Source organism: Amblyomma maculatum, chromosome 4 (assembly GCF_055883805.1).
Source record: "Amblyomma maculatum isolate TAMU_Amacu chromosome 4, ASM5588380v1, whole genome shotgun sequence".
Lineage (NCBI taxonomy): Eukaryota > Metazoa > Arthropoda > Arachnida > Ixodida > Ixodidae > Amblyomma > Amblyomma maculatum.
This window is the reverse complement of record NC_139347.1, coordinates 146,107,734-146,179,822: the sequence shown is the minus strand read 5'-3', so window position 1 is coordinate 146,179,822 and position 72,089 is coordinate 146,107,734. Positions and strand designations below refer to the sequence as shown.

The 72,089-nt window shown below is 47.1% G+C and overlaps 1 long non-coding RNA gene across 1 annotated transcript; it reads left to right on the top strand.

The window, feature by feature from the left end:
* The first annotated feature begins 26,949 nt into the window (after positions 1-26,949).
* Positions 26,950-71,426, top strand: LOC146193266 (uncharacterized). The gene is made up of 3 exons (XR_014706805.1): positions 26,950-27,080; positions 63,758-63,815; positions 70,868-71,426. It is a non-coding gene; the product is annotated as an uncharacterized LOC146193266 (long non-coding RNA).
* Positions 71,427-72,089: the final 663 nt, after the last annotated feature.

Here is a 72,089-nt window from a genome sequence, read left to right as displayed (position 1 = left end):
ACGTGGAACTGCGGCTCGGTAGTCGGCTACCGTAGAGTTACATTGTGCATGTAATGCGGCTTAAGCTACTTTTCACGTTACAGCAATGACGCTCCATTTTAGGACGTGTTTTGTTCTGCGCTTTATTTTATTTTTTATTTTACCATTTCCTTTGAGTTTTTCCTCTCCATACACTTCATGCCACGGCATTAATTTGTAACATTCTACATTTTATGTATTTTTGTCTCTGTCCATGTTTGTACATACCTTCGAATCGGGACAATGCTCTTGGTTTTGGGGGGACTAATACCGTGGACCTCACTCGAGCTACCGGCTCGGTAAGATGTGTCGAAGACGAAGTGGTCCCGCTTACGTATAGTGTGCTCGAGCTGGCTGTGGTCTCGGTGATTAAACCTCGCAGTTCTACGGTCTTCCTCCCCGTCTACGACTGCACGTTGTCCGGCATGTGATGATACAGAAACAAATTCCGACGCAATTTAGAACAATATAATAAACAGATATATTGAGACTGTGTCAGGCTTCCAAATATATTATGCCATTCTTCATCTGCAACTACTTGCCGATCAAAACAAAAGTGCTTTAAACGCATATCCCACGGATAACACGGGAATTCATCCACGCTAAACGCAGCGCACACGAATCAGTAAACCATTGAAACTACACACCATGCCAAAAAAAAGAACCAAGTTTAGTGTCGCTATCAGCTACATGAAATCAAAATCAAAGGCTACCAAGAACAGCTATTTTATCTGCAACCATACTCAATTTCTTTTAAAGCATTCCCTGAAATGTTCTGGGAATCCTTTAGTACAAAGGAGAATAAAACAAATTTTTCTCCGATGAAGAAGTTATGAGTAACAGTGAAAAGGTAGACTAAAATTGCCACTTAATTTTCGAAAGATGATGGTATCTGCTCACTTCTACAATCGTGCAGCAACAACACACCTTAAAGCTACTTTCAATAAATGAAACTGGGGTACAAAACCTTCTACTACTGATTGGGGTTAACAGAGGGATCGATCCCAATAATATACAGAATATTTTGTATAAAGGTATTTTCAGTGGGTTGGGAAAAAGTTATGTACATTACTTAGCAAATCCCTTACGAGGTGCAATTTAACAAGATACTGGAAAACAGAAAAGGTCATTCCAATTCAAGAGTCAGGGAGTAAAGACGATGTCTCTAATTTTATGCTAATAACTTCAGTTCAGTTCAGTCGTTCAGTCGTGTCCAACTGTTTGTGACCTTATGGACCATATCACGCCACGCTTTCAGGCCTCTCACTATCTTCCTAACATCACATAACTTCATCTGCAGCGCCTCGAGGACGCCATCTAACCATCGCATTCGCTGCCTACCCCTTCTCCGGCGACCCTCAACCTTTCCCAACATCAAATCTTTCTCCAGCGACTCCTCTCTTCTCATCAAATGACCAAAGTAGCTGTGCTTTAACTTTAGAATTTGACCCTCCAATGAGCAGCCAGGGTTTATGGTCGACAATATTGACTGATTTGATCTTCTGGCCGTTCAAGGAACTGTCAAGATTCTCCGCCAGCGCCACAATTCAAACGCGTCAATTCTTCGGCGGTCAGCCTTCTTCACAGTCCAACTCTCGCATCAATACATCACAACTGGAAAGACCATAGCACGAGTTATACGAATCTTTGTTGGCACACTAATGTCTCTGCTCTTTACTAGGCGGTCAAGGCTAACCATTGCTCTCTTTCCCAGAAGCAGGCGTCTCCTTAATTCGTGGCTGCAGTCTCCTTCCGAGGTAATCTTGGAGCCCAAGAACAGAAAATCTGTCACAGCTTCCACTTCTTGTCCATTGATGCTCCAGGACTTTGTCTTTTTAATGTTCAGTTTAAGCCCAAAACTTCTCGCTCTCTTCTTGTACACGCATCAGAAGTCTCTTGAGTTCCACTTCACTTTCTTCCATTAAAGTGGTATCATCCGCATGTCTGAGGTTGTTGATAAGTTTCCCAGCAATCTGCACTCCAGCTGAAGACTCGTCCAGGCCGGCCTTCCTCATGATTCACTCAGCATAGGTTAAAGAGGCAGGGCGACAGTATGCAGCCTTGTCTCACTCCTTTCTTAATCGGAAACCAATCAGCAAGACCATGCGCAGTTCTGACTGTGGCCTCTTGCCCTTCCTACAGGTTCCTGAGCAGATAGATTAGGTGATTTGGAACACCCATCTCTTGGAGGCCTTGCCACAATCTGCTGTGATCTACGCAGTCAAACGCTTTCGCATAAACAATAAAGCAGGAGTAGATGGGTTTTTGGAACTCTCTTGCTTTTTCCATGATCCAGCCAGGTTTGCAATCTGGTCTCTAGTTCCTCTTCCCTTGCGAAACCCAGCTTGCACGTCCGGAAGCTGCCGATCCACATACTGCTGCAGCATACCTAGGAGGATTTTCAACATCACCTTGAAAATCACTGACTTAAAGCCCTAAAGCTTTTATTGCACACAGTACTGAAAACTTTACCTCGATCAGTTATCACTCCTTCAGCACGGGTTCCAGAAGGGGCTACCAAATGTTAGGAGGTTGAGTGAAGCGCAGCGCGGAGCGATCAGACGCGTGGCGCACTGTCTCCGTCGATGTTCGGCTGGAACCACAGAAATCTTGATCTGACTCCTTCGAAACTTGTGTACCTGCATCCGTGAAGGCAGCGCGACCCTGGAGACACCGATCATATCCAGGTATGCTCAATTTTCGGCCATTTAGTTCAAATCTGCGCATAACCACGCAGCGGATAAGCTAAACCTAACGATTGCGGCTCCCCTACCGCTGGTTGCGGCGACGCCCACTGGCCACCCAATCAACATGGCTCAGCACGAACAACGCGGCTATGACCCCACGACTCTGTCATGGTCATCTGTCCCTATAAGCCAGCCAGAGGACGGCCAATCCGTCATTTCGGCGGAAAAAGCTGCCCTTTTTCAAGTCGTCGAGAACTGGTGCCTTCGCCGGCAAAACGCACGAGCAGCGGCCAAGTCAAAGACTCCTCTGAACAATGCCGACACGGAAGACACTCGCGCTCCGTCTTCGAAAGCTAAACAAACTTCATTCCCACTCTCCATGTGGACGCCCAAGCCAACCGTCAGGATGAATTCTGACAACTACGTGATCGTGATCAAGCCAAGTACTACGGTCGACCTCAAGACAGCGTTTCAACAAGGTGAGCTCGGCGCTGCCATTTCCCAATACATCGGTAGGCAGCAGATAAACGTCATCACAATTTCTTCCAATTGGGACCAAAATATATCGTCTGTGGCACGCAGAAAGCCGAGGTAGTTTAGAAGCTGCTCACAGACTTCAAAGTTAACACCAGCAAAGGACCGTTCCTGCTTCACGGACACCTCAAGCTCACAGGTGATGTGTGTCGCGGTGTGATTGCTGTGCACAACCTAGAATACCAGTTACTCTTTGAAACATAGTGTGCAGTGGCGTGGTGGAGAACTCGTCCATGTGCGCAAGCTGGGGAACTCCAACGTAGCTGTGCTCACTTTCGCGGGACGTAACGTTCCGCGGCACGTAGACTACAACGCAGAACTGACTCCCGTAAGAAGACAGTGCCAGCGTGCTACCGCTTTGGCACGCTGGGTCACCGGGCGAACATTTGCCCCACTCCAGTGAATGAAAGATGCGGACTTTGTGGTCAAAACGTGGGGGCTAGTACCGAGGGGACGGCCCCCGTGTATAATCTGTGGAGGACCACACCTCACCAGCTCCCGCGAATGCTCGGGGAAATTCATCAGGCCTCAACAGCCAAGGCCCAGGACATCGCCCCCCCCCCCCCCGAAAAACAGAAAAGCCAACAGGAGACACAAAACCGCGGCGGAACGCCACCAAATGGCAAGACAGCGGGATCAACGCCACCACCCGGAAACGCGGAGTTCCCAGCTCTAAAGCCTTCTCCTGGCGGCGGCGCCTGCAAACAATCCAAGGTAGGCAGCTTGGCGAGGGTCGCCTCCTCTTATTCTTCTCCTCCCCCCTCACCAGCACCGCCGAAACGCAGGAACTTAAACTCGAGCTTGCCCTTTTGCGAGCTCAAAACGAAAAACTAGCCAGCGAGCTTAAATCGCTGAAAAACAAAATCACTACGCCACCCTCCTCTAGCGACGAGGAAGAAAACATAACAGACAGGGAGATACCTAATAATATGGAGAGTCGCTTCGGAACCCTGGAGACCCAGGCGACCGCGATTGAAATGCAGTTGGCTGATTTTCCCAAAATTATCCATGTCACAATTGCGCGTTAGATGGACAGTGTCATCACACAGGTGACACAAGCTGTAACTCACAATATCCAAAAATGGATACAGGAAAATCCTCGCGTTCTTAAACCCATGGGTGCAATGAAGAATGTTAACCGCCCTTCAAAATTTAACAGTCATTCCCTACGAGTCTGACCTTTCTGAAGACTCCTCCATGTCTGCGCCGGACACTAGCGGACTGGGAGGTCTTAAAAACGTAATCCCGCCCTCCGTATCCGACCATGGCCCCCAACCCTAAGTCGAGAGCCAGAACAACTCAGCCGCTTACACTAACGCAGTGGAATTGCAGAGGTCTCATGAACAGCAAGAAACGGGATGAACTCCGCCTCTACCTTGAGACCTCTGAATTCATCGTTGCCGCTTTTGCCTTTCAGAAACCCTGCGCAGGCGTCAAGCTCACAAACTACACTACATTTTAACACAACCCGCAGACATCTACACCTGTTCACAGGCTATATACTGCAAAGGAAGTCACACTCCCCACAACAACACGCTTCGCGTACACGGTTATGTCGGTACTGCCCCTAAGGCGGTCTGATCCACCTGCACAGATTGTAAACCAAACTGCTTCACGGATATTGGCCCTACGACTCTCTCGTGGGCAAATACCCCCCCAGGTGAGCTTGCGGCCCCAGCGGAGCCACCTTCACCTTCACAAGAGGCTGCGTTCCAACTTATGCAGAGACGCCGTCGCCAACAAAGCAGGGGTGTGGAGCTAACTACAGGCTCCACACGTAATTCGTCGAAGCCTATGTGGAGCAACCTTCTCGGACGTTTTCCACATGGTTCGGGCTTGTCCAATTAATCCCCACCGTTCCCAATTATTCATTAGCCACCCTTCTAGGGAGGCCTGGGAGGCAGCGCTGCTCAGCTGCTATGACATACAGTCCCAGCGGACCTTGGTCGACAAGGCGCGAGCGGCGTTAGACGCCATTGCGGCTCTGGAATAGGAGCTCCACCTAGATTTGTGAGGGTCTGGGTCAATAGGGCCTCGGTGCAAACCCCTCCTTGTACAAATAAATGTTTGTCACCACCACATGGTAAGCCGGTTAGACCTCTTGAAATAGTGTATGGTGATGGACTTTCAGGCGTTTTGGTGTGGAATAAGGATCTAGAAAACTGTAAAGGCATTTTACGCTTCAAAAATAATGTAAACATTGCTTTCTGTGAAAATAGGAGCCAAATATTTTAACATTTATGGAAGGGTGACAAGATTACTCTTTATTGTAATATAAAATATATTTGCGCTAGGTGTCATATGATGGGCAGTAGATATTACCACGTGGTAGTGTCAATGCCGAGGGCAGTAAGTGAAGAGACTTCCTTTGTGCTTAAATGTTGGGCTGACCTGCACCCGAAAAAGTAGTGCGCATGTTGGTGGTGGGAACAGCAGCAAGCGTACTCGGTGCTCAACGAACTACGAATGCTTGGTGCAGGCATCAAGGCTAAATTTAAGGCTGCCGAAGAAACATCTCTAGAAAGCGGCCAAACCTAATATTCTACTGAAGTAGACAGGAGTGACTGCTATCGTTCGATATACATCTCGGCGCATCTTAGCGCCAGTGAAACCTCTAAAGCCACATCTTGCCGACACTGAGCGTAAACGAACAAATATTACAAGACAGTCCACAGTACAAGCAGAGTATTAAGGCCGCATGCCAGCAGTTGTCATCAGTAGCAATAAAGATAACAAAAGTTGGCGGCGATGTAGTGGCTCACCGCTGCATAGCAAATATTGCTTCAATTTCAAGCGCGTAGAAAAAAACGCTAATGGCGAACGGCATTAGCGTCTCTAATTTATTTGCTTCAGCGTAACTGAGAAAATTTACGTCCGGTAAAATCATGTACTCTTTTGCTCCGCAAGACGCTTTACATCTTAGTGTTTGATTTTTACAAAGTAATCTTTGTTAATGTGAATTGTCCGAAAATTCTGTTTATTCCATGGTGAACGATACAACAGAGCCCAAGTCAATAAAAATGGCGGAATTCCAAATGGATATTTAAATGCCCTAAAGCATTTACCCAGAAGTGTTCGGTTTCTAGGAGCTCATACCTATACCCGGTGGAGCATTTACCTCTTCAGATCTGTCTTGCGAGCTCCTAATGTCATGCACTACACGAGGCATGTCTTAAAACAGAACAAGAAGCTTGATTTATTGCTGCATCTGGTGAATGCTTTGGTCCAAAAATGTATCAAAGAACTGCTTTTATTACACGTATCACCAGCGCGCATATTTCAACTTTGATGATTTTTTAAAGTTTTTGCAGATGTTGCAGTTATAATAAGTTTAACGTCCCGAATTGAAGTCAATGATAAGCCTTAATTATGACTAAGACTACCGAGGAAAACTGACGCGAGAAATGTCATGGACACTCTAGCAGCAGAAGCCTCCAATAAAGGTGGTCGCCAGTTTCTATTTTGTTCAAGCTTCCTAACGCCTCTTGGCTTGGCGAAAAGATTATTTTATTGAGCAAATATCAGCTATGAGAGGATGTAGCACGCTGTGACAACAGCGCTTTTTGAATCCTTAGTCTTCATTTACTACAACACTTTTTTTTGATACTCCCTATGCTCAGAAATTGTAAAGAAATTGTGAAGAGAAGCACCAATATTTGAAAAAAAGCTATGTGCTTAAAATTGTTTCCACAGTCTTTTCAGAATATTGCATAGACGTTTTAGAAGCCTGCATATCAGAATGATGCTATTGCATAAGGTTCTCCTATCGTTATTGTGTATTTTGAATAGATAAATGTACCCATTGCTCAGGATGTCAAAAACAATGTGCAGTACAAAAGCAACGCTTTCAGTGGCATGACTTGAACACTTATATGCTTTCGTTTGTAACTTCTTGTGCGGATCCTTGATGGGTAACTTAAGCCTTGCTGTTTGCCTTATAGAAAATTTTTCAATTTCAATTGCCATACTCCTCTAGACTAACTTGCACTGCACGGCATATAGAGCTCAGCCTTAATCAATCCGTTAAATAACGTCTCAAATAAAGGAGTGCACGTAGGAAATTTTCCACTTTAATAAAGGCATGAGCACGCTTGAGATATTTGTTATCTATAGAAGTCATGCCTAAATTGCGGCCGATAATATTTTACCCCGCTTTGTAGTATGGTTGGAAACCAGGTAACCCAGTGTACTAAAACGTTTGGCTTTTTAACCAGGTCGCAGACACTTGAGCGCACGGAGGCTTTGAAATCACGCCTCTACTGACACGTACCTGTGCTTGGCTATTTGCCGTGTGTCACAATTGAATCCATGTGCTTATTCGATATGGCTGAGGTGATCAGGCAGTTAAAGTTCAACACCCTTCAAGGAAAAACCTCGTTGCACTCTCATCTATTATCTACGGCCGAACTCTCTTCGCGGGCCATTGCTTCTTACCGACAAACCGCAGTTACATCCATCGTTACATCCAAACATTACCGACAAACAGCAGTTAGATTCATCGCTGCATTTTATTATCATCCGTCTTAACTCCGACCGCCCTGATCCTTCTATCACCTTATTTATGCTCCACGAGAACACACTATACCGATGTAAAATACGACCAGATGACAAAGACCTTTTGCTCGCCGTTCCCCAAGACCTACGTTCCACCATCCTTGAGCAGTTCCATGATGCTCCCACGGCTCGCCAGCTTATGTCCCTCGCGCATACGACAGCCTGCGCAGACGTGTCTAGGGGCCGCGGCTCTACCGCTCTGTCCAGCAGTACATTGCCGCGTGTGAACTGTGTCAGAGTCGGTAGAAGCCCACAATTTCGCCTTCAGCTCATTTGCAGCCGATCCCCATACCAAATGACCCGTTCTTCCGTGTAGGCATTGACCTTATTGACCACTTCTCAGTTTCTACCTCGGGGAACAAATGAATCACCATTGCCACCGACAATGCTACTCGGTACGCTATTGCCCGAGCCATTCTGACCAGCTGCGCCACAGACGTCGCTGGCTTCCTTTTAGAAAACATGATTCTTTATCATGGTGCCATTCGTGAGCTACTAACTGACTGTGGCCACTGCTTCCTATCGCGAGTGGTTGACGAAATTCTCCTTTCGTGCTCCGTCCGTAACACATTCACAACCGCCTATGACCCCCAGACCAACGGCCTCACAAAACGTTTAAACCGTACCCTCACAGACATGCTGGCCATATATATATATATATATATATATATATATCTGATGACCAACGAGATTGGCACGTTCATCTCCCCATTCTAAAACTCGCCTACAATTTATCTGCCCATTGTATAGCTAGATACTCCCCATTTTATTTATTATTTGGCCAACATACGCTACCGCCCTTCGACGCGGCAGCAACGGCAGTAACCCGCTGCAGACGCCACCAGTACTTACGCCAGTGATGCCGTCGCCCGCACTAATGATGCTTGCCGGATAGCTCGTTGCAGGCTCTCTGCATCCCAAGACTCCCAAAAGTTCCGGTATCGGTGATGCCCACTACAGTCATGGATCTCTCGCCTTCCTTTGGCTCCCGTACTGTCGAGTGGGCGTGTCTTAAAAAATTTAGCCCCGTTACACAGGCCCATACCGTGTTTTGCGCGCCGTGACCGACATCACGTATGAAGTTGAATCTGTGTATCCGAAGTCCTCGTCCACAGCGTCCACCTCCGACATAGTGCATGCATCCCGTCGGAAGCCTTATTATGCACGTTCTATGTTGCTAACCTAGACCGCACCGGGACTGTGCTTTCCTCGAAGGGAGTAGGGTTACTTAGCGGTATATTCGCTGGTCGTGCTGAGGATGATGAAGTGCAACAGACGCCCAGAAGAAGAAGACGCTGAGGGTGGTGAAATGGGTGCTATCAACGTTAGCTGTGCGGACAGCTTTAGGACTGTGGATCTTCCTCGTAACATTATTTTTCGTATTTGCATCATATTTACGTGATAATTTCAAACCTTTTGCCAGATGCCACTTTTCGCTCCTTTCCAAAACTTCAAACAGCATTTATCCAAGAAAAAGATTTGAACAAAAATACTTTCACCAAACTATTTCCGCGCAATTGCCGAAGCAGCATATTTGGGGACTTGGGAAGTGTCGCATGGAATGACCCCATCTAAATGTAAATGACCAGTTAACTGATAACTATGTGCCACTCTCAGTTAAAAGTTTCTCGAGGGTTGAGAACTAAAAACCTTCACTCATGTCGACGATGATAGGGCCATGCCTGGCCGGCCGCTGTCTGGGGGTAATACATATGAGTCGGGAATAAGAATTACTGCAGTTAAAAGAGGGCCACTATCTTCCCCCTCCTCCTTAACATCAGTATTCATAACACAGTAACAACACAGAAACAAACATAACACAGAAAACAAAATTACATATCGTCACGACTGAAGCCACAGGGAGCCGTGAAGGTACACATAGACGAAGAACCGAGAATAAGGTCGACTTCAAGCTCCGATACCGAGTCCGGCACCAGCGCGCCTCTCGAGCAAACAAGCTTCGTCTTCGTCGGCACCAAGCACGGCTGCCGCGCGGTACTAGGCACGTGGTATTATCCCCCATCTCCTACCCGTGAAAGGAAAACATCATCTCGATGACAAGGTAAGAGCAGCAAAAAAATTAGGTGTAGGGTGAACTGCACAATAGCTCAAGTTCTCATTTGCAGCAAGCGTCAAGGTTACGAAACGCGACGTTGACACAGCGCTCAGCCACGCCATAAGTACTGCTTTATGCGCACCACGTGCGCAATTTTAGGCCGCTGACGCCGAACATTGACGGTAACACTTCCATCAGGAACAACTTCGTAGTTAAGGCAGTTTAAGCGACGCAGAACTTTATAGTGTTCGAAATACCGGTGGAGCAGTTTCTTGCACAAGCCTTTGTGGCGCACGGGGGTCCACACCCACGCTTGGTCCCCTGGTTCAAAGTGGACTTCCCTGTGCCGAAGGTTATAGTGTAGAGCGTCGGTGGCATTTTGCTCCTAGATGTGCACGAAGGCCAGATGAAGGGCTAGCCCGGCCTGTTCCGCGAAATGGGCGGCATCGGGCACAACCGCTTCATCCCCGCACGGGAGCATCGTGTCCAACATTGTGCCGGTCTCCCTGCCATATGCGAGACTGAACGGCGTAAACGTCATGTTTTCCAGCGGCGCCGTATTGTAAGCGAAGGTGACATACGGCAGGATCTTGTCCCACATTTTATGATCAATGTCGATGTACATTGGGATCATGTCCGCCAATATTTTGTTGAGTCTTTCAATTAGGCCGTTTGTTTGAGGGTGATACGCTTTTGTTGTGCGATCATCGGTATGGCTGAGAGTTAAGGTGTCTGTCCCGCCGTAGCCGAGCTGCAAACGACTTTTCTCGGTCAGTAATGATGATCGACAGCACACCATGTCTAAGCACAATGCCGTTCATAAAGAAGTGAGCAACTTCACCGGCAATACCTCGGGCAAGGGCCTTCGTTCCAGCGTAGCGTGTCAAATAGTCCGTCGCGACTACGATCCAGTTGTGTCCGTTCGAGGATAAAGGAAATTGGCCTAAATGGTCCATTTCCACTTGCTCGAATGGTGTGAGGGGTGGTTCAACAGATTGCAACATGCTCGACAATATTCAGAACGAGATAATAGCGAATTGACGCCTGGGGTTATCGAGGCAGTCGATCTCCAAACAGCTTGAAGCTAGCTGTCGAAGACGGCTCCCTGGGTTGGGCTATGGTTTGCCGGCCACTGTAAAGAGCCAACTTCTTCAGGGCTGACGCTCCTTATGAGCACACTGTTGACCAGCACACAACCCGGAATTCTTCCTTAAGGCGGCGGCACAGCGCGGTTGGCCGGTGTCACGTCCCATTGCTTTTTTTCTCCTGCAAATGAAGCGCGGCTGATAGGTGATTGATTGTCCAATTGCCTCGGGTCGCTGCACTGCCCGGGTTAGCTGGAATGGCAAACAAGGCTCGCATTTCAGCTCGGCGAAAAATGTGGCACTCTCATCACTTAATACTAATGCATTGTTTTCTGAAATTTGTAACCCGCGCTAAAGCTTGTCATTGCGGAAATTTATTATGCTCCTTTCAATCCCCAGTCCACGATACAACCAAGAGCAGCTGGGCGTTTCCTTCTGCGACCCCGTCTCTGGTTTTCATGTGCCCAAGTAAACAATGATGCCTGATCAAGATTACATGGTCTTCTTCGAGGACATTTAGAACTATGTAGTGAGTAGGAGTTCACGCAGGAAGTACGGTTCTGTCCTAAGACGCTTGGTGAGCTTTCAGCAAAGATCGGTGATCGTATGATGTTCATTAAAAACGTCCATACCGAAAATACTCAAGCGAGAACTGCTGCAGGATCACAAAGCTGGTGGGATACGTACGTCCATTCAATAACAGTGTTTGCGATGCATAGTCTCAACAATGCAATAAGGTTACTGCCAGCGTGGCTATCAGAGGACCATTCAAAGCGGTCGTTACTTCTTTAGCATGAAATTGAGTGAAGTCACCTGCCGTGTTCACTAAACCATTGAGTGGGTGACTGTGAACAGCCACTTCAAGATCATGTCTTGAAATCTTCGCATTATGCTTTAGCCTCGGTGTCAGAACTCTCAATCACCGTGTACAGAAGTCACGGCTACTACACGTCGTTGTCACTTCGGTGGACACTGAAGTCTGTTTCAAGCCTGGTTGCATGGTAGTCGATGTTGTGAATATCAGCGGTGTAATTTTAATAGCGTCACAACTCATTGTCGTCGGCGGCGGAGGAGCTTTCTTAGTTCACTGCGTAGCAAACTCCCCTAAGAGCAGTAGGGGACATTCATCGTATGTAACTACGGCTCGGTGGTGCAAAACGTGCGCTAAACAGACATAGGGAGCTGGCCTGAAAGCTAGATGATTCTCCCCATACCAAGTAGTGATCTATTTCTTGTGGTCGTTAACCCAGGGCGGGCCGTAGGGCGAGGCGGATAGAATGCGAAACCGCGACGACTGATTTGTCTGTACAGGCAGGGGCAAGGATGTGCCTGGACTCACCACTGTGGAAGCATAGTGGGCAATCAATCGAAGCCTTGAAACTTTGTAGGATGACGTATCGGCGAAAAAATTAAGGAAAGTTGGAGTAGAGACAGGAAGGGGTGTTAAGGCGCGGATATGAAGGCCTGTATTGTAATCGACGAAGGCGTAAGTTGCAGTGGCATAGAGCAAGCCAGCGCTACCAAGCAATTGGCTGCGGAGTAAAATGGTAGTCTCATCCAATATGTTTTCCAGGATAAATAAAACTACTGAGTTACTGCAAAAATGAGGTGCTCCAAATCAATATATAGATGTATTAAAGCGTTGACCCGGAAGCATTCGTCGTCTGGAAACATGTCAACATATCACGCGCAGCATATTATCTTCCAGTAGATATGTAAATGAATCGTTCTTCATTTGATTTTCCAGCTTTATTCTGAATGAATTGATGCGGAATAATTCCTAGAACACAACAAGCAGTCTGAATTATTAGTGTATCAGCTATATTCTTTAGTCCAGCGATATTTATCTGAGACCTTTGTGTACACGTAAACCTAGAGCACGGTTTTCCACCCAGCAAATTTTACATATTTGCGCTAAACTTTAACGCTGTAATAGGCTTACGATCGCCAGTAAGAAAGTTAATGATTAGTCTTTTTTATGACGAAGACTACCCGAAACGAGTGCCTCTAGCAATATCACTAAACTCAATTGCCGAAGAAGCCTCAGGCAGAATTCCTCGCTGGCGGTTGCGGCAGTGCGAGCTGTCTGGGTACGAGGAAAAGATTTATTTGACCGAAGCTCATTTCATTGATACGAAAGGTAACATGTATAGAATGCTTAAATTAAATGTAATCTATTGGTTTTGAGTTGAAATACGTCTACTACGCATAAATTGTAGTTAGAACAGGAAAAATGCTTTAACATGCCATCTATGCGCTGAAATATTTTTTCGCTGTCTGTTCTCAACAATGGATATGACTTTTATGGCGTAGATTTTGCTATTTGAAAAATCCCCCCCCCCCCATAGTGTCACGTGGTGGTGACAAGGTGGACGACAAAAACTGAAGAAACTCTTTATTTAGCTGTCTTGCTCCCGAAGTAAACTAAGTGATTCGGCGGCGGCGATAGCAACAATCGCGCTCGGCGGTCGTCAAACAAAGAGTGCCCGTCGCACCCGTCAACGCTCAATTTAAAGGCTGCGAAGAGACGTCGAGTTAAAGCCCCAAACAATGACTAGCACAACCTGGAACATTGCAGAAAACACGCGAGTGGTCAGAATCTTCGAGAAACATATCGGCGCACCTTGCACAACAAAATGATGCAGCATCGTCTCGGGACAACAGGCATAAAAAACAAATAATGCATGATTGATACGCGCGCTAGATTCACAGTGATAAGGCGACGTGCCAGCGGCTCTCTAAAAAGAGCAAACAGATTCAAATGATTCGCGGCATTCTTCCCCTTACAAAACAAACACAAAAAAGTGAACAGAATAGAAGAAATTAAAATAGGGCCTTTAGCGCGCTTAACAAGGCTTTAAGCGCACAACATAAAGAATTTCGGGGCGCGTCCGGCGCCGCTGAGACGTGGTCGTGCCGTTGAGGATGTCTTGATAATTAAGTGGTCCGACGCACCGAAGGACGTTGTATGGGCCGTGTACCACCGCAAGAGCTTTTCACTCAGTCCACGTCGGACTATCGGCATCCAAACCCACACTTAGTCTCCAGGTCTGTACTTTGCGTCGCGTCTCATCGCATCGCTCTGCGTCTCTGCGACTACCTCACGCATAACATCCTTGAGCGACGCAACCTGCCGCTGCGTTAGCGACGGGAGGAGTCGCCGCAACTCTTCTCGAATTACCTCAAGAGTAATTTCGCGGACGTTATGACCACAAGTACCTGCGGCGTCGCACTTTACAGAGAACGCTTGAAGACGCTGGCTGTACTGCCGAGTTCGGGCGCCTAGGGTTGGTGTATTGAGGGTGCTTCTTATTCGAATCTAGCACAGTTTGAGGTGGGTTTCTCACGAGGAACGCTAAAAGGGATTCTTTTATTCCTCGCATTAAACAATGAACTTCCTTTTCTTCAGTCATTTCAGGGTCTACGCGACGAAATAGGCGCTTCATTTCCGCTACGTAAACGAGGACCGACTCATTCGGAAACTGAATTTCTGATTGGACGAAGGCCTGAGCTCTTTCTTTTCGGGAGGAACTTGCAAAGGCCATCAAAAACTCCTCTTTGAACGTCTCCCAATCCTTCAAAAAAAGTCTCGTGATTTCGAAGCAAATTCGGCATGTCTTTGAAGAGCAAAGTAAGCTTTCCTGAGTTTCGCAGCGTCGTTCCAGCTGTTCAATTCTGCAACACAGTCCAAAAGGTCCATCCAGCCTTCCGCATCTTCAGTGAGGAGCCCTTGGAAGATGAGGGGCTCCAAGGGCTGCACGAAGACAGCCGGTGCTGCTGACTGGACAATTTCTGAAGTTGATGCCTTCCGGGGTCGAACGAGGTCAGGCAACAGATTGTGTTCGGGTTAGAGCCCTTGAATTCGGCGGCTGGCTCGGTGACCTGTAGGCTGGTCCGCCTGGACGACAGGAACAAGACTGAGGTCTTCGCTTGAAGGATCAAGTACAGCACCTCCGCCAGATGTCAGGTGGACGTGACAAGGTCGATGACACAAATAAAAAGTCTGTGAGTGCACTGAAGAAACTCTTGATTGGGCTCACGCGCCCGCACGTAAACTAAGCCATTAGGCAGCGGCTATAGCAACAATTGCGCTCGGTGTGCTGTTATCATCTGTTTTGGCTTGGCTTGGCTTGGCTGGCAGCTGCGACTACGATAGTGGATCTGTGAGGCAAGTGTATAAAAGCGGAGTGCGATAATAAACGGGGGTCATTTTCGTCGCTTGGGAGCGCGGTGTCTGGACTGCTTTCTCGGGCAGCGTTCCGGAGCGGGTGCGGCTGCGCCCCCCCCCCCCCCCACCGCTGCCTCGGCTAACACGACATGGTGTCAGAAGTGGCCGTCTACGACATGAAGTCAGATGGTCAAGAATCTTCCCACTGAGCCAGGCACCGTCCATCCACGATGTCGAAGACGCCTTCAATACGGCTGCATGGACTGCAGCAACCGCCACCGCTGGACTTTGACCGCACGTCAGAGAGGCCGGCGTGGATCGAACATTTCGACGACTTCCGATATGCAACGGGACTCAACGAATGCTCCGGGGAGGCTCAGGTACGAACGCTGTTGTACACAGTGGGGAGGCAAGCTCGTGACATATTCAGGACGTTTTCACTATCTGACGAAGACGCCAAGAACTATGAAATCGTAAAGAAAACGTTTGACGGGCACTTTGTAAAAGAGAGAAACATCGTGTACGAAAGCGCATGTTTTCACAGACGCGTACAAATGCTAGGATAGTCGGTAGACCAGTTCGTCACTGCGCTACACGGCTTGGCGGAACGTTGCGACTACGGTGAACAAAAAGAACGGATGATCCGAGACAGACTGGTTGTCGGGCTCCGCGACGCAAAACTCTCGGAAGCTTTGCAAATGGATCCTCAGCTCACGCTGACTTCGGCGCTGTCAAAGGCTCGCTTAAAGGAAAGCGTCCAACAGCAGCAAAGTACTCTACGAGGACAACACAGCCACTAGTCATCGGAAATTCGTGACCAGGACCCCAATGTGGATGCGGTGGTTCAACAGAGGCACAACGGACGTCTGCATGGGCAACGAACGCCGGAGGTGCGGCAGTATGGGCAACGAACGCCGGAGGTCCGGCAGCATGGGCAACGAACGCCGGAGGTGCGGTGTCCTTTCTGCCGTGGCGACGCCCACCCCCGGAACAATGTGCCCAGCCAGAGCTGCCAAGTGTCTCCACTGTGGCAAGAAGGGACATTTCGCAAAGGCCTGCTTGAAGAAAGCAACGGCTTCCGCTCAACGAAAGGTACGCGTTTCAGCGGTCAACCAGGAAACTGGAGAGCTACGCGTCTCAGCGGTCAACCAGGAAACTGGAGAGACTTTCGTGGGATCAATAGATGCATGCAGAAAACCGCGATTTGTTCAGGTGCGCATAAATTCTGTGCCCATTTTTGCAAAGGTTGACTCAGGTGCTGAAGTGTCAGTATTACCATCAACGTTTCCGGGATTACCGTCCCGACTGGTAAAAAGCGATGAAATCTTTCAAGGTGCAGGCGGCAGTAAGCTTAACTTACTAGGCAAATTCGTAGCAGAGATCGCATGGAAAGAGAAAACAGTGTATCAAACATGCTTCGTTGTCAGTCCGTTACGCGACGTCCTTCTAGGATTACCTGCACTTGAGGTCTTAGGCATCGTGAAATTTGCAGACGTGGTCCAGTCGGGAAACCTGCAGTATGAGACGCGTTTTGCAGAAATGTTCCGCGGTCTAGGTACGATGCCAGGGCAGTACACCATCAGGCTACAAGCTGGCGCTTTCCCGCATGCCGTAAGCGCTCCACGCAGGGTACCAATTCGCCTGAGGGAGTCCCTGAAGCGCGAAATAGAAAATGGAGCGTTTAGGCATAATCAGAAAAGTGGATGGACCCACCGAATGGTGCACCGGAATAGTTCCGGTAGTGAAGCCCTCAGGAGACCTGAGAGTTTGCGTAGACCTCTCTAAATTGAACAAATGCGTAGTTCGAGAGCGATTTACGTTACCAACTGTGGATCAAGCTCTAGGGTCACTGTCGGGAGCGAAATTATTTTCAAAGCTCGATGCCAACTCAGGCTTCCACCAGGCGCGACTCAGTAAAGACTCGGAAGAGCTAACCACGTTCCTAACACCCTTCGGTAGATACTGTTTCACGCGACTACCCTTTGGAATTACCTCCGCTCCGGAGTACTTCCAAAAGAGAATGTCTGAGATACTAGGTGGCCTGCCGGGAGTCGTTAATCTCATGGACGATGTCCTAGTGTTTGGCGAAAGCAAAGCTCAACATGATGAGCGTTTAAGTAACGTGATCACACGCCTAGCAAAGGCAAGTGTGACATTAAACAAAGAGAAATGCTTATTCGGGATTAGGCAAGTGCGTTTTTTGGGTCCCATTCTGAATGAAGAAGGTATTCATCCAGATCCAGCGAAAGTCAGTGCTATAAAAGATTTGAGAGCACCCAGAAACGTTACTGAGCTTAGAAGCATTTTGGGCATGGCGAATCATTTGGGCCGCTTCCTGCCACATTTAGCCCAAGTGACTGCTCCCATGCGTGTTCTTTTGCACAAAGGTAGGGACTGGGTCTGGGACAGCAATCAGGAAAAAGCGTTCCAAGAACTCAAAGGGCTCATTTGTTCAGCGCAATGCATGCCTTTGTACGACGCTTCGCTACAAACCACTCTTTCAGCTGACGCATCGTCTTTCGATCTGGGAGCAGTTTTGTTTCAAAAGCAAAAAGACGGGCAACGTAGACCAGTTGCATTCGCTTCTCGTTCGCTCACCAAAACCGAGCAACGGTACTCCCAGATCGAAAAGGAAGCGCTGGCGTTGACGTGGGCAGCGGAAAGGTTTGATGAGTATATACGTGTTCTGGAAGTTGTTTTTGAAACTGACCACAAGCCCTTGGTGTCACTGTTGGGTCACATGGCAATCGACGCTATGCCGCCAAGAATTCAACATTTTCGTCTGTGCCTGATGCGATACAGTTTTTCTGTATTATATGTACCAGGCAAATCGCTAACCACTGCTCATACTCTTTCACGTTCGCCGTTAGCTCGTACGAAAGTGGAAAGCTGTTTAACTGTCTCAGAGGTGACCGCTTACTCGAAAGCTTGTTTACTAGGTTTAGAAACGGGCGACGATTTCTTGGAAAGAGTAAAAGAAGGTCAAGCAAAAGACGAAGTGTGTCGAAGCTTGCGCACACTGTGCAAAACAGGGTGGCCCAGGAAACAAAATGTTCCATGTGATCTTCTGCCATACTGGCAGGAACGTGCATGCATTACATTGATGAGCGGGTTTCTGCTCAAAGGTATGAGGCTTATCATTCCTCAGACCCTTCGCAAGGAAGCGCTAAACAAACTGCATGACGGTCACCAAGGCATCTCACGATGCCGCAGTGTGGCTAAAGATTCTGTCTGGTGGCCGGGACTTAGCACTGAGATAGCGTCATTCGTGAAACAGTGCAGCGTTTGCGCGATGCATGCGCCAGAACAGATCGAACCGATGCTTGCATCGCCAACGCTCTCTTTTCCTTGGGAGAGAGTAGGGGTCGATCTGTTTCAAATTCAGGGACGGCAATATCTTGTCGTAGTAGAATATCTTTCGCGATACCAGAGATCGCCATTCTGCCGTCAACAAAGTCTGCTACCGTGATAAGCCGAATGAAAAGCATTTTTGCGAGACATGGCATTCCCGAGTGTGTGGTGACCGACCATGGTCCCCAATTTGTCAGGGCCGAGTTCGAGAAATTTGCAAAACTGTATGGCTTCCGTCATGTCACCTCGAGTCCGAGGCACCCCCAGATAAACGGGGAAGTCGAACGTATGATAAATGCGGTTAAGAATCTCATTCTAAAATCAGACGACCCTTACTTAGTCTTGCTGGCTTATAGGGCCACACCTGGTGTTTTGAACGTCAGCTCAGCGGAGATACTGATGGGTAGAAGGCTTAGGACGAGAGTCCCAATGCTGCCTTCGCACCGCAATCCGGGACAATGCGGCTTGCAAGAAGCGGCAGCCAAGGACCGTAAAGTCAGAAAGAGCAAAGCCGCCACTTCGACCGACGTCACCGGTCTAAAAATCTCCCTAAGCTGGAAGCAGGTGATGTGGTGTGGGTGACTGATCTCCGTACCAAAGGTACAGTGCTCGGAGCAGCACCACAGCCGCGTTCATACCGCGTTCAAACGGAAAACAAGGTTGAAGTCCGTCGAAACAGGAGAATGCTTAACCGTCTCCCAAAAGACCGAGTAGATAGCGAGAACTACGAGTTTCCGGATAGTCAGGAACAGCCCAGCAGGGCCCGATCGGTAACTGGAGTAGACAACTAATTTGACGAAGCTCCGGAAGCTTTGGGGCCTCTAACTCAGACGGAGGCTGATGGTGGCAATTCTCAAGCTAGGATTGTAACTACGACCAGATTTGGCAGAGTTGTTCGTAAACCCATAAGGTTGGGCGTGGACGACTGATGCTTAGAGTGACTGTGTTCTGTCTTGTTTTCTTGGGTGTGTTCCAATGTTATTTTGAAGTGCATGCATGTAACGTTAATAGTGCTTGAAAAGGAGGATGTGCTTTTATCATCTGTTTTGGCTTGGCTTGGCTTGGCTTGCAGCTGCGACTGCGATAGTGGATCTGTGCGCAAGTGTGTAAAAGCGGAGCGCGATAATAAACGGGGGTCATTTTCGTCGCTTGGGAGCGCGGTGTCTGGACTGCTTTCTCGGGCAGCGTACCGGCGCGGGTGCGGCTGCGCCCCCCCGCCCCTGCCTGGGCTAACACGACATGGTGTCAGAAGTGGCCGTCTACGACATGAGGTCAGATGGTCAAGAATCTTCCCACTGAGCCAGGCACCTTCCATCCACGATGTCGAAGACGCCTTCAATACAACTGCATGGACTGCAGCAACCGCCACCGCTGGACTTTGACCGCACGTCAGAGTGGCCGGCGTGGATCGAACATTTCGACGACTTCCGATATGCAACGGGACTCAACGAATGCTCCGGGGAGGCTCAGGTACGAACGCTGTTGTACACAATGGGGAGGAAAGCTCGTGACATATTCAGGACGTTTTCACTATCTGACGAAGACGCCAAGAACTACGAAACCGTAAAGAAAACATTCGACGGGCACTTTGTAAAAGAGAGGAACATCGTGTACGAAAGCGCATGTTTTCACAGATGCGTACAAATGCCAGGATAGTCGGTAGACCATTTCGTCACTGCGCTACACGGCTTGGCGGAACGTTGCGACTACGGTGAACTAAAAGAACGGATGATCCGAGAAAGACTGGTTGTCGGGCTACACGACGCAAAGCTCTCGACAGCTTTGCTAATGGATTCTCAGCTCACGCTGGCTTCGGCGCTGTCGAAGGCTCGCTTAAAGGAAAGCGTCCAACAGCAGCAAAGTACTCTACGAGGACAACACAGCCATCAGTCATCGGAAATTCGTGACCAGGACCCCAATGTGGACGCGGTGGTTCAACAGAGGCACAACGGACGTCTGCACGGGTAACGAACGCCGGAGGTGCGGCAGTATGGGCAACGAACGCCGGAGGTCCGGCAGCATGGGCAACGAACGCCGGAGGTGCGGTGTCCTTTCTGCCGTGGCGACGCCCACCCCCGGAACAATGTGCCCAGCCAGAGCTGCCAAGTGTCTCCACTGTGGCAAGAAGGGACATTTCGCAAAGACCTGCTTGAAGAAAGCAACGGCTTCCGCTCAACGAAAGGTACGCGTTTCAGCGGTCAACCAGGAAAGTGGGGAGCTACGCGTCTCAGCGGTCAACCAGGAAACTGGAGAGCTACGCGTCTCAGCGGTCAACCAGGAAACTGGAGAGACTTTCGTGGGATCAATAGATGCATGCAGAAAAGCGCGATTTGTTCAGGTGCGCATAAATTCTGTGCCCATTTTTGCAAAGGTTGACTCAGGTGCTGAAGTGTCAGTATTACCATCAACGTTTCCGGGATTACCGTCCCGACTGGTAAAAAGCGATGAAATCTTTCAAGGTGCAGGCGGCAGTAAGCTTAACTTACTAGGCAAATTCGTAGCAGAGATCGCATGGAAAGAGAAAACAGTGTATCAAACATGCTTCGTTGTCAGTCCGTTACGCGACGTCCTTCTAGGATTACCTGCACTTGAGGTCTTAGGTATCGTGAAATTTGCAGACGTGGTTGAGTCGGGAAACCTGCAGTATGAGACGCGTTTTCCAGAAATTCTTCCCCCCCCCCCCCCCTGCTTGGGCTAACACGACACTCGGCGGTCGTCAAACGAAAAATGCCCTTCGCACCCATCAACGCTAAATTTAAAGGCTCCGAAAAAACGTTGAGATAAAGCCGCAAACGCTGACTAGCACAACCTGGAACATCACAGAAAACACGCAAGTGGTCAGAATCTTCGAGAAACATCTCCGTCCATCACGCGCGACAAAATGATACAGCATCGTCTCGGGAAACAGACATGAATACCAAACAATAATCAATAGGGGACCCAAGCATCGCAGGGTGGCGCTGCGGGCGCCAGTGAACAGCGCCCTTTCCGGCCAACGCCATGTATTCGGTCGGGCGAGTGAATAGCTCGCCTGTAAACTTTCGTGTCTTTGCAGCCTCTGCACGCGGGAGCAACTCGATTTGCGCGCGCTCGCGTTCTTTGTTGCTCGCGTTGTTGAAAGCAAGGTGGCCGATATTAGGAAGTATAACATGGAGAAAATTGAGCATGCTGTAAAGAACGGGGCAAGCCTTAAAGCGGTAAAGAAGAAATTGGTCATAGGCAAAAACCAGATGTATGCGATAAGGGACAAGGCGGGCAACGTCATCACGAATGTGAATAAGATAGTCAAAGTAGCTGAGGAGTTCTATACAAATCTCTACAGTAGCCAAAGTTGTCAGGACCGTAATGAGATTGGCGGTAGGGACAAACATTCAGACGTTCTACCAGTGACGAAGGACAAGGTCAAGAAAGCATCAGAAACTATAAAAAGGGGGAAATCAGCTGGAGAGGATCAGAAACTACGGATTTGCTGAAGGACGGGGGGGATATTGTGTTAGAAAAACTGGCCACCTTGTATACGCAGTTCCTGGTGCCATCGACGTTACCGGAACCATGGAAGAATGCAAACATTATCCTCATTTATGACAAAGGGGACTCTGAGGACCTTAAAAATTACAGACCAATCAGCTTACTGTCTGTTACGTATAAGGTATTTACTAAGGTAATCGCTAATAGAATCAAGACAACCTTAGACTTCAATCAAGCAAAGGATCAAGCAGGGTTTCGGAAACGGTACTTTACTATCGATCATATCCGTACCATCAATCAGGTGATAGAAAAATGCTCGGAATATAACCAGCCCTTATACATAGCATTCATTAATTACGAAAAGTATTTGACTCAGTCGAAACCTCGGCTGTGATGCAGGCATTGCGAAATCAGGGGGTAGATGAGCCGTACGTGAAAGTGCTGGAAGATATATATAGTGGCTGCACAGCAACCATAGTTCTGCATAAAGAAAGTAACAAAATTCCCATAAAGAAAGGTGTTAGGCAAGGAGACACAATCTCCCCAGTACTATTCACAGCTTGCTTACAGGAAGTATTCAGAGACTTGGAATGGGAGCAGTTAGGGATAAGGGTAGATGGAGAATACCTCAGTAATCTGCGATTTGCTGATGACATTGCCTTGCTAAGCAACGCGGGAGATGAACTACAAATAATGATTGATGACCTAGACAGGAAAAGTAGAAAGGTAGGCTTGAAAATCAATATGCAGAAGACTAAGGTAATGTTCAACAGCCTCGGGAAGGAACAGCAGTTTACATTAGGTAGCGAAGTACTGGAAGTAGTAGGCGAATATGTCTACTTAGGACAGGTAGTAACCGCAGATTCGGACCATTAACAGGAAATAAGAACAAGATTGGGATGGAGCGCATTTGGCAAGCACTCGCAGATTATGTCTAGCAGCTTACCGGTATCGCTAAAGAGGAAAGTATATAACAATTGCATCTTACCTGTACTCACCTATGGCGCTGAAACGTGGAGGCTAACCAAGAGAGTTCTACTTAAGTTGTGGACAACCCAAAGGGCTATGGAACGAAAAATGTTAGGGGTAACATTAAGAGATAGGAAGCGTGCAGAGTGGGTCAGAGAAATAACTCAAGTTACCGACATTCTAGTGGACATTAAGAAGAAGAAATGGACATGGGCAGGACATGTACTGCGAAGAGAGGATAACCGATGGTCGCTTAGGGTGACCAACTGGATTCCAAGGGAAGGAAAGCGTAGCAGGGGGCGGCAGAAAGTTAGGTGGGCGGATGAGATTAAGAAGTTCGCAGGGGTCAAGTGGATGCAGCTAGCACAGAACCGGGTTAAGTGGAGAAATATGGGAGAGGCCTTCGCCCTGCATTGGGTATAGTCAGGCTGATGATGATGATGATGATGATGAATGATGATTTAATTTTTATTATACCCATTTGATTAAGGCCCAGATTGTAAGGCACATGCAACCATTCGATGCGCTGTTTGCTTTAATTTCTGAAGAGCTTGCAGATGTAATCTAGTTGGTGCCTATGAACCTAATAAAATATACATGGATTCGTTCGCATCTTAGGCGTGCTTTTCGTTATATACCGATATGTTAAGTTTGATGCCGATTTTCGTGCAATTGCATAGTCAGAACATTTTATACGTAGCTTCCACCTGAATAGAATGTGCATTCACATGTATACAAAGAAACATCAACCCTTCTGCTGCAAACGAAATATTTTCGCGCTTTCATTTTCGTAAATCGAATTCAGCTCCTATAACTCGTCCCGCAATTTATCGAGTAATTTCAATTCCACAGAGTAAATGAGACAGTTCTGGACAATATCTAGAAAAACAAACCTTCGCTGCGTGGTTATTACTTCATTGTTCCTATAGCTTGTATATTGGTAGATAACTGTTTTATTCAATCACTCGCCCCGCCACGGTGGCTCACGCATTAGGGACTGTTGTTCATGGCGACGCGGGTTTGATCCCGGCCGCCGCTCGCTGGAGGCGAACTGCAAGGAGGTCTTTAAGAATATACGTTCCCGTTAAATGACCACGGAAGGGAGGAGGGGGGTTTAAATTTTTACAAGTTTCCAATACAGCACCCCTCGTAGCCTTGTCGCGCTGAGGTGTACGTTAAACACTACCAAACTGAACGAACATGTTCACTCAATTGTATATCTTGCTTACAGGTCATTTTATATACCCTGCCTTGGAGCTTTAGTGTCTGCTTTCTAAAGAGGAAACAATTTGCGTCTGAGCATGAGTTGCGAGGCAGCATATCCTTGCTCTCTTTTGTTAGTTTTGCTCCTTATGTCCTGGGTTCGAAATAAACCAAACGGCCAGTCTCTGTTATGTGAAATGTTTCTTTGCAGCTAGCATGGACATGCCCTGAAAAGCGCCAGCTTGCGATTTCCCGCGCTAAGTGTGGGAATTCAGGGGCGCTTCAAGCATGTTGCTGCTGTGTGCTGTTTCATAAGCTCCCACGAAGATGAGTCCTGCACAAGCCAGGCACGACAATGGGGCAAACCCAGCGGCAAAAATCCGAAGCCCTCTTCAGAGAGAATCTGGCCCTAATGAAATGGGTAGAATAAAAATGAAATATTTGCCTCAAATCCCACGTCGTACACGATGTGGTCACTGACCTGCGACACACTTAGCCTTCACGATAACAGCGTTGTCTTCTACAATCTGCTCAACAGAATGCACTAGGCTGACTAACAGCCCTCCCTTTTCGACGTTCGCACTGCGAAAATAGCCACCGCTGTCGGCTATTTTCTGAAAACCCTATCGAAGCGTGTACATCGCTGCACACTCGCTTCAAACACCACTTCGTCCAAGCGCGAGTTTGAAAAGTAGAAGCAGGAGCGCGCGCAAGACAGCTTTCTTTCAGCACGGAAATCCAAGCGAGCGGAAAGCGAGTAGACTACGGTCAGGGCGCGCGCGCGCGCAAGCAGCTTTGAACAACGCGAGCGACAAAGAACGCGAGTTGCTTCCGCGTGCAGAAGCCGCAAAGACACGAAAGTTTGAGCTGTTGCGACCAGCCAGCAACACAACAATACAGTTACCCACATTTAGAGCATCGCGGAGCCATGTTTTAAACTCAGCTGTGACACCTGTTTGCATGCCTGTGAAGCCACGGCGGCGGGCCGGCGCGAGCACTCACAAAGAGAAGTAACGCGAGCGACGCGAACAGCACACGAAGATGCCAAAACAAGTTCGGTCAAGTGCCGCATCAACGCCGCGCCCAACCAGTGCTTCAAAATTTTGCCGCTTGTGGAGGAGTGCACTCTGCAGTCGCGCAGCCAAACTTGAGGTTGGGTTCGCTATATTCGCAGGGATAATATCACGTGCCAGCGGCTGTCTAAAAAGAACAAAGATTCGAATGAATGGCGGCAATAGCTTCTGCAATTGCCGCACTTATGTTTAATAGGAAAATTCAAATTTTACTCAGTATGCCATCAAATGTCAGGTAATAAACGTCCGCATTCAACTGTTTGACTTGAGACTCTATTCGCTGTCTTCTGCAGCTCCTCTAGCCGGTCCTCGTTCGGGTATACGCCCTTTGCTATTTTCCTCATTCGAAATAATTCAATTACCCATTCTCTCCTAAATAATGATCGCCATAGAGTTATAAACTCATTCAGAGTATGAAAGTATAAAAACAGCACCAAAAAGTGTTTGGCGTTAAATAAGCCAAACAAACATGCCTCGGTGGCCTATGAACAGCATCTCACTCGGCAGCTAGGGTTTGGGATTCAAATCTCACCTCGCCCAGCTTAGTGAAGCTTTCTAACTAAGCAACTGCTGTTGATTAAACGGAATATAAGGCACGCATGACGTCACTCTCTATCGACTAAGCAGGGCGCAGCCATACCATTTGCCAAATGTAACATGCCTCGGGGCAAGCCGGCGATTTTAATTCAAAACCATTACGAGCCCCAATATTCGAAGACCTTTCAGGTGTTGTTGCTGTGATTGAGACGTTTGCATTTGAAGACCCAATGTTACCGATCAAAATGTTTCCGATTGACGCGTTGTAAGTACAAATTATAGAAAAATTCCGGCTTTGAGATTCCAACCCAGGTACTCAACGTATAGGGCGGGCATGCAAACCTTAAGTTAACGAGGCTAGAGGATACTTTGTTCAAATGTGTTTGAAGGGCGCCTGTTGTACTTGTTGGGGTGACCCCATATCACTATACTTAGAAGTCGTGCTGATATTTCACTACTTGCAAACATCAAGTACAGCCGGGTAGTACAGCGCCTGCGCTTACGCATTAGTTGAAGGCGACAGGCAAGAAGTCACCAAAACACCGCTTGAAACAACACGTAGATACTCGAATACGTTTATACTACGTCTTCGTACCAGCCCTTGCAGAACTTAGAGCTTTTCCTTTCCCTGTAACAAAAAGGGAAGGATATCCTACGTGGTGTGCAAGAAGCATGCAAATTCATTGTGAGGAGCCTTAATGAATTATAACATTAGCAACAACATTGCAGCCTACAAATGGTGATGAATTCAAATTTCACGCATAACAGCTTTTGCCAATCAGTTCTGCATTTTGTTTTGAAGACGACTATGGGGTTTTAACGCTGCCGCGTTTGTGTCTCAAATGGAGGACAATACGATGCAAATTTCAAAGTACATATACATGCATTTTAGTAGTATTGAGATAATTTCCAAATGCAACGCCTCTAATATTATTTCCACCCCACTTCCCGCAATGACCTAAAACTACGTCTTAAATCTTACGGCTTTCTAATGAGTAATACTCTTGTTTGGGCGAGTTGGTGCGCTCCGTACATGTCGTTTATGTGCCTTTTTGTGTCCCGTTTTTTGCGCAAGTATACATAACCTTTCTAATGAGGTCGCTGCTAACTGCGCGTTTCGAGGAATTTAAATCATGGCTGTACTGACGCTTGTCTGCTCTTCGCTCTATCGATCAGTGTAATAAATGAGGTCCTTATTTTAAATAGCTTATGCAATCGGACCTTTTAAACTTGATACTTGGAAAGGAAAGTTATTCACTTAAAATATCATCTATAAGGTTCAGCCCACATCTATTCGCTGGCCGTTGCTTCTTCGGTCGCGATGAACTACGCTGCGATGCTGGGTTCTTTCTTGCTGCTCCTGGACTGTGTTGTGGAGTGAGTACTGCTGGGCACGCGCCGGCGTTGGCTCCTTGCCATTTATTAAGCTAATGATATATCTGAGCTCCTCTGAAACAAATTACAATATAATTCGAAAACAATAAGCAGACAGACTACAAACGTTTCGCCGAAAACGTTTTCGGAAATGACAGATTCTATAAACAGCTTGCTGTTATGGGTAACGCAGCTGCCAAATATGTTTAGTTGTGCGTAAAGAAAAATTTATTAGAACTTTTTTAGGGCATGAATCTTTATTCATGGAATTTTTCGTCCTTGATAAAGGACGGAACATTCCAGCATATTATGGCTCTTATCTTGTATTGAATTTGCTCTGTGACACAAGATCTAACTCCAATGAAAAAGATGTGCCTTGAATATTACGTGTGCTCAGAGAAAGTAAACTTGAGGAGGTCATGGAGCTGAAACGTGTGAAACTGAAGGAGAAAATGCAACTTCACCTGAAACAAAACTTTCCTTGCGTGCACTCATGCATCCTAGATATAAACGCATGCCGAAAATTCTCAGAAATGTTTGTTGAGCAAATAATATATATTTTTGTCAATATTCGCATAATATCCACGCACTATGTGCTTTTCTGGAGCGCTTGCTTCTTTTGTCTCCTAGCTTTAGCATTCCTTCGAGGCAGAAGGTTTTCAGTTGATTCTTAACCCGCGTTCCTGCCTCTAAGGCAGGAATATGTTTGCGGAAAATTAGACTTCAGTAGTCATCTTGAGGGGCCGAACAGTAAATGTCTACGAATCCGATATCTGCAGTGTAACGAGGGTGTTCCTTTGGCTTGTAAGTTTACGAACAATTTCAATCTAGGTACCACCCAGTTTTAGAACTTCACGAAAGCCCGTTATTTTTCGTCGGTGGAAACTGGTAGCGGAGAAGACTTGTTCGCACGAAAATAGCCAGCCGGTTCACGGCGCAGTTGCAATAAAGCTGTCTCATATGACGTCTGGCATTCAATCTTGGCATAGGTGCCCAGGCAGAAATAATGACTGCCGTCTGTGCATGCATAACTAAACTCGGCGCTTTAGAAATAATTGCCGTCAAGCACAGCGCGGATGCTATATCCGAAAATAAATTGCGAAAAGTTCTTTTTGGAACTAACGTAAAAGAATGTAGCCTGATGAGTCCAGCCTCATTATAATAGAGGATATGCAGGAAAATGAAGTGCGACTTGTGCAACTTACACATTTTCAGTAAATGTTACAGGTCTAAACGACCAGTGTTATAATATGTCGGCAAACTAAGCAGTTTCTTTGTTGATGTAGAAATTCAAAGCATCAAATGTTATTTAGTGTTTATATAGTTCATAAAACAATTTAGGATGCAACATCCTTTCCCTTCAAGCAGAAAAAGCAATAACTGTGCGGCACATGTAGCAAAAAGAATATGAAATAGTAAGAAGGATAAGCAGCAGTAGTTCTGCGCCGTCTCATTTCTCAGTAAGCGACCACTCTAAACCGTTAGTCGCGAAATTCCTTCAGGGTAAATGCACAGCAAATTCTTTGCACCCTATGCTGTTCGTTCGGCTTTCTGCCGAAGTTGATTACGAAGTTTTTCAATTTACAGTGACTCTTACTGATTTACTTTGACCAGTTATTTCTTGTTAAAAAGGAACACTAAAATAAACGTATTCATGAGCAATTGCCATGGCCAGGAGGTGCATTGTTAACGTGTTCACTTTTCGCTGGTTTTCACTTCAGCTGTGCACCAACTGGCCCAACAAACTACGCTTCTTGGATTGCATTCTACACGTTCCATTGAACAAATTGACACTTCTTAGTATGCAATACGGTGAAGTACGGAGTAGATAATGTACGGTGTAGATAATTCTCTGCCAGGCTTTTAAGCGTATTTTAAGAAGGAAAACTTCAGGGAAGAACACTCCGCTCTTTGGAGCATGACCTCAAAATGTTACTGGTCTCCCCCAGCTGATTTCTTTGCGGTTCCTTGTCCGCGCACATGCTACTCACACCATAGATCAAACATTGCACATAGTTATGCGATGGCCTACTGTTAATGTGTCTGTTTATGCATCCAAGGGGCCCTCGAAAAAAAGTCAGGAAGGTCACTGATCAAGACCTCGCTTGAAACCTTCAATTTGTGTTCGTTGCAGGTATTCAAATATAGGCTTAGGGGAATGTAAAAGACGAGCCTATCTTAACGGGTCATTACCGGGACCAGAGAAGGGCGCACGATGAACCCAGGAAACAGGCAGCAGACATCATTACCGGGAATCCGAATGGTCCTCGTTGCTGTAAACGGGGTGGTGTTGGTTTTTCTTCTGCTCTTTTGTTTTTGTCCTCACGCCGATGAACTCCGGTGTCTGGGATACAATCTGAGATTCGGCATTAAGTATACATCACATATGCGTTTTGAAAATTGTTAGGAATAAATGTTATTGTGTATAATGTAGCCTGCGCCTCTCTATTGAGAAGTCAAGACAGTTAACTGCTGATATCTAAGGTGTGAGCTTGATCTCCGCAATGGCGGTCATGGTTTAAAAAAAAATGCAAAGCCCCCTGGTATTCGGACGTAAGCTCATGTAGTCTAAATAAACTGATCAAAATCTACAGCATCCATCACAGCTGACGTCGCTTTGGGAGATTAAACCCGTTCACTACAACCAAATATTAATAATTATAGATTTCTGATAGCGCTACCATAGTGAAGGTCAATGGATGAAACTATTACGCATAATCAAACACAGCAGAAAGTCCTACTTAGGTGTCACAGCATGCCTGTTCGCAATACATTGCACCTCAAACATTCCAATTCAGACATAAACTTCGCTAATAGAAGCAATATATGCCACCATGTTCACGTTTGCAAATTTTTGAACAGAATGCACCTTTCCAGAAAAGAGCAGAACCTATGATTCCCGATCATCATCATCATCATCATCATCATCATCATCATCATCTCCCAGACTATATCCCCTCCAGGGCAGAGGCCTTTGCAATATATATCAAATTAGCCTGGCGCTGTGCTACCTGCATCCACTTGACCCTTGAAAACTTCTTAACCTCTGTCATCACTAGCCGGACTATACATACTGCAGGACAAAAGTGTGCAATATCATCGAATTAACTGGTCCTGTATTAGCTGCACTCACGGAACCTTTGCGAACTTTTCAAAATCATCTGCCCCTATCCCTACCAATGCTTTCTTTGTCTTGGCACCCATTTGTTACCCTTTCCGACCATCGACTATTCTCTCTTCGCAATACATACCCTTCTCATGCCCATTTCTTCATCTTGATTTCCGCTAGAATTTCATGAACTACAGTTATGTTTCCCACCCACTCTGCACGCTTTCTATCTCGTAACGTTGCATCTCCATAATTATCTCTCCAAGCTGGTAGAAATGTACTGTAGTGCATTGGCAGGTAAAAGTATGATTGAAAATTAGATGATTAGACCGAAAGTGTCAAAATGACTGGGGGGTGAGCATGCCTCAGCAGGTCTGGAATAAGGGAAACAGCTTATGTTGTGAGGAGTGGTTTCTATTAAGAACAACATCGAAGCCCTATTCAAGCCTCTTAGATGGATGGCAGCCTACATTGCCAAATATCTCCAAAATTGTCTACAACTCTTCAAGACAGTTAGCGAAAGATCAGCGGATGTCACCTACAGGAGAGGAAACTTAGAAAAGCGTCACTAATCAAATAACAATGACGGGAATGTATATGGAAAGTATGCATTATGAATAGCTATGTTAATAAAGTTTAATGCCCCAAAGTGATCCCGGGTGTGAGAGACGTCGTAGTAAGGACATCCAGTCGTTTCGACTACCGAGCTTCATTCAGAGTGTTCTCACATCGAAAAGAACACGGGTGCCTCTAGCAAAAAGCAGCCACTACATCCAGGATTACATCTCACGTTCTAGGGTTCAAAGAACCAGTGTCATTACCATGGAGCCAAAGCTGCGAGGGTGACCAGTAGCAGTTTGCGAAAATGCCTCAATAAAGCAATATAGGATGCCAGCTTCTTAGAAGTTTTTCAATGAAGTGGAAGTCGAAAGGCTAGGGCTCGTCTTGGGTTCAAGCGCACCTAAGTGAACAATGAACATAACACATCCAAATCTCGCAAACTACAGCTCTATAGAGTAGATAGGGTAGCACAGCGTGTTACAGATTTCCTAGTCATTACTCCCAAAATATTAAAAAAAACAATGTGAATTGCACTCACCGTTGCGTTTAGCCGCCTGCATGTGCGAGCGCCGCCGCTGCGGCAGTGGATTCAAGATCAACAGTCAATGCGGCGGGACATCTCGGGCCGTTACAGACCGGCGCCAACTGCCACAAAACGATTCTCCGTCTCATTCGCCAAGACGGGTCGCCTCTGCCACGAGTGTTCTTGTGTGTGCGTGTGTTGTTGGGAACACCTTACAAGATCTGCGCTCGCAGAGAGAGTGCCCAACCGCAGCTATTGAGCGCAAGTAACTCCTGTACCAGTGTGACTGCTTCGCTGAGGCCTGTCTGAACACGATGCATTGCCGAGCGCTTTGAGCTTTCGAAACTGTTCTCCCTCTTCTTCCGGGCTACCGATGGTATAAAGCGGCACTCACGTCCGCAAAAAGTGTTGCCGGCGAAACACATGCTTTTTGAATGTGTCATGTTTCTTAGGCGTGCATATTTGGCAGTTCTTACGAGATCCAAGATTAAATTTTATACACATCGCTTCTTCTTGTGCCGATCCCAGCTGAAGCTTTTTACTGCAGCCGCAGCCGCCAGGGACAGCCACACTTCTAGCTTGCAGACCTCATGGAAAATATAGTAGGCAGCAACGATATTTCCGAAGCTTGACCGTGCAACAAAGAGCAGTAATGCGCGAGATCGCGGCGGATGCCAGTGGTGAGATTCCGCTAAATCTATACATATGAGATCACCGGTGAGCCGCAAATGATACAGTGGGACCTGTATGATGAATGGACAGACTACTGTTCCTAAACGACTGCGCTCGATTCTCGAATGCGAGGTTCGTTGAGGGCGGGATATTATACTAATGACTGTTGATAAGAGTCGTTAGCGCAGAAAACAGCGCTGTTAATTAGGGCTGTCGTTGCTCCGCAGCTTATTTGCAGAGAGCCAACAGTGGCCAACAGAAAAAGCAGTACCCGAAAAGGCCATGTATTTGAAGTGGTTGGGCCATCCTAAATTGCTGGAGCTTGCGGAAGAGTCTTCTCTTGATGTTTTAGACAAACTGAGGAAACCAGCACTGCTAGCGGCTATTGTTGCGCTAACTGTCTATGATGATGTGCCCTTGGCATGGCTTAAGATAATTGAGGAGCGGCAGTTAAAATAGAGGAATGGGAAATTGAACGGTAACGTAAAGAAAAGAAGGAAATGGCATGTAAACCTTGGGAGGCAGAGGACCGGAGCAACAACGCGCATTGGAAATGAAGCACCCAATGATAAAGATGGAACACGCTCGAGCTACATGTGAAAATGACTTGCAGCAGCAATGCTCAAAATGAGTGATCTGATGCAGCCGGTAAAGCTTGCTGAGGACATAGTTTGGCTTCTCGCTAACTTAGGGTGAAGCTGTGGCAGCAAGGCTTTTCTTGGCAAACGTGGCCATAGAGCTTGCTCCCTTTGTTACCTGCTGAGGCAGAATACATCATTGCTTTCATGAAGAAAAAAGAGGGGGCATATTATTCCGACAAAATGAAACCAAGTATGCTAAAAAGTAAAGGCTGTAAATAAAACCATTCTTTCGGAACCTCCTGTGGAATGTATAAAAGGGCATAAATGAGCCCTGTGCAGAGGTTTCCTAATACAGTCTCGGTGCCGGCAAGAAAAAAATTGATAACAACAAAGTTATATAGTGTTTCCAGCTGGAACATGTTTATAGTCGATTTCCCGAGAGCGGGCTGTACTGGGTCAAGGATATGAAACACGTCAGTCGAGTGGACATAGTCTCCGAGTAGGCGAAAAGTTTAGAGCACGTCATTCTCGCGGAGCTAAGTTTTAAGAGTTATGATCACGTCCACTGGAACGAAAAACGTTTGGCACTTCGGACCACTAATGTGTGATTAAGCGAAAGCCTTTCTTTTTTAAACGCCGCTGGTTCCTGCTTTACTACATCTGCTTCTGTATGCATTGTCACGGCCGCTCGATGGAAGCGCACTGGGTACGGCCTGCTGCATCGCGCCGCCGTCAATGGGCAAGCGCGTCCTTGGGGAGTTTACAGTTGCGCCCGCTATTTCTGCTGAGGGCGCCACTGTTCGCGGACACGTCGCCGCCGGGGTCGCCGGCTCTGAGCGCGCGGTTTGCTTCCGCCTCGCGTCTGCGTGGTAAAAGCAAACATTTTGTGTGCGCGTGTGCAAGCACGTTAACATTGAGAAGAGATGAGTTTTTTTAAAGCGAAAGCCATTCCAGGCTCATGGAGCGAAAATCTGTGCGCAAAAGCTGTGCCTGTAATCTGTGCGTCGCATCTGTGCACTGGTGTGTCAGTCACAAAAGCGGACGTGCAAGGAGGGAGATTAACAATGAAAATGATTGATGGTGATAGGTAATCAATAAAAGTTGTAAATAGACATTGATAGAGGTAATGACTAATGCTAATGACTAATAATGGTTCATAATGACTAAAATGATTTGTAATGACCAGTATATCAAATTACGACATGTAATGATCGCAATTGATTAGAAATGAGTAAAAGTGCTTAGCGATGTGTGGTAATGACTATAATGGCTAGGCATGACTCATCATTATTGTTAATGACTACGAAATGACCAATATCTGAAACGATAACATGTAATGACCACTACTGATTCTAAATGAGTAACCTGCTTAGTTATGAGTAGTAAGGTCTACAATGACTGCGCAGGCAGACTCATCATGACTGGGAAACGACCAGTATATCTAACAACGACTTGAAATGACGAACTGTGGCAAATGATGAGAGGCAAATGATAGAAGGATATGCTTTCGCCGTCCTCCGCTTAAGAGACTTCTAAGAGACCCTCTAATTTTATCTGCTGAGCTCGCTTCAGGCAAAGGCAGCAGCGAGGAGTAGAAATGCACTCGCTTCCTCTGAAATGAAAGCGGTGTTGAGGTTAAAAAGTCCAGATGCTGAAGCATAATACCCTATCAGCTGCCACTGAATTTGCTACAAGGGACAGCAGATTGGACTTGTTGGTGATTATTTATAGGTTAACCGTGCAAACAACGTGACGGGAACACATAATAAGACGACGACACAACCGCGCTAGTTGTGTCGGTCTCTTTTCCTGTGTTCCCGTCACTTTGTTTAACCCATTTAGTTACCCGGGAGCTGGCCAGTGAACTAGGATTTTTAACAATGTGTTGTGAAGCAGATGAACACGATGAGGTAGCACCAGAAGCTTTTCTCGCAGGTTGTGTTGCGAGGACATATCAGAAAAAGCTACCGAGGTTGTTTTTTTATATAAGCATGAAATTTGTTCTAAATTTTGCCGCGCTAGTCTGAGTGGCCTTGCAAGTAAAGGAGCCTGTGCATACAACACTTGTTTATACTTTTGAGACTGTTTGAGCCGATGCGATAAAATGAAAAGCCACGTTCGACAGAAACTCCTGCGCCCGCTCCGTCGGCGGAAAGTCGAAAAAAATCCTCTCTGGTAAGAGCCACTTTAGTTGGTTATATGGCCAGACACCTTTGGCGCAATGAGAACACATGACATGTTCAATGTGGCACGAGCTGCCAATGCAGAGAGGGTCAATAAGATATAAGGGTGAAATGGGAATTGTTGACAGCGGGACCCTCAGATCCCAAGTCAGGCACGCTATACTCCTATAGGGCACGTTCGTACGGTTTCGGTAAAGAGGGGCTTTATATAGCTTTGTGTAGGGTGCTATTTCATATAATGTGGTGGCTTAAGGCTACATTTTAATGATAAGCGACAGAGGCAGCAATTACGGGATACGGCAGATAGCAAAGTGCAGGTACTCTAACGAGGCTCCTCCAGGTGACTTAAGAATCCCAAGTTTTGTTTATCACTACCAGGCTGTTGCTTAATTTATGCGATATTTGGTAATGGTTTTGAGGCGACATGTCAGTCGTACAAGAGCCTGTTGCATGAATAATGAGTCAACTTGAACAGTTACAGGTTAATGGAAACCAAGGACAATGGAGGCTTGACGTACCCCGCAAAGGAAGTAATCAAGCTTTGTCAGCTCAAGAGCACCATCATTAACAGGATGATGAAGTCTGAAGAGGTCCGGCGAAGTAGCTGTGTAAACTTTTGATTTCATCATTGTTTTCTCACTGTACACAGTACCTGCAGCTAATCTATATAAACTATGATCGTACCCATGCTAAGGCGCTATGCAAGATATCGTTAAGTTGCTGCCCCCACTGATAGCGAGCTGGGCTGGAAATGTGAACTCAACAGTGGAGCGACGTTTATGGCTATGGCATAAACCTCTCTCAAGGAAGGTTTTCCGTCTGCGATTGGTAATTTTCTTCCTTTCTTTGTGTGTGGCCATTAAATAAGAGTACTCGGCTGCTCGCTAAATCTCGGCTGCAGTTGCGCTCTGAAGCGTGAACATTCTTGTGATCGAAGCTAAGAGTGTCACAACAGGAACACTCGATGCACGTTCTTCCATTGAAAATTACGAACCAGCAAAATTGTATGGGTTTGCGAGCAGCCAATAAAAATAGTAATAAAAACTTTTAGCGCATATACGTAGCACCTTGAGGCAGACTTGCTCTATCAAGCGCGCTTACTTTGTCCGGTCAGGCAAAATGCGGGAAGCCAGGACGGATAACGTTCTGGCGTACAAAGTTTAAGGTCTCCAACTGAGCCGAAGATCCCAGGGTATCATCTAGATTTAACCTAATAAAGGTCTTCGTATTTCCATCGTAACATTTGTCAGAATGAGATGGAAAGGTTGGTTACATGTCGCATTTTCGCAGAGGTTGCTCATAGTAGGACATTTTTTTATTGGATAGCCCTGGCAGCTTAAAACAGGTTGACATCAATTTGTTTATAATGTAATAGGGCGTTTATTGACGCTCAGATGGAGAGCTGTGAGGACAGGACCATGCAACGGCGAGCCCAGCGTACTTCTTTGTCTTCGTCGCACAACGCACAGGTGCATGTCGATGGCTGAAGTGCTGACTATCACAGTACATTTTCCCCCCGGGTAAAAAAAAGGAGCCATCCTGTCCACTTATGGCGCGGAAAGCACAGCGGGGTCATAGAATGGCTTCAATCGGTTCACGTGAACTGTTTCACGACCACGGCGACGGAAGTCCGCAGAGGGCGTGACGGGCTCAACTACGTAGTTGACTGCAAATGTTTGCTGGAGGACCCTATATGGCCCGTGGTAGCGAGCAAGAAACTTCTTTGAAAGGCCAGGGGTTGTGGAGGGCACTCAGAGCCACACCAGTGTGTTCGGGAGATATGACGAAGCTTCGCCGGTATCACGGAGGTATTTTTGTTGCCACTGATTTTCTGTTGTGAGAGAGCGGGCGAGCTGACGGCATTCTTCTGCGTACGTGACGGCATCGGATAGCGGGGAAGATTCGGAAACGTCAGGGCGGTAGGGAAAAAGTGTGTCCATAGTACAGGGTGGCTCGCGCCCGTAAAGGAGAAAGAATGAAGAGAATCCAGTAGTGGCCTGTGTCGCGGTGTTATATGCGTAAGTAACAAACGGTAGAACTTGGTCCCAATTGGAATGGTCGGTGTTCACGTACATAGCCAGCATGTCACCGAGAGTGCGGTTAAAACGTTCTGTCAGTCCATTCGTCTGAGGGTGGTACGAGGTAGCGGTGCGGTGTATGATGCGGCATTCTTTCAGGAGAGCCTCAAGAGCGTCTGATAAGAAAACGCGTCCGCGGTCACTGAGCAGTTCGCGAGGGGCACCATGGCGAAGAACCAGGTTTCTCAGAATAAAGGCAGCCACGTCGCGTGCGGAAGCAGAGGGCATTGATGACGTCTCAGTGTAGCGGGTTAGATGATCCACTGCCACGATAATCCAGCGGTTGCCAGCTGAAGTTGTAGGAAGGGGACCGTATAGATCTATGCCGACACGATCAAACGGACGGGCAGGACAGGGCAACGGCTGCAACGAAGCAGGGGACTTGAGAGGAGTTTTTCGGCGTTGGAAAGACTGGCAAGAGCGGACAAAATGGCGGACAAAGCGGTACATTCCACGCCAGAAGAAGCGTAGACGCAAGCGCGTGTAGGTTTTCAACACTCCGCCGTGGGCGCACTGGGGATCAATATGGAAAGCAGCACAAATTTCGGCGCGGAGATGACGGAGGATGACTAAAAGCCACTTCCTTCCGTCGTGAAGATAATTGCGGCGATAGAGCAGCCCGTCACGAATTGAAAAATGGTGAGCTTCGCGGGCAAGCGCCCGAGACAAACGACCTGGAGAATGACTTGAAAGAAAGTCCAGAAGTGTAGATATCCACGGGTCGCGCCGCTGTTCCGTGGCCATGTCGATAGTGGCAAGCGAAGACAAATTGTAGGCGCAGATCTCATCAGACAACAAAGAGGGAGGCAGCGGTGAGCGCGAAAGAGCGTCCGCGTCAGTATGCTTGAGGCCTGAGCGATATATGACACGAATGTCATACTCTTGGAGGCGAAGAGCCCAGCGAGCAAGGCGGCCGCACGGGTCCTTGAGGGACGCCAGCCAGCACAGAGCGTGATGATCAGTGACCACATAAAATGGTCGGCCATAGACATAAGGACGGAATTTGCCGATGGCCCAAATAATGGCCAAGCATTCTCTTTCCGTAACAGAATAATTGGACTCTGCCTTGGTCAAGGTGCGGCTTGCGTACGCCACCACATAGTCTCGGATACCAGGTTTGCGTTGGGTGAGAACGGCGCCTATCCCAATACCGCTAGCGTCAGTGTGAATCTCAGTTGGCGCATTCGGGTCGAAGTGGCGGAGGATGGGAGGCGAAACTAAAAGACGGCGTAAAGTGTTGAAGGCGTCATCACAAGCAGGTGTCCATGCGCAGAGGTCGGAGCTGCCGGAGAGGAGCTGGATGGGAGGAGCAATAATAGAGGCGAAATTTAAGATGAAGCCGCGAAAGTAGTAGCACAGGCCGATGAAACTTCGTAGCTGCTTCAGTGATTTTGGGCGTGGGAATTCGGCAACTGCACGAAGTTTGGTGGGATCGGGAAGAATGCCATCCTTAGAAACGACATGACCTAGAATTGTTAGTCGGGAGCAGCAAAGCGGCACTTCTTCAGATTCAGTTGGAGGCCGGCGGTAGCGAGACAAGTGAGAACGTCCTTCAGTCGGAGCAGGTCGGATTGAAAATCGGTAGAAAAGACTACGATGTCATCGAGATAGCAAAGACAGGTTCGCCACTTGAATCCACGAAGCACAGTGTCCATGAGGCGTTCAAATGTGGCCGGGGCGTTGCAAAGCCCAAAGGGCATGACGTTGAATTCATATAATCCATCTGGTGTGATGAAGGCAGTTTTAGAGCGGTCAGCGTCAGCCATTGGCACCCGCCAGTAGCCAGATCGTAAATCCAACGAGGAGAAAAACTCGGCGCCCTGCAAGCAGTCTAGTGCGTCATCGATGCGTGGCAGAGGATAGACGTCCTTGCGCGTGATCTTGTTGAGCCGGCGGTAGTCGACACAAAACCGGAAGGAGCCATCTTTCTTAGGTACCAACACAACTGGAGACGCCCAGGGACTCCGGGATGGCCGAATGACACCACGACGGAGCATTTCGTCCACATGATCAGCAATTACTTGGCGCTCCGAAGCCGACACGCGATAGGGGCGCTGGCGCAAAGGTGCAGTTTTAACGGTGTCGATGGTGTGCTCTACGACAGACGTGCGGCCCAAGTCAGTTTAGGAAAGTCGAATGAAGAAGCGAAGTTCTGCAAGGGGGCGACAAGTTGATCACGTTGCGCAAGTGGAAGATCAGCATCAATAGCATGTTGGAAAACGTCGGAGGGCGTCGAAGCGGTCGCAACATCGCAAGAGCACAGACTAACGTCGAAGGAGGGGGTTGAGTCAGCAAGAGTGGTGATATGACTGGGATCAAGCTCTTCAAGACGTCCAATGCATTCGCCACGGAGCAGGACTGCTGGGCAAGAAAATGGGTTCGGGGCGTAAAGTGCACTCTTGCCGTCTTGAATTTCGAGAACTGCGAACGGAAAAAGGAGGCAGGGATGACGGGAGGTGGCTTCGGAACGTGTAAAAATCGCAGACAAAGGAGTTACCCACTCACAAGACAGTGGTACGAGGGCAGCAGAGAACGGAGGAATGTCGGTGTCATGGGCGACGGGAAGTTTTGCAGTGCGGGGAGGGGTATCACAGAAGGGGGTATCACAGAGGGGGGCGAAGGCAATTTGCGCACGAGCACAGTCAATAACGGCTTGATGACTCGATAGAAAATCGTATCCGAGGATGATATCATGCGAGCAGTTCGGCAGAACAATAAACTCGATGGGGTACAAGACGTCTTGAATGAGCACACGGGCTGTGCAAGATGCGGAGGGGTGAATGTGCTGTGATGAGGCGGTGCGGAGCGAAAAGTCGGAAATCGGAGTGGTCACTTTGCGAATTCGACGGCAGAGCGCTTCACTGATGACGGAGACGGCTGCACCGGTATCGACGAGAGCGAGAACTGTGGCGCCTTCTACAGAAACTTTGATAAAATTAGCGGGACGACATGGAGGACTTGAAGAATTCGAAACAAGCGCAGTTCTTGCCCCCGGAACTGCGACTGTTAGTTTCCCTCAACGGTGCTGGTAGAACGTCGCAGCATTGGAGAAAGCGATCGGCGCCGAGGAGAATGTGATTGACGAGTGGTATAGGTTTGGCGATCTTGTGGGACAAATTGAGAACCGGGCGGAATCATTTGCGAGCGTGAGTCGGTATCGTACGGGTAAAGTCGAATGTCAGGCTGTGAAGGTTGGAGGCGGTGGCGACAAAGGCGCGCAACATGGCCCGGCGCTCCGACCGCAGGCATAGCAAATCGGAAGGTTTTCCGTAGTACGCCAAGGTTTCATAGGATGTGGGCGGAACCTTGAGGGTGGGGCTTGAAACGAAGGCTCAGCATGCGGCGGTGAACGGTAGGCAGGGACTGCACATAGGAGCCAGACGTGGGCGAAGGTGGTGGCCTAGCCGTTACTTGGGCATACGTGAGAAGTGCCGTCACAGGCGGCACCACGGGGTTGGACGGCAAGACATCAGCGACGTGTTCTTGCACGACACGGCGTATAGCAGTGGCCAAAGATGGAGCCAGTTCAGGAACGAGGCGGCCCGAGTCTTGAAAATGGGGAAGGAGTGAGATTTGACGTGCGACCTCTTCCCGAATAAAATCTTTGATCTTTTGATTCAGCGGGCTCCCTTCAGAAGTTGGCGAACCACCCAAGGCTAATGCGGATACGCCTTCGTCGCACACACTGGAGCGGCGCCTAGAAGCGCGCCGCTTGCGGAGCTCGTCGTAGCTCTGGCAAAGCTTCACGAGTTCACTAACGCTGGTGAGATCTTTCGCTACCAGCATCTGGAAGGCGTCCTCAGAAATGCCCTCGAGGATATAGCGGATTTTGTTTGCTTCCGGCATGGCCAGGTCGACTCGTTTGCAGAGATGAACGACGTCTTCTATGTAGCTGGTAAAGGTCTCATCAGCGCTCTGAACACGATCGTGTAAACGTTGTTCGGCACGAAGCTTACGCACTGCCGGGCGGCCGAACACTTCCGCGAAATTCTTTTTAAATGTCGACCAAGATGACAGGTCAGCCTCATGGTTGCGAAACCAGAGGTTCGCCACGTCCGTCAGATAGAATATGACGTTACTGAGCTTGTATGAGTCATCCCACTTGTTGTAGCTGCTTATCGTGGGTGGAACGGCCGGCAGCGTCGAAGTGGACTCGTCTTGCATGGCGGTCGTAGAGGGTAGTGTATGGCTTCGCAGTTCCAGTTTGGGTGGGATCGTACCCAGCACCTCCACCAATTGTAATAGGGCGTTTATTGACGCTCAGATGGAGAGCTGTGAGGACAGGACCATGCAACGGTGAGCCCAGCGTACTTCTTCTTTGTCTTCGTCGCACAACGCACAGGTGCATGTCGATGGCTTAAGTGCTGACTATCACAGTACAATAAAAGCTGTATGCAGGAATGAGTAAATGGTATGAAAATGACACACGGAATTCGCGGCATAGGAAATTAAGTGGTTATGCATTAGGCTGCCATGGCAGCTGAACAGTTTCGAATTGTTCGCAGCCGGGTCACATTTTCATGTGACAAACAATTGGATCCGTATGCAACATCACGATAATGCGAGTTCTGCAATCGAGTGGCCTTTAACCACCGTCACTAAAGTTTTTCGGGTTAATCTCCAGTATACAACCTTGCCGAGCAAGCGCTAAGTGGTGGCATGGTCACACTAGACATGACAGTATATACTAATTCGTGTTGCCAAATTGTGTGAAGCGGAGATCTTATATCCTTAAAATAAAAGGCTTCTACCACGTCGACGCCTCCCTCAAAGCGCAGCCAGGAACAGCTCTCTGCGTGCGGCTGTCCCCGAACGGTGGCGCCGCGGCGGTGGCGACTGGAAGTAGGCGCCTCCCGCCGGTTTCGGACGACGTAGCAGGCCATACCTAGTACGCTTCCATCGAGCGGCCGTGTCATTGTGGTGAGGCGTCCAAGGAAGCTGCAAGTTAAAGGAGCAGCACAGACTCTTTGATCGGATTACCGGCGGGGTCAACTACAAATATGTGCAAATCACATGGTGATGTCTCGGTTATGACCGGCATGACGTCCTGGTGACGTCTGTTCCAGTTATACGTCATGTCATTACGTCACATCCTATCATGACTTCACGTCAAGTAATGGTCGATTACGTAACCAGTTGACGTGTAGTCTCAAGAAGAAGTGTGACACTTTTGGCGTACGGACATCCGTGATCGTAATTTTTAACAGATAAACGCTTTTTCTGATGCCAGTAGAAGCAGTTCGAGCATACCTAGCCAGAAAGCACTCTCGGAACACAAATGCACGAAGAGGTTCGGGAAAGCGAAACCGCGCGCGTGTTTTACATGCCAGTAGCCGCGTCACGTTTCGGCGCTGTGTCCAGAGAAAGAAGGAAATATCGTGTTTTTTTCAATACAGTAGTAGTCTGGGTGTGTTGGTTATTCATGATGAAAACAATACAGCGCAGAGAAGGATGAGCACGAAATGAAGACACATATAGGACACACGAGCGCTTAATACAACGCTCGTGTGTCCTATGTGTCTTCATTTTGTCCTCGTCCTTCACTGCTCTGTATTTTTGCCATCGTGTTTCTTCATTACATAAAATTCACAAGGTCATTAATCTGCTCGAAACGTTCACGCGAAGTCTCCTCGTAGAAGAAAAAGATTCTTTAGAGGTTCGTGATTGTGGAGCTACAATGAAAGTGTTCACACTTATCACGTAAAACACGAGATGTTCACGAAAGATAGCCAATGAATCTGGTAAGCTCAAGAAGTCCTTTGTCTGCCTGTAAACACGTGCTTGTTGAAGGACCTTTCGACACATTTACAAAAGTGACTGATGTGTCATTTATGCGTTCCCAGAGTGCCCGTACCTATTCTCAAGCAAGTTGAATCACATCAAGTGACTTTTGAATAATGTGGCACTTTGTTCAGGCCTTGGACTATTTGTGGCTTAGTCAAGGCCCTAATGGAAGTTTTGACGCGGGCCGTGCGGGCGCGAACGTGGGGCACAGAAGTCAGCACAGATATGCCTACCGTAAAAGGCTTTTTAACTGAGAAGCAGCCGTGACTAGAACGCAAAAACAAAAAGACACCCACCTTAGGACTGTTCGGAGTTTTAACGATTGGCTTTGGAGGCAACACGTTTGTCGCGTTTGAACCCAGGAAAGTGCTCTCCAGTATTATCCTGCAGGATTCAGAAATGAATTGATACTGAAAAGTATACCAAGAGGAACTAGGAAATATCGAGTAGATGATGGCTGCATGTTCCTCCGCAGAGAACACTAAGAAGTCAAAATTAAAGCCTTTTTGCAAATGCAACACGACGCAGCCATGAAACAAGCGGCGTGTGGGAACTTCAAAAGAAAGCGACGACTGTGGTCGTAAAGCAGAGGGCATGTCAGCGACAAAAAATCTATGAGGTTTGTTGCTTGCAGGTACATAACCTAGTACGGATCGTACTACACGCTAACAATCAGAGATGACCCTTCCTGTGGCCTCTGCGTAGAGAGTAGCCATAAGTGATTGGCTACAAAGGCTCTCCCATGACGAGGTTCAAGAACAGGCGTCCCCTACTCCCAGAAAGTTTCGTACACCCATAGGCTAAAGGTTTCATCGTGCTACCACGCTTTGGTTATTAAACCGCCGGGACAGGTAAGGACTCGCGAAGTTCGAGAAGGCATAGGAGTTCTTTATCCCAATTGAGGAATGAAAGCGCATTCCCGCAGCCCGCTGTTAAAGAGACTGTTTCACGTTCAAGCGATGCTGCCGACACCACGTGGCTTTCCTGGGGTGTAGCCCACAGACGATCGGCGTTCGCAGTGCTGGGAATCATCTTTCGATAGACACACTGTTATGAAAGGCGAAGCGCAATCTCGTGGGCAGTATTAAACAGTGCTCAAAGGGTAAACCTTTTGGCACTTCGGGCTTTGTAGCTGCCAAGGGGGCAGAAAGTGTCTTACTACAAGGTCCATGTAGCAGAAAGTGGACAATGAAGTGGAAACCCTGATGGGCCCAATAATGGATGCAGGAAGCCCCGGTGAGCTCTGTGAGAGTGCTGCAACGGGGGCCGACGTAAGCCGGAAGTGGTTTGCTGGCAAAACACTCAATCAATCGTAATATTATTTTCTCTAAATTAAATAAGCAGACGAGACTAAGAGCTCGCAAGCTTGACACAGATCCTCCCATTTATTTAGAGTGGCATTGCGTCAGACAAGCGGCATCTTGTATCACAAACATTTGAGACTATAAATATTGCGCTATTCAGAATACAGGTCCCTTTTAAGGAACACAAGAGCTCTGTATAAGACAATCAAAGATATCAGAGGAAGCTTCTGTGCTAAGCTGGGCGTGATAAAGGACAAACGAGGCAAGGACGTCACTGAAGCCTCAGAGATAAATAAGAGGCGGCAGGAATACACAGAAGAACTGTACAAGAAGGACCCGAATGTGCAAACCCAACATAAGACGGTTGCGAGTACTGATCTCGAGCCGGGCATCCTGAAGAGTGAAGTTGAATGGGCCATAGCCAGCCTTGCTAAGAACAAAGCTAGCGGAATTGATGGCATTCCAGCTGTGTTGCTTCAAAACCTCAACCATGACGCTGTTAACATTCTGCATACATTATGTCAGAAGATTTGGACAACCCTGCAGTGGCCACAGGATTGGAGGAGGTCAGTTTACATCCCCATTCCAAAGAAAGACAGTGCCAAAGGTTATTCCAACTACCGCACGATCGCGCTTATTTCGCATGCTAGCACGGTGATGTTGAAACTCCTCCAATGTAGGCTGCAGCAGTATGTGGTTCGGGACCTTTCGGACGTGCAAGCTGGGTTTCGCAAGGGCAGAGGAACTAGAGACCAAATTTCCAACCTTCGCTGGATCATGGAAAAAGCAAGAGAGTTCCAGAAACCCATCCACTTCTGCTTTATTGATTATGCGAAAGCGTTTGACTGCGTAGATCACAGCAGATTGTGGCAAGCTCTCCAAGAGATGGGAGTTCCAATTCTCCTCAAGTGTCTCCTCAAGGACCTTTATGAAGGACATGAGGCCACAGTCAGAACTGGGCATGGTGTTACTCATTGGTTTCCGATAGAAAGGAGTGAGGCAAGGCTGCATACTGTGGCCCTGCTTATTTAACCTATATGCAGAGTGCATCAGGAGGAAGGCCGGTCTGGACGAGTCTTCAGCTGGACTACTTATGAACAACCTTAGATATGCGGATGATACCACTTTGATGGCAGAAAGTGAAGTGGAACACAAGAGGCAACTGATGCTCGTACAAGAAGAGAGTGAGAAGTTTGGGCTTAAACTGAACATTAAAAAGACAAAGATTCATGGCGTCTTGCCCTATCAAGTCCTGGAGCATCAATGGACAAGAAGTAGAAGCTGTGACAGATTTTCTCTTCTTGGGCTCCAAGATTACCTCGGAAGGAGACTGCAGCCATAAAATTAGGAGACGCCTGCTTCTTGGAAAGAGAGCAATGGTTAGCCTTGACCGCCTAGTAAAGAGCAGAGACATTAGTCTGCCAACCAATATCCGTATAACTCGTGCTATGGTCTTTCCAGTTGTGATGTATGAATGCGAGAGTTGGACTGTGAAAAAGTATGACCGCCGAAGAATTGACGCGTTTGAATTGTGGTGCTGGCTAAGACTCTTGAGAGTTCCTTGGACTGCCAGAAGATCAAATCAGTCGATATTGTCGGCCATAAACCCTTACTGCTCATTAGAGGGTCAAATTCTAAAGCTAAAGCTCAGCTACTTTGGTCATCTGATGAGAAGAGAGGAGTCGCTGGAGAAAGATTTGATGTTGGGAAAGGTTGAGGGTCGCCGGAGAAGGGGTAGGCAGCGAACGCGATGGTTACATGGCATCCTCGAGGCACTGCAGATGAAGTTATGTAATGTTAGGAAGATAGTGAGAAACCGGAAAGTGTGGCGTGACATAGTCCATAGGGTCACGAAGAGTCGGACACGACTGAACGACCGAACTGACCTGAACTGAGCATGCCCTAAGAAAACGGATCTCGCAGTGAACGTTTTATTTATGTATTTGAAAGATATTGAACTTCTAGACAAACTGAATTCACCTTAATTGTTACCCTTAGGCTTTTGTGACCCAGTGAGCTCTATAAGCATATTTATCGTACTATAAAAATCAAGAAAATTTATCCAGACTTCTTCAGCAGCTGCAGAAGTAACCGCTCGTCGTATAGTAATTAGGCATATCAGTCAGCAGAGCCCCCAGCGGTGGTCTGTACATAATACTCTATTTTCACAGATTCAAAAGCACCTCTGCAAGCCTTAAAAACGGCTCTTCTCCGTGGAGCCGAAGAAACACTGGTTGCTGAAATACGAAAACTGCATCCCTGTGCAATTAATGGAGGACATGACATCATCTTCCAATGGCTTCCAGGACACAGCGTCATAGCGGGAAATCTACGGGCGGACGAGGTCGCACGAACAGCCTACCAAGACGGCGATCGTGTGTTGAATCCCTTTCCCAGGGCAAACGGAGCGGGAAGGCTTCGCCTTGCGCGAGAACACACACTCAACTTGTGGAATTCTGGCCAGTTTGCGAACTGCCCCTTGAAATCCCTAGACACTGAGCTGAGCTCCGGCTTTCACCTGGCCTACCCGGACAAGAAGAAACTTTGCTGTGCCGCCTGTGAATTGGTGTAGCATTCACAAACTCATATTCTTTTACGATAGGCATGGCAAACAGCCCTGCATGTACAAACTGTGGGTGCCACGAGTCTATAGACCATATTCTCTGTGAGTGCCCCACGTACAGTGAGGAAAGACAGTGTCTGAGCCGTACGCTGGAGCATCTAGATGGAGGATTATTGACTGAAATTAAGATTTTAGGTCCCTGGCCACGGCGATCGTCTGCGGTGAAGGCCTCTCGGCACTGCTCCGCTTTATGAAAAGCATGGGCCTAATCGAAATACTATGAGTTTGCTTTTATGTTAAGTGGTATGACTTTGACGTGATGTGATGTGGCATGTCTGGGATGTCACTGTACTAACTTCAACCATCCCTCTCTCAAAAGTTTTATATCCACTCACCCCCTTCCCCCAGTGCAGGGTAGCAAACCGGTTGCTTTTAGGGTTAACCTTCCTGCCATTCCTCCTCATCTTCCTCCTCCTCCTATCGGATTATTTATTTCATCATTTCATTTTATACCTTTACTCACCATGCAACTAAAAACGAATTTAACGGCCGCATTTTATCTCCCCTTCATTTCTTTTATTCTCCTCACCATTCTTTTTCAATCTTTAGCTTCCCGATTCCCCTTCCTACATGGATTAGCATACCAGCGAAATCTAAATGCCGGCAAAATTCCCTGTTCTACAATAAATGTATTTCTCTTTCTTTTATTCAGTATAGCACAACGAACATAATAACACTGTGGAAAAAGACACACGAGGTACCAGTAACAAAATACACGCAGTGTCATCACATACATTTCTTATAAAAAACTTGTTAACAATATTTGAATGCTGGTAGTAGTCAAACATTTCTTGCTTTAACTTATTTAAAAGCAGTGGTAGAGTATAAGAGGTCAACAAACAGAGACAGGCAGGCAGACAGACAGACGCAAACCCACATACACAGACAGATACAACAAGCCCGGTGGTTTCCCTCCCATCGGCTTTACTGTCTGGCAAGCAAGACAATTATAGACGTACAGTCGTGAGCAAAAGTGATATACAACACTCAGCCAGTGAGAGAGCTCAGAACCATTGCGTAAAAATGCCGCCTACCGACCGCGCAAGGGACAGCGACAGTGACATGTATGTGGATCAAATGGGGCACTTCCAGTATCGTTCCGGTCTCAGATAACTGTTGCTAGATGAAGTTGGCGTGCAGTTTTCGGGAGCTCCGCCACCGGCTGTGTGTTGCATACCACTTTTGCTTACGACTGTACGTCAGGAGATCCTTGCTCATGCGAAGTCATGAAGTGACACTACAAAATTTTTAATAAGTTTCCTTACCATTGCTGTGGCTTGTGAGAAGTGTGTCGTAAAATTACTCCAGAAAGTGTTTCCAGAGGCTCTAAGGAATGATTACACGAAATGCGGACTGACCACTGTCTGCGTTGGCAGCAGGTATACACTACAGGAGCAAGCCATCTTCTGTTTCCACGTAACAGTCGCAATTTTTATTAGGCGCCGGGCTCCCCGCAGGGTTGGCGCTGTTAAGTCTTTGACGTATCTGACGATATCCGAATAGCACGTTTCTGTTGATAAGCTCGTGCAAGCCAGAATCCCGTTATGCTGCAAGAGCTTCCGCAGAGTTCCAGAAGAGAAAATACCACTCTTTGAGCTTCATGACGAAGTGTCTTCTGTTTCCGAAGCGCAGGAACAAAGGTCAGTGTATAGGAAACTCAGCGAGTTGAATTGGATTGATCTTAAAGCAGCGCGAAACACAGGACAAAAAAAAAAAAAAAACAGGACACGACGCAAGCGCTTATGTCGTCTCCTCTTCTTTTGTCCTGTGTTTCACGCTGCTTTAATATGAAAGGCCAGTGCGCAGAAAACGAGTAAGCTGGAACCCCTTCAGAATATTAGAGTAAACATTGGTGTCATACTAGTGCTTGTAGAACTTTGTAACTCAGTTATGAACTTCTAATTTGGAGCCCAAGTAACTGTCTGAGATATGTCTAACCTCAGGACGTAGAGCTCGTTTCAGATTCGAGTAAGCGTCTGCTACATAAGGGAGGTGACAAAGGACGAGATATATAACTATGGGCGTGCGGAGGCGTCATTGAGCAACATCGACCGCCAGGAGTATTGGGGTTTAAAAGTAGGTAGAGGCGGCCTTCTCTCCGCGCTCCTGCTATACTTGTTTTGACTCATGGATTCTAGCGGCAATGTAATGCGACCTGTGAGCTGCACTTTATGACTGCGCATACTTACCCTGGCACTATTGTGATAACTTGGGCTAGTTGGTAGATATGGTAAACGAGCGCGAAAACAGGAAAAGAGTAGCAAAGGCTACACGGCACAAGCGCTCACTCAAAACTGAATGGTTTAATTAAAAAACAGCTATTAAGAACACAGAGAGGGAAAAGATAGAAAGAAAACAAAACTAAACAGCAGAACAGATCTCTTGTCTTTTTTATCTGCAGTCAACTTTTCTCGGGCAAAACAGTAACCGATGTGTTCTGAATTCTGGTATACGTATTATTCCTGGGTAGCATCTCCATTTGTAGCATTTTTCTTAGCTGCATTGATGTACGCATACAAGCCAACCTCAACTCACTTCACGCTCGTCTATTTAAGTATGTAGATGACTTGGCGGTGTTCACAACAATACGTAACTTCAGCAGGCACATTACTGATTGTTTAAATGTCCTTAAGGAAAACATTTCCGAACTACTTTTTTATTTGAACTTCTAAATGAGGAAAAGATCCAGTTTTAGTACTTAGCTTTCACTTTTTACCTGACTACTTCCACTGGCATTAGACTCCTGCAATCTCGAAACCTTAAATATATTGTTCTTCCGCTCAATCAAAAAACCATGAAACAAGGGGTTGTATTTTCTTGTCTGTGATCGACCCTCGTAAACTAATGCACGCGTAATGCTCGAAATGCGTTTCATTAACAGGCTGCTGGCTGAAAGCATGGGGCACCCTGAAGCTTCCCTCTCAAATCTGAGAGGCTCGCGCTATTTTCATTAGGTCCAACGCGGCCTGCAAAAAGTGCCAGCGAGGAAACTCAAAGGTTTCCGTAATCTCGTACGCACATGAAGCTTCTCGTTGTTTCATAAATAGGCAAAAAGGCCGTTATTACTATGTAAATGTTCTTTTCTTCACCCCAGCAGGCTGTCCCGCATGTGCGCGGCTGTTCAGCAATAAGCGGATGCGACTACCGTTTCATCAGCAAAGTGTGTGGCATCAATCGTATAAAAGATATTGAATGTTATAAAAATATTCAATACGAACTTCCGATGGCCTGTCGGGATGCTTGCATTGGACAAAATAGCCTGAGTCTAATATAAGCAGGTAAAAGAAATGCTGAAACAGCTGGTTCGTTCAATGCGGGTTCTGTTCTCCGGCATCAACACGCAAACAGCAAAGTTTGCTGTTCAGTTTTTGGATGCATTTCAGCCGCTCTTGGCGGCATTGCAATAATTTACAATGGCGCAACAAACTAACCCCACCTCTGTGACGATGCACTTGCACCGCAGTGTAGTGATGCAATGGAATGCCCGAGGCCTGCGTGGTCGGCTGAGTGACTTCCAACAGCGGGTACAGAAGTACCGCTTTCCTGTGATTGTGATCTGTGAGCCCAACATGCCGGCTGCTTTCCGCCTTTCTGGATATGTTCTGCTATGATCTAGAGAAGCAGACAAAACAAGCAAAGTGCTGGTATGTGTACGCCAAGACATTGCGCTCGTCCGCCATGCTCTGCAGCCCCACAGCACGAACCACATTTGTTTGACGTTAACCCTGAAAGGACGAGTATGTTCTGTAATTGGCGCTTATATTCCACCGAGGGATGGCTTGGACAAATATCTGTTTTCAACAATCCAGTGTTGTGCAGCTCCTCGTATTATTGTGGGGGACTTTAATGCTCACCACCCTCAGGGGGTAGTGCCATAATGAGAAATAGAGGAAGAGACCTGGCAGACTTTATGCATACGCAAATCTCGTCAATATAAACGACGGCTCACCGACGTTTCTACGCGGAACAACCTACAGAAGCTGCTTGGATGTGGCGTTTGTTTCCAGAAGCCTCCATCCCTCTGTTTCTTGGTGTAGTAATGTGGAAACACATGGGAGTGATAACATACCAACGTACATATGCATCACGTGGTTTGCACCTGCCACTTCACCTCGTGTGCAACACACAATGTGGCCCGCCTTTATGGCAGCGGTGGAGACTTCCAGCGTGGACCTCCAGTCATCATCTCAAATAGAGGGACTCATTACTTCCTCTCTCAGTGAGAACACTCGCTATGTTAGTGTGCCGGAGTCAGTATCCATCATCGACGTGGAATTCGAGCGGCTTCGCGCGATCCGTCGGCGGGCTGAAAGGAAGTATAGAAGAACGAATTCCGCGCAAGATCTCGCACTTTCTCGCCGAGCTAAACGACAAGTTTTGCGCCGCTTGGAGAGGTTAGGACGACAACGTTGGAGACAGTTCTGCTCATCACTGGATCCCCGTAAGCCCCTGTCACGTACCTTGCATGTTGCGAGAAGCTTGCGCACACCTCCGCGAGAAAGGCACCCTTTTCGTGCCCTGGCCCTTTAGCAACGCCGCAATGAAGTTGACGTAGCTGAAGATTTTTGTAAAATGGTTGTGGGCACAAACCAGGCACAGTTACCAATTTCAGAGGTTTTTGCACCACCTTCGCCGAATGATCAATACGACGTGCCCTTTACAATATTTGAATTAGACGCCGCTCTTGCTTCTTGTCGGCATTCATCTGCACCTGGTCCTGACGGGATTACTTATTCAACCTTATCAAACCTAGGCAAATATGGTAGAACTGCACTACTTAATTATTTCAATGATATATAGGCTTCTAGTGCTGCTCCTGAACACTGGAAAATTAGCCGCCTGGTTGCTCTTTTGAAGCCTGGAAAACCTCCTCTCGAACTTACCTCATACCGGCCAGTTGCCCTAGCAAGCTGTGTTGGAAAAGTTACGGAGCGCATGATGCTGCAAGACTTGAGTGGTATCTAGAGAGTAATGATCTTTATCCGAATATGATGACTGGATTTCGCCGCGGATGCTCTTCCATTGACAGCGTCATCGACCTTGTGGCGACAGTAGAACACGCAAAGCGTCACCGTCGACTAGTAGCTGCTGTATTTTTAGATATAAAGGGAGCTTACGACAACGTCCTCCATGAAGCTATTCTTGATGGACTTGACGACGTGGGAGTTGGTGGCCGGCTGTACTTGTGGATTGTAAGCTATCTCAGCGGCCGCTCTGTTTACATGAATACGCCTGAAGGAGATGCTACCCGCTTTCAGGTCGGTCATGGAGTTCCACAGGAAGAAGTTCTCAGCCCAACCTTATTTAACGTTGCGCTAATTGGCCTGGTGAGTGAACTGCCACCTAACATCCACATAAGTGCATATGCTGACGACATCTGCATCTGGGCCTCTGGTTCGACGCACCCACAACAACGTGCGAGACTGCAATGAGCTCTGTCATCAACATCGACGTACTTACGGCGTCAAGGTTTGTTTTTAGCGGCAGAAAAGTGTGCAGTGATCTCGTTTACGGGAAAATGTGTCAGCCGCTACCCGATTACCCTTCATGGAGTCGTAATACCATACGTCGCCAGGCACAGATTCTTAGGAGTAATTATTGACCACCGACTATCTTGGTCGAAACATATTGCTATGGTGAAGAAAAGGCTGATTAATTTTTGCCATGTAATTCGTTGCATAGCTGGCATCAAATGGGGGTCCAACTGAGCGCTCCTTAATACGGCTTTACGAGGCTCTGTTTGTTGGCTACATCCGGTACAGTCTCCCAGTACTCTCTAGTATGAGCATTTCCTGCTTGCGGACTTTAGAGAGAGTACAAGCGCAGGCACTGAAAATGTGCCTTGGACTGCCCAGATGCACCTCTAACAAAGGCACAATTGAAGAGGCATACGCTTGCCCAATGTCCATATACTTGTCACACGAACCACTTCGTGTATATTTACGAGCACTTACAAGACACCGTTTTCACCAACTCAGCAAGATTCTGGATGAGAGGCCGGACTGCAGTTTTACAAGTACACTCCGCTGCCATCAGTCGCAAGTACCGACAGGATATGCCCTCCCATATCGTCCCACCCAACCACCATGGACGACGGATAAACCTTTGGTGCACCTTCGTGTTCCCGGAATACTATAGAAATCTATGGTACCAATTAGTGGACTCAAACAACTTACTCTGGCGGACATCTGGTCAGAATATCCTAATTATATTCACGTATACACCGATGGATCTGTGTCAGCACAGGCATCCGCTGCAGCTGTGGTCATACCAGCTCAGAAAACGACTCTGCATTTCCTTTTGGGATATACCTCTACATCAACCGCTGCCGAACTTGTAGCCATTCGGGAATCTATTCGCTACATATGTGGGGAAGCACTTAAAAAATGGTGTATATTCACGGACTCGAAGACTGCATTACACATTTTGGAAAACTTCTTACGCCACACTGCCTATCAGTCCCTGGCACTAAACATTATGGAGCTCATCACATCTGCCCATCTGCAAGGCCACATGATAATGTTTCAATGGATCCCTGCCCACTGCGGCCTCCATGGGAATGAGCTGGCCTATGCTGTAGCGAAAAGCGCACTCATCAATGGATTCCATACAGCTGTGCCTTTTTCAAGAGCGGATACGACGTGCCTTCTAAAGAGTTGTATGAATATTGCTACAGCTGCTTACTGGGCTCAACCAGACGCCCGACATATCCGTCTAAGAAGGCTCGATCGAGCATTTAAATTTGTTGTTCCGCGTGATATTCCGCGTCATAGTTCACGCTTGATACATAGACTTCGTCTAAACGTGGCTTTCACGTGCAAGTACTTACATTTAATTGGACCGATGGACTCACCGGAATGTTCAACTTGTGGCATCCCAGAGACTGTGGACCATGTATTATTGGTGTGTCCAGAGTATGCGAACGAAAGAAATGTGCTAGCTGCTTCCTTGAAGCGTTTAAACAAGAGGTCTCTGTCGGAGGAACTGCTGCTGGGCGCTTGGCAGGACAAGGGGAAGGGCGTCCAGTCAGTGCGTGCTCTTTGCCGTTATTTGAGCGCCACCGGACTTGATTCGCGCTTGTAAAGCAAGCTGCTGTGTCTGTATATATATTCCATATGCCTTCTCCCACATCGTCACCCATCATGACCGTCTTTCTTCTCTCCTTCCTCTTCCCCAGTGCAGAGTAGCAGGATGGATTTGAATTATTCGGGCCAACCTCTCTGCGTTTTCCTTTCAAAAAATCCATCTATCTATCATGGAGCACTACAATCATTTCAGTCAAGACCACTATACCCCGGCCGACCACAGCCGAGATGCAAAAGGAAGGCGTGAACCATGTTTGTCAAAATTTAATATTAGCACTGTTCTTTTCACACCCCCAGGCAAATTCGCCCGCGAGCTTGAGGAAGCCTAATATATTGTAGACTCAATTGGCATGTGCGTTGGCATCCCCGAAGATACTTTAATGAGCTCCTAAATTGCCGTGTTTGCGTATGCCGCGTGCTTGTTTGGTGCCAGTGTTCTGAGTTTTGCTTTGCGTCTTATCATGTATGTGTTTCCGTGTCCTGATTAGGATCTCCGATACCGTATCTAGTTTTGTTTTCTTTGTAACTTCTTCCTTTTGCGTGATCTGTATACTGTATTTGTTTCGTGTTTTTCATCTCGTCTGTGTTCGCCTTATTGCTGTCGTTTACCATTAATATTATTGTTACTATGAATTTGTAAGCTCTCATTTGCAGGCGCAGCAAGGCAGTAATAGTCTAATGAGGCTACGAAAACAGTCACGATAGCGTTCGTCGTCAGGTGGAAACAGCTTCAGAGAAGCAAGGACTTCAAGTTATTCAGGTCCCCAATAATTTGGCAGATGTTGCAACAGGCTCATAACCTACTCACAGTTGCGTATGGAATTACTAACATTCGTGCCTGAATAGTGGCTAACAAAAAATCTTTTAGCTCACATCAAAGCCTGGCAACTTCCTTGCCTAAGCTTAGTAGAATCTACTTGCCTTCACATATGCATGAAATATTTATTTATGCGATCTAACGTCGCAAACGTACTCATTCTAAAAATGACCATAGTGTGGAGGGCTCAGAAAGTTTCGAACACCTGAATTTTTTTGTCCTCCACTGAGATCTCAAACCGCACGGACGCTTTGCTTTCTGCCTGCACCGAAAAGCAGCCCCTGGAATGGACCCTCGTCTTTGGCCTCAGTGGTCGAGTCATCACATGAAAATATTTGGTCATTTCTGCTGTTTTCAAAAATAAACTTCACTTGGCTAGCTGCGATGCGTTTCGCGTACGCCATAGTTTGACCTTCAGCCGACCTTCAGTTCCATGCTTGGCGGCGCTCTGCATGTATAGGAGAAAGAAGGCAGGCACCAGGCCTCCTCTCACTGTATTTACTCGCCTGCTGTGCCCACGTTTTTTGAAGTCGCAATAGGACGCTCAATCTCTATACCGGGCTATCTCCTCCCAATCTTACTTTTCCTCTTCGTTTTGCTTGTAGATGCGTGCGAATCTGCAACACGCGCCACGCCCTGAGGTGCCACATTGCTCGAAGCTGTAACAGTGTCACATGAATGGTCTCAGATGCCCACGGTGATGAAATCGGTTCTGACGTCTCGCTCCTAAAGCTCGTCAGTGATGACACGATACTTTACGAGGGCGGGCTTTCAACATCCAGAATTTGACAACAACAGTGCAGTACAAGATGTATCCGTAGGGGCATGGCAATCACAGATTCAAAGATTGCACTGTAGTCCGCACTCTGTCCAAGTTCTGCCGAACATTCGTTTGCTATACACCCAGCCACAGACTTTGCTGATTCGTCAGCGCTGAGAGACCACAATACATCGTTTTTGCGCTCGTCCGTCATCTGCTTCAGTTTCGCGCCTTGGTCCATCTGATTATTGTAACTGCTAGAGATATCATTGATGATATGACTGAGCCTCATCGTTGTCATGAGACCTTCAATCATGCTACACGATGCTTTCAGGTTCCGATTCTTCTGGGCGAAAATCAGGGCACCAACACTTCTGGCGTCAGCTTTGACACTACTTTTTCTGCTTCCAGGTGACAACTAATTTGAGTGAAAAGGTCTACTTAGCTTCTCCGCGTTTACCTGAAGTGTGGCAGTCTCGATTCCAGAGTACTGATAGTTTTATGCATTAAACTCACTTCGGAGGCCGTCTGCTCTCTAGTGATCGTAGTGTACGTCTCAATATATACAAGGTGGACGAGCTAGCTAGGGCACCACGGACAGTGTGCAGTATTTGGATGCAACCTGGTTGTTGGAGCCTTCCTCCCAGGTATGAAGGGCTCGTGGCTTCATCCCACTTCACTGTAATCATAATCAGCATCCATCCATTTCACATGCATAAAATTAACGCTAGAAGTTTATAGTGCAGCGCGAAGTTCTAGACGTACATCATTGAGGCGTCAACGCTTACACGACTCACGCACACACTCTGGCACAATATAACACACCACTCTGACACAACACTCAGGGTTTCCACCATGTTCTTGTTTCTGCGCACTAGCCTTGTTTATTTTCTGTGCTTGTGAAACAGTGGCTGTTACTTTTCCAGGTTGTTGAATGATTCCTTCTGTTTCTCCACCTTCCCGCGCTGCACAAGTGCTTGCAGCTTTGCAAGACCAATAACACCGGAAATAAGCTCTTAGTTAGCCGCTCACATTATTTCTTAGGGTCTCCGGGGGTCGTTTGGGAGTCATTTGTAGGCTTGGGTGGCGGGGTCCAAGGGGCGTCGTTAAGCAGGAACTAATTCACTAGAAAGGAAGGTTTGGCGGGTCTTGTCGGAAGACAGGACTGTGTAAAGCACCCGCAAAGTTCATCGCAGTGGCTTCTTGCGTTGCAAGCTTCGGAGACGTCCCTTAAGGAACAACTAATGCCTGCTGAACTTAATCAGAGATGACAACCTCGAGTGGCGCTAATTCAGATTGCAGAGGCGATGGTAGCGGTCGGGGCTGCTCTTCCCGGGACTACACGGACATGTTCCTACCAGTAATTGATCGGGCTAACAGCCTGTGCGGGCTAATGGCGTGCGGGACAACAGCACAGCTTTGCATTGGAAGTTTGTATTGCCGAGTGCGGTGTCGAGGATCCTTTCGACGTTGGAGGCTTCCGTGACGAATTCGTCAAAGGTTTTCGGCTTGCTCCTGATGAAGCAGGAACAAAGCAAATCCTTCACGGCTCGTATCAAAATTTTCAGCCTTTCCTCCTCGCTGATTTTAGGTCCAGTCGACGAAAAAGTTGCTTTATGGCTTTCACTTATGAGAGGACAGATTCACTGGAGAGCTGGACCCTGGACGACGCTCGCGAATAGCTCGAGCAGCGCCTTCTTGAATGCTTTCAACGCTGTTAGGGGCGACTGGTGGCTTTCAAACCATGTACTGTCGGTAGAATCAAGCGCGAAAATGTTCCGAAGCTTCAGAACGTCATCTGAGGTGTTGAAGGCTACCATTCGCTCGTATTGGTCAAGCCACTCTTCGGCATCTTCTTCCTGAGTGCCATGAAAAACGGCGGGTTTGACGCTGCTGCATAACAAATCGAACTGTACACTGGGCCTTTGTCAACGTTGAGACCTTGTTTCTGAGTCGAACGAGGTCCGACAGCAGACAGTGTTCGGGTTGGAGCCCTAATGTCGGTGGGTTGCTCGGTGGCCTCTTGGCTGGTCCGCCAGGGCGACAGGAACTCATATATTGGGGACAAGCACGAAGGCATAAACGAAGACAATGATGTTGCACTGGAAATAAATTTTATTGGAATTACTTGCACCCGCAAGAAAAGCAAACGAATCTGGGGCGAAGAAACATCTAGATAAAGCCACGAACAATGACTTGCATAACCTGTAAAATTGTGGAAACACACGCGAGCGGCTTGAATCTCCGAGAAACACCTCGGCACATCTTCCGGGATAAAAAAAATGATAAAGCGGCGTCTCGCGGCAAAGAGGATGAAAAAAACAAGTGGTTTGTGAGGTTTAACATCCCAAAGCACCTCAGGCTATGAGAGACGTCGTAGTGGAGGACTCCGGAAATTTCGACCACCTGGGGTTCTTTAACGTGCACTGACATCGCACAGCACACGGGCGCCTTGCTTGTCGCCTCCATCGAAAAGCTGCCGCCGAGGCCGGGATTCGATCCCGCGTCCTTGGAAACAGTAGTCGAGCGCCGTAACCACTGCGCCACCCCGGCGGGGTGAAAAGAAACAAGTATAGAATAGATCAGCGTCATAATTAACATCACATTTTGCTGCAAACATAATCAGCAGTTTGCTGTCGTGATAAACAGACAAGTGAAATTGGGTATCACGAACTTTTGGTGCTTTAAAAACGGCTATTATTTCACCAAGGTTGCTCTGAATGATTTTGTACTCGTAGTTTTATTCTCATGATACCTCTCCTACGAGGTACTCAGACTCCAGTGCCTTGAAATAGATGTGAATTAACAAGTTGCTGCTTTAACTTGTTGATTTTTATAAGCATTATAATCATTTTCTTAAAGCACACTGATGCAGACCCACAAAGTCAGCTCAATTAATCAATAAGAGCACATTTTGACGGAGAAGGCAACTTCACTTCTTTTTCGCTCTAACATAAGCAGGAACAATCAGGTACAAATAAGCTTTTATGCTTTAGAACAGGCCGTTCATTGACTCTGTTCCTCCTAAAAACGAAAAATGTAAATTAATATATCGGGAAGGCACAGAGTCTGTCCCACTTCTTGGCATACACTGGACCGCACCTTTCTGTTATAATCTTGTGTTGTTGTTGTTGTTGCCATAAATGCCCCAAGGGCGCTGGCCCTAACTGGAACTACAGCTTGTTCATATGGAAAAAATGAGTAAGTTGCTATTGCACCTTAGCGGTGTGGATTAGCTTAAGAAGCACTTTCTCAAAATGTACCCACTACAGTCTAACTATCAGATATATCATGGACTGTTGGTCCCGTTTTCGTTAAAGAAACGAAGTGGTGAGGAAGCAGGCGGCCAAGTTGGATTAGTTGCAGCAGATGTGAAAGGTCCTCAGCTGCTAATTCTGCCTCTCCATAGTCACGAAGCATAAATTTTGTTTCTGGATGTGAGTAGTACGTAATGCTTTTTAACTTGCTCAGCACGGGGCGCCTCACCTCAATTCAAGTCGTTTTGCCAATAACCATGCATGGGTGTTCTTGAGGCTGTGTTCCAGTCACGGTACTTTTGGAGAGACAGCAAGCCCCAGCCTGCTTACTTTGACCCCGAGGAACCTCTTAAAATCTCAAGGAGCAAGATCCAGGCATGAACGAACACATCGTGGCTCTTTTCTATGACCGTTTTATTTCTAATTACATGCTGCACGTAGCCTTTTTGCTTTTGCCACTTAGCTGTGCTTCTACCCACCAAACATACAAACGTTGCTAGTTTGTTTACACCTGCTGCATTTTAAGGGCCCTAACGGTACTGCGAACGGACGGAGTTTGCTACGTTAGTCGCAGCACTACAACCTTTCAGTACGTGTGACAATGTCTCACTAGGCCTATTTACTGACAATGGTGTGCGTTTATTAACGTTAGGTGTGTCTGTAGCAAACGCTCCACTAGGCTAATAGAAGCGCATTTCGCGGAGCTAGGCGGAGGCCACTACTGCGAATCCGCCTTTACCATGACCACCAGTTGTTTCAGAGCCACAGGTGTGCTCCGAACTATTCGCAGCCGCTGCGCCGAGTCCAAGCGCCAGACATCATTCCTTCGCCATATGCCTCTTTACATCTGCGCCGAGGTCCACCGCGCAGCTGGGAAATAAGCCGGGGCAATGCGTTCGCCCCTCAGACGCGCACATCACAAGGAGAGCGGCCATGATCATCACGGCAGCAGTACAGGGTGCGGGAAATTGATTCTTCCGAGGAAGAATTCGTCGCATGGTATGAGGCTGGACGACAGCCTGAAAGCGAGGAGAGAAGGCTACGTGGGTGGCCGAGACGCCCGAAGAACGAGAGAAACGTTTCGCGAATGCACTTCGGCAATCTGCCGAATGATAACCACAGCATGTCGCTATCAAGCGCTTCAATCGCACATACGGCCGTTTGAAAGGTTTTATAAAGGAAATGTTTGATTTTAATCTGTCAAAGCGTCCCTAACTTTCAAGCTACACTGTGGGTGACCACAATTTACCTTGTGTAAATTATCAAGCCTCAATAATCTACAAGCAAACCTGAGATAGCAGCCACATACTATGCCGATAACTGGTCCTCTTCTCAAGTATAAAGACATGTGTTGAATAATCATGTGTCTTACACACATCAAAAGTTTGTATCTCAATACAGTGTTGCCGCAAACTTACGCAAGCAATACCAGGCCTACGTAGATTTTGGTATGTATAACCCGCACCAGCTGAGCCAACCAAACGCAATTTTTGCCAGCATGTCTGAAGCTTTCAATTCTATTCATAAAAAACATTTGCTTAGTAAATTGACCTAATATGGCATTCGCAGTACCGCACTCGACTTACATGAATCATACTTCAGTCACGAAAAGCAATTTGTTCATGTTAACTGCTTATCATCTAATCACCTTCCAGTTCATCTACGTGTCCTTCGGGGAAGCATCTTTGGTCCCCTTTTGCTTAGCATTTTGATCAATGGCCTGTTATTACTTATCGGTACGCTACATATATTATGTATGCCGATGATACCAGGCTTCTGTTTTCATCGAAATTGCCAGATGACCTAGCCTTGCGTATAACAGCGTGCTTTATAAACTAATTACCCAGCTTTTAAAATCGGCGTAACAACAAGCTTAAAATGAACAGATCCCTACTTTCATAACAAAATATGATTATCTTGTTGCTTGAAGACAGACTACTGATTCCTGATTGCCTTTACTATCAAAATGGTACGATAAATCGTATTTCGGGTGTACATCGATCAATATATGTACTGGCATTCCGTATAAATTTCCTCACCGAAAAGCTCTGTGCCCATCACCTCACGTACCCTCCCCAATGCATACAACTGTTACTAAATACACTTTTTCCACAGTCACCTCTACTACGGCTGCCGGGCTTAAGAGGTAACCAAAAATGCAAACATTCAAAATTTGCTTGTTCTTCAAAAAATTTCTTCGTGTCATATGATGTGCGCTTACAACCATAAAATTGTCTGCCTTAATGAACCACCGCTTGCTCACATTTAGAAGTCGAAGATGTCAAAATCACGGGCCTTCTCAACGCTCTCAGCTATGTCATAAAGAGAAGAGCCCATTTCAAGCTCGTCGAGCTGCAGACTTGGCACCCTCCTCACACACACACTGATTATTACGTTTAAAATATGTCAAAAATATCAAAACAAAGTACACTTCGATCATATTTCGAGTAGCTGAAAAATGCTTACGATTTTAACACGTTAGCGATGAATTGAAAAACTTATGAAATATAAAAATAATTGTGAAGTATGTTTTAAGCCTTGTACTATTTTAGTACAGGATATGGGGCCCCAGAATGTGCGATGTAAATAAGCAAGTCTGGGACAACAATCATACAACCTGCATAGGTCCCTGATAGGGCACACTGTGGGCAAGCCCCGTTTCGGCTGGCCTTGTTCCTGCTACGTGGGTCCTACAGTGCCGTTGCTCAGGCTAGTAGAGAACACATTCATGCCTTTAGACCACAAGGTTCCCTTGACAATTATTTGAGGGCAAACACTACCTACCTGTGATGTTTTTTTTACGGAAATGGCCTCGTAGACTCGAAATCTCGTCGTCCACATTAAATCTCGGTGAGACCTACATCGGCCGTAGTGGGGCAAATATGCCGCCCCACTCGGCCTTGTAGGTTACTTGAGGGCAGGTGGAAGAGCTCAATTAGGGCAATCCCTCGTGAAGCCCAAATGAGGCAGACTTAAAACCGCTTTAGGTCTCCTCTCGGCCGTAATGGGGCTGGAAGGCGGACTTGACCCCATGATACTAAAATCGGTACCTTGTGAAAAGTTGCTGGCACGCGCAACAGCAAGTGGACTTTAGATTCAAAAACAAAACCTAGCCCAATTGGGGCGGCCCATGCAAAACTGCTATAGGTCCCCCACTGGCTGTAATGGGGCTAGAAGGCGAGGGTGCCCACATGATATAACAATCGGTCCCTTGTGGCGAATTTGAAAGCACGTGCAACAGCAAGTGGGCTCTCGTCCAAAAGCAACTCCCAACCCAATTGGGGCTGCACACACAACCGATGAAGACCCCACATTTGCCTTGACGGGGATAGAAACTTCAAATTCCGCATGTTCGTCAGCTTGGTAAGAATGATTGGTGAGCAACGTAGTGCGGGCTCTTGTCGTGAGCAAAAGCGCTAGCCCAAATGGGGCTGGCAAATCAGTGCCGCTGTGGATACTATATTAGCCATAGCGGGGCAGAAAACTCCGGAGTGAACGCATGCTATAATCGACGCCTTTTTTCATCCTTTATTTATGTTAGAAGTTGCCCTAAATTACTATCATAGATTGTTTGTATAACATTTTGTTACCAACTCTCATCGGTAAGATATATTACATGGCTTTAGTTCTCGTGGCTATGCAAATTGCGCTGAAAAGACAGAAACGTCCTCATTGCATAATGTTGCTGCTATGTGATTGCGTGGACAACCTGAAACTCACTATAACATTAGTGCTCAGAACACACCTCTCCGCGCATGAACATGATGGCACATGAAGTCACTTACGTTAGATTAATGTTATGAATTGTGAAATTTAATATAGCAGTTTAGAAAAGGTAGTCATGTATAAAATAACTGCTTAGTTAGGCCGGAAATATCCAGCGGGAGAACTTGGACTAGGGCTTCCAATCAGTTGTCTGCGTCGGGCACCTATGTACACAACGCGGGCAAGCCGATGTGCGTCCTGCCGTTGTAATTATCTGAGGGACTTAACGAAATAACAAATAAACTTTCATCCAGAGCGTCTGCCTGAATCTGTTCAAAGTAGGCCCACCTGCGGGAAAAGTTTGGGCAGGCCCACAAGAGCTGCCTGCATCGGTCCCAAGTGGGATGCATTCAGGCTTTTGTCGGCAACCACTTCAAGCCTACTTCGGCCCCCGTTCCAGCACCCACATTGAGCCCACTGGGACCTTCACTTCATGGTCCACTTTGTGCTGCCTGGGTACTTTAAACGAATTTTAAGGCCGCACTCGAAATATGCGCAAAGAATGCTTTCGACAAACAAATCTGATAAGCGAATTCTCATAACTAATGTCATATTGGCTACCGCCAGGAATGACTTCTATTGCTGTATGATGCCTGTTGCTCTCGTTGTGTGTCAATAAAGTTTCCACTCGCATGCATACATGCTGACGATTTATTCCGTAATTGGGCTAGTAAAGCGCAAGTCTTTTAGTTTCAAATGCATTGAATGTCAACTCGTGTAAACGTTTCAAGAGGCATGAAGACGGAGGCATAGTAAATACGCAGTGTTTTTTATATTTTTAGAGCAGTGAGAAGTATATGTTTTATGCATCCTCTGTAAAGTTTTTGCGTTCCGAGAAGCGTATCCTACTTTCGGTGCATTTTAGGTATTTGAAGTATTCTAGAAATGAATGCGTTTTACGCATTATTTGTATGCTTGCTGCTAGCATGAGTGAAGGTCATAGTACGTATATTATAATGGTTCTGAAAGAACACTGTCCGTGCGTTGGTGGGACTTGTTTCAAAACTTCATAATAATGAGAACAGAATAAATTTCATTTTTAATATGCTAAAAATACATTAAGCAGGAAAAAATTTACTTTTACATGTTAGTAAAGATATGCAGTGCTGTTCTTCTTATATATTAATAATGTATTTTTCTACATTTGGAGTGTACTGGCAAAATATTACAAAATAATATGAAATCAATACAACACTTTTTAAATACATTTTTAGCAGAGCCTTTTTGCTCTAAGGGAAGGTATGCGTCTTCATTCATCCAAGCATGCAAATCTCTTTGCGACCTATGTACGATTGCTTCAATTAGCAAGTAATTGCCGTACAGAAGCCTTTCTTGGTTTTGCCAGAAGGGACACAGTCGTTTTTCTCATGGGTCTCGGTCTGCGGTTATTTTCACTCGCTGATCTTTCTACGCGAAAATTAGAGGACAAAACGTTGCATGCAGAATGGGCTCCAGGCGATGCTTAAGGATTCTTTAAATTTTTGGCTTCCTAATGTAGTTTGTCACCCATATATTTTTACGAAATTCTTGCTCCATTTTCACAATTCGTATCATACGTAACCACGTCTTCCTGCACAGTTTCAGGGCACAGCCTGCTCAGCGTCAACGTCGAAGACCAGACCTGTGCTTGAACGCGGTATGGTTACTTATGAGTTTCTCAAGCCTTCATATTAAATACCCTGGTGTGCTATATGTCTTCACCCAAATCAAACGAGCACTGAAGAATGGTAGGGAAGAGATTCGGTTCGCAAGTGAACCCATATTTGGACAAATGGACTTCTCTTCGCCTAACCGAAGGCAAGTCCTCCTGTCCAAACGTTGGTTTTAATGTCAAACTTAAGCTGCCCTTTTACCTTGTTCAGTGCTCATTCACACTATGTAGCCATTTTCTTTCTCTCGTTCCACCCAGGTCACCGAAGTTAAGTATTTCGTAAAAAATAACAGACTATGTGGCTGGGAAACCTACATAAGTCATAAAACTGGGCGCGTGCCATTTTCGTGTGATGTGTTTACTATGCTTCATTTTCAGTAGAAATTCTGAATGGTTTAAAGTGTTCCTTCTATTGGTTGGTGTAAAATGTAGCTGAGGAGTCCTTCAGGCAAAAATGGGAATTTCATGTTGTAAAACATTTTATTGTAAAGTGATGATCTCTGAACATTACTTGGCCCCTATAAGGCGCGGTTCTGTTAATAGAATATATTCGCCCCAGCATTTCACGCTGTCTCGATCATTCAAACATAAACGAGTCATATTTGTTTCAGATAAGGAATGCTCAAGTTGCGCGTTTTGATGCGTTAGCAATAATAGTGACACGATCTCAAAATATTCGTAGATATACCACAGGGTATGGAGATTATTTGTTCCTAGCGGGCCACTGAGCGAGCGCCTTGAGGCGCGTAAACCCTGCAACGTATATTTGGAACGCGTGCTAATTCTGTAGTGATAACTACCGAAAGCAGTTCAGGCAGAGATTAGTGTTGAGGCATGTCTCGCCATACTGAAGCCTAGCGTAAAATAAACACAGGGACTGCGTCGACTGCATGGCGGCAATGTTTACTTAGAATAAAGGAAGGAACGGTGCGGATAAAATTTCATGAATTTCATTTTTACTGCACAGAGCAGATGTTTGTTGCAGTTGAGGAGGCGTAAACGGCAGCGGCGAGAGCACACATCCAAGATTATACCACGACTGAAAATGTTTCCTTGAAGATTGGGCCTAGTTTTCGTCGGCGTCGACCATGTGAGCTAAACATTTTTGTTGTGCAACTGGTAGGCTTTTCGCGTTGGAAGGGTCGTGCACTCCATGAGCGTAGGGTTGTGTGAATTACCTAGACCACATGGCCTCGACAAAGGTGCAGCCGCGTCAGACATTGCCTTTCACATGGGAGGTCACGAGGTCGCAGTGCAATTTTCTAGGACGCTTGATCCCGTTTGGAAAATGCTGCCCTTAATTCATGCTGGCATTTTCATGCGCCTGGCTTAAAAGCAGTGATTTCTATAGAGAACCTGCGCTGGAGTTTTCCGCGTACCGCCAGCGCCGTATAGTGGCCGCCGCGTCCCTATCTTCGTAGGACGGCTGAGACTGCCATGGCTCGAGGCGCTGAAGCACTTCTAATTTATCGCGAAACCAAAGGAGCATGCTGCGGCGCTTAGATGCGCTCGGGTACGAAAAAACGATTGTTCTGTACTCTATTCCACCGCAGCTGTATATAAAACAGTGGTGGTAGAACTCGGATGGATTCAGGAGACTGGATGAGTATGGAGGATTATTGAGCTTCTCGTTCAAGCGCTGCTCATTTCGGTTCATAAGATGGCTTCGCCTGCCGTACTGTACACATAAAGTTCTGTTTATTCGCTTTTATCATTTGCACAACTTGAAGAGAATGTGTTGTGAAGGGCGGCTTTTAGAACTGGTCGAGATTGGGGTCATTACAAGATGGACGGTAAGTCAAAGTCAACAAAGGGCGAACTATAGTGAACTAGTATACTTTCTAGTTCACTATAGGGCGAACTTACGCGGCATCCTGATATGCATATTGCGATCATCTGATGAAAAACCGAGAGAGTTAATAACCTATCGAACACGCAGTATGTTGTCGGAATTCCAAAGAGTCGGGTAATGCCCTAACCAGCTTGATTTCAGACTTATTTCTGCATTAAGCTATAGCAACTCACCTAGGGACCGTTTAACAATTTTTCAATGGGCCAGCAAGTGAGCTATGACTGATACAAGCTTCACAATTAGAGAATTAATTTGTTCGTTGTTTGCTACGAATAAAAGATGTATTGCTTCGGAGCAAGATGTGTTTCGTTTTACGTTGGAAGGTTTAGTTTGGTGGCTGAAGTACAGCTGAAAACATTCGAGTCATATTTGTTTTAGCAGACGTACAAATTAATAGGTAGACATTCTTCATATTAAATCCAGAACTTGCCTATTGTAAATATCGCGCTGTACGATCTAGCTGTCTCACCAAATGATTGTTGTAAGGCACGCATGCTGTTAACTGACCATGATTGCTCGAGTATTTTATTTGGGCATGAAGTAGTATAGATACGCCGGTTTCTAATTCGGCGCACGAGGCGAGTGAAAGTGGGGGGGGGATACGTCAATGTATAAACACTCACATTACACCGTTAAATCGTGTCTGCTACAAGGGTTATTCTTTGCAAGGAACAAAGCATAGCAACTTCGTTGTTACAAGTTCGCACAGATCTTTTTTTTTTATTAGCCATCACCGATACTAACTCCATCATTCGATGCAGTTCATTTTTGGCTCCCAAGATAGAGAGCGCGACTTTAGGCTATAGAAATTTATGGCATGGCAACTGTCTCACATTGTAGGGCACCGATAATTTCCGCCCAACATTTATCAACAGGAGAATTGCGGCCGCTTAACTTTTTACAGCGCTAGCAGTGTGAGTATTTTGATGCATGTTTTGCAGAGGATCTCAGGGTTATTCGCTTCAAAGAATAAACAAAAGACAATTGAACCCATCAGTTGCTTGTTGTTCGCTGTCGAAAATAGGCAAATGCCGAAACGCAACTGCAAGCCAGTGCTTCTCTTCAGATGCGTTGAACGGCATTGCCCTGACAACGGCGCATTATATTTACGACATACGAGGCACCATTGAATTATTACCGTTCCTCAAATGGACAGTAGGTAACTACTTCACGCGTTCAATGCGCTTAACGCGCGCAGTATTGTCAAATCGTCTAAATGTTAATATAGCAGGGAAGTCGTTTCATTTTGCTGTGATATATATTTACCGTCCACTGGCGATGCCTCATCGCTGGCGAATCTTTGCTAAAAACTGTGCCCTTAATCCACCGTGCAAAGACTGCACTTATACAAGCGCCCCATAGCAAAAGAACTCATGACAACCGTTTGAAATCTACGCGTAGCGACGTTATTATAGCATCCATCATACAGCAGCGGCGCGGCTCCTAGCCAAGTTGGCATGCAACAGAGGAGGTCAGGTTGCGCCTTCAAGCAGTTAAAAAGGAATCTCCAAGTTCTTCAGAACATTAAACCTGCGATAAAACCATTATGCACGAAATAAAAAGATCCAAATCCGCCGATACGCAGCCACGGTACAAGCGGCGTACTCCGTCCTACTATACGCCTGCTCATTTTGAAACCAGGTGGCGCTGGGTGTCTGATTTCAAGTTCGCCCCCTGGGTGGCGCAGGTTCCCTATGTGGATAATCGTTCATATTGTTACGGGGAAGATTTGCAGTCCGAAAGCTGTCCGCACAACTAACGTTGATGAGGGCACCGATTTCACAACACTCAGCGTCGTCGTCTTCTCGGAGTCTGTCGTACTTCTTCAAGCACTACTAGCTAATACCGCTAAGTAACACTAACCCCCCCCCCCCCTCGGGAAAAGCACAGTGTCGGTGCGATCTACATTGGCGAAATAGAACGTGCATAATAGGGCTTCAGATGGGACACATGCACTATTTTGGAGGTTGGTGCTGCGGGTAAAGACTTCGGTAGCACAGATTCAACTTCGTATGTGACGTCGGTCACGGGGCGCAAAACACGGTAAGGGCCAGTGTAACGGGCAAAAGTTTTTCACACAAGCCTACTCGACGGCACGGGAGCCACAGCAAGACGAGAGATCCAGGAGTGTAGTGTACATCACGGTGGCGACTGTCGTACCGGAACTTTTGAGAATCTTGGGATGCAGAGAGCCTGGCACGAGCTATCCGGCGGGCATCATGAACGCGGGCAACGGCATCACTGGCGTAAGTACTGGTAGCGTCTGCCGCGGGTAGGGAGGTGTCGAAGGGCAGTAACGGGTGTCGGCCAAATAATAAAAAAATGGGGAGTATCCAGCGGTAGAACGGCCAGAGGAATTGTAGGCGAACGTCACAAAAGGGAGATGAACGTCCCAATCGCGTTGGTCGGCAGACACATACATAGCCAGCATGTCTGTGAGGGTACGGTTTAGACGTTCCGTGAGGCCCTTGGTCTGGGGGTGTTAGGCAATGGTGAAATTGTGGCGGACGGAGCAGGAACTGAGAATTTCGTCAACCACTCGCGACAGGAAGCAACGGCCACGGTCAGTTAGTAGTTAACGAGGGGCACCATGATGGACGATTACGTTTTCTAGAAGGAAGTCAGCGACGTCTGTGGCGCAGCTAGTCGGAATGGCTCGGGTAATAGCGTACCCAGTAGCGTAATCGGTGGCGACGGCCATCCATTTGTTCCCGGAGGCGAAAACTGGGAAGGGGCCTAGAAGGTCGACGCCTACACGGGAAAACGAGTCAGTCGGTAGTGGGATTGGCTGCAAATAACCTGAAGGCAAAATTGTGGGCTTCTTCCGACGTTGACACAGTTCACATGCGGCAATGTACTGCTGAACAGAGCAGTAGAGCCCCGGCCAGTAGAAACGTCGGCGTAGGCTGTCTTATGTGCGAGATACACCCAGGTGGCCAGCCGTGGGAACATCATAAAACTGTTCAAGGATGGTGGAACGCAGGTATCGGGGAACGACGAGCAAAAGGTCTGTGCCATTTGGTCGCATATTACGTCGGTATAGGGTGTTCTCGTGCAGAACAAATAAGGCAAGAGATGGATCAGGGTGGTCGGAGGTAAGACGGAGGATAATGGAATACAGCGAAGGGTCTAAGTGCTGTTGGTCGGAAATGTTAGAAAAAGCCGAGACAGACAAGACGCATTCGGACGATGGTCCGAATTGGTAGGACTAGGGGAGTCGACGGGATGGCGTGACAAACAGTCTGCATCTTGGTGAAGCCGGCCGGACTTGTAGACGACAGAAAAGGTATATTCTTGTAATCGTAGCGCCCACCGCCGCAAACGACCAGTAGGATCTTTGAGAGAGGAAAGCCAACACAAGGCTTGATGGTCTGTTACAACAGTAAAAGGGCGACCAAGCAAATAAGGGCGGATTTCGTAATAGTCCAGACAAGCGCCAGGCAGTGTCGCTATGTGATAGAATAATTTGTTCAGGCGTTGATAGGAGGCAGCTGGCATACGCAATCACTTTCGTACGGCCGTGTTTGCGTTGAGCTAGTACAGCTCCAATGCCATGGCCACTTGCGTCGGTGCGGAGTTCAGTATTGGCGGATGGGTTGAAATGGGCCAAGACGGGTGGAGTGGTGAGAACAGAAATAAGTTCCGAGAAAGCTGCAGCTTGTTCAGGCCCCGAAGAAAATGAAGCGACTTTCTTGAGGAGGCGAGTAAGAGTACGAGCAAGAGCTGCGAAGTTCGGGACGAATCTTCAAAAATATGAACATAGACCAATAAAACTTCGAACATCGTTTGATGATCGCGGAGTGGGAATATCTCTGACGGCACGAATCTTATCAGGGTCAGGCTGAACGCCGGAAGCATTAACCAAGTGACCAAGGACTTTGATTTCTCGGTGACCGAAGCTGCATTTCTTTAAGTTTAGTTGAAGTCTGGTGCGGGGAAAAAACGCAAGATTGTAGAAAGGCGAAGGAGATGGCTGTCAAATGTAGAGGAGAAAACAATTACGTCGTCAAGATAACACAAACAGGTGGTCCAATTGAAGCCTCTGAGCAAAGAGTCCATCATGCGTTCGAAGGTTGCTGGGGCATTGCAAAGGCCAAAAGTCATGGCTTTAAATTGATAGAGGCCGTCAGGGGTAATGAATGCTGTTTTTTCACGGTCTCTCACTTCGACGGAGATCTGCCAGTAGCCGGAACGAAGGTCGATGGACGAAAAGAAGCTGGTTCCGTGCAAACTATCTAGCGTGTCGTCGATACGCGGAAGAGGAGCGACATCTATTTTTTGTTATCTTGTTGAAATGGCGGTAGTCAACGCAGAATCTCCAACTGTTATCCTTCTTCTTGACCAACACGACAGGGGATGCCCGGGGGCTACTGGAAGGCTCGATTACGTCGTTCGCTAACATCTTCTCGACCTCCCTTTGAATGACGCGTCGCTCAGCAAGCGAAACACAATAGGGCCGCCTGTGAATAAGACTAGCGGCTTCGGCGTCAATGCGATGGCTGACAGCTGTAGTTTGACCCAATGGGCGGGTTCCGAAGTCAAAAAGGTCACTGTAGAGGAGCAAAAGCTTGTGTAACTCAGCGGCGAAATAGGTTGGAGATCAGCTGCAATCATGCCGGCAAGAGGATCAGGGCGCGATGTGGAGGACGAGGGAGTGGTTGCAGGGACTGCAGTTGAATGATCCGTTGTCAGGGCTGATATGGCACAGTCGGTCATCGGGGACAGAGCAGCGAGTGAAATTCCCTTGGGCAGAACTTGAGTTGACAAGCTGAAGTTAAGGACAGGGAGAGTCGTGTGGTTCTGAGAGATGTGCACAATAAGGTGAGGAAGGGTGACGTGCCGCTGCAGCATGACATCAGTAATAGGACACGCGAGATGGTCGCCGTCCGGAACGGGTGGGAATGACGACGTAGGGATGTAAACTGCAGTTTCAGGAGAAAGACGGCTGAACTGTGCTGATCGAAGGCGAGGTGAGCGAACAACTAACGTTGATGAGGGTACCGATTTCAACACTCAGCGTCTTCGTCTTCTCTGAGTCTGTCGCACTTCTTCATCCTCAGCACGACTAGCTAATACAGCTAAGTAACAATATATTCAGGTAGCTTACAAATATTGATCATAAGTAGGGCTTAAACTAAGAGCTTAAGTGTCCACATCAAATTCTTCCTCTCGTTTGCCATACCAGTGCAGTGTTCCTGAAAATGGGCCGTGCCTTCCTGCTTGTGACTGCTACCCCTGGGCTGCACACCCTCAAGTAGGCGTGTGCATGCAGCGTGGTACTCCGCCTCCCCCTGGTGCCTTACCTCCGCGACGGAGAAGGAGACCTGCATCAGGGGCCTAAACCCCATACGTCGATGGTGTCTAATAAAACAATCGTTTGCTGCTAACGTTGTAATTATTTCAAAGATTTTAATGAGCAACTATTTCTTGATTTATGGGCGGCTTCAAGAGAGCTTGTCGCCAGCGCGCGAAGGTGGAGCGCTTTGGCAGAGTATGTAATAAGAGTCAGTGGACAGAGCCAATATGTAAGCGCATGCCTGCACGAACTTTAAGTTATCCATTTCGTCATCCAAATAATACACTAGTATCCCAGTTGGCATCCGAACTACTGTGGTCAATTTCTTAATGGTTACCTTCAAAGTTAGAGGTGGCACTTAATATTTGGCCCCTAGACCCCCAAAATTGACCTTCTCATAACTGGGCTGTAATGCAATCCAGCTTAATTCTTTTGTGGACAGTTCAGTAGTGACCTGAAAATTTATATGGATGTCTGCTAAACTTTTCCAACCTGGAAAGTAAAAATTTGACCGCAAAAACTAAAAAAATATCATCTAATGCAATTCGAGAAGAGCCTATTCAGTGATCACTTCTAAATTCAGTAAAGATACATAATAACTGCACTAATAAAGTACATTACGAAGCACAATATATGAAGCAAGGACAACACACTATATTTAAGCTTATACATACACTTGATTTAATATATCTGCCTTGTATACACCCAGGTAGCACAAGATGGGGGTCTCAATGGGTGCTATGTAGGCAAGCAGAGCTGCGGCTACTGTCATAATTCCTGTATCGGTCCAACCTATATATGTAATTATTTGCAAAAGCCGCTGTAGATCAGAAAAGAGGCCGCCCACTTCAATATGCTGTGGTCTATAGTTTGGCTGTAGTTGGGAAAAAATTCGGCCGTGCTCTCAGGCTGCCCCACTCGGTCACTCTAGGGTACTTGAGAGCAGGTGAATTATGAATGCGAGCTCAATTTGAACAAGCCCTCAAGAAGCCCAAGTGAGGCAGCCTTATCTATACCACGTTATGTCCCTCATTGGCTGCAGTGAGACTGGAAGGTGCGCCTGACCGCATGCTACTCAAGGTGGTAAATTGTAGGTAGGCAATTTAAAGGC